The sequence below is a fragment of the Lathyrus oleraceus genome, chromosome 3, assembly GCF_024323335.1.
Source record: "Lathyrus oleraceus cultivar Zhongwan6 chromosome 3, CAAS_Psat_ZW6_1.0, whole genome shotgun sequence".
In the NCBI taxonomy this organism is placed as follows: domain Eukaryota; kingdom Viridiplantae; phylum Streptophyta; class Magnoliopsida; order Fabales; family Fabaceae; genus Lathyrus; species Lathyrus oleraceus.
In genome coordinates this window covers 264,786,464-264,858,552 of record NC_066581.1, presented here as the reverse complement: position 1 = coordinate 264,858,552, position 72,089 = coordinate 264,786,464, and the positions used below count along the sequence as shown (strand labels likewise).

Below are 72,089 nucleotides of genomic sequence, written 5' to 3'. Positions count from 1 at the left end.
AATAGGCCTAAGTTGAAATCCCGTATGAAGCAACATGCTTCGACACTTTGACACACTAATACAACTCAGCACATTAGATGATTTGACACTTTCTTGTTCGGTCGAACAATCTGCTTTGACACAAAAAATTAAAATTCAACCTAAATAAGATCAAATATTTCTGTTATTACTACAAATAAAATAAAATTAAAAAACTGAGGTAGTTGTTTTGTAGATCCACTTAAATAGTGAAATTAAAATAATTCATTAGGAGTGCTATAACAATTTAGAAATGTTTCAACTTAGGTGATCTACTCTAAAACTTGGATATGGACAAACAAAAGGAACCATCGGTATTTATTTTTAATTAACTAAAGGTGCAGAATAGAAGTTAAAAAGACTTCTATAAAATAAAAGCTTAAACTAGACTTTTTCACCTCAATTCAAATCTCAAAATATCCTAAATTAAAAAAAAAATTAAATTGTTCTCTTTTTGAATAAGTTCGGTCATTTATTGATCGAGAATATGAAGTAAAATTTTAAAAGAGAGGTCTTTCAATAAACAAGTGATATGTTCTATTTATCGGCAGAAATCTCACGTTGAAAAGAAATTCAGTGTACTTATTCAATAATCGAGTTCTTTCATCGATAAGATATTTCTGCTGCTTATTTTTAAATGTTATTTTTTAATATTTTACATTTAACGAAAAAATTAATCAATATTATTACTTTTAATCAAATACTTGTCATTTTATATATAATATATTTAATATTTATTATATTTTTTATATAATAATTACAAAAGAATAATTTTGACAAAAATATATTTAATAATATCTTGAATTTTACAAATCACAATTAAAAAAAAACAAAAAAAAATAACACTTAAAAAACGAAAGATAAGTAAACCTGAAATTTTATTTATAAAGTGGGATAGTCACAAAATTTTATTTCAAAAATAAGAAAAAATATATAAAAATATAAAAAACAATCATATAAACAACAACAATTTATTAAGTAAACAAGAGTAATTATTCCATCTAATCCCTAAATATATCTTCAACAAAATAAAGATAAATATGAAAAAGATAATAAATACTTTCATGACTCATATTCATTAACCGTTAACGCATCTTATACTAAATTTATTAAAACAAAAAATAATAGTACAAAATATAATAAATATTTTGAAAATTATTATGATGTTACAATTAATCAAAAAACTGTCTCCAATCTTTAATCACAACCGGTCATTATCTGCTATATTAAATCAAATAGTGTTAAAGCAGTCAGAAGCATGATGAACCGATCTTTCACAAATGCCATCATACTTAAAAAAAAAAAGTGTACGTGTAAACAATTTACATTTGATGAGATCATAAAACAGCAACCATTTAATAGTTAAATAATTAAAATAAATAAAAGAAGAAAACTATGCACACAAATATATATAATTCCAAATAAATCGAAGCAGCTTAATCTTATTGATTACGTGCTTTCTCTTTTTAATTAGCATGACTACGTAGTTTCTTTAGCTAAGAAAAGGAAATATTATCTTTCAGGAAAAACAAGGAAACACAAGTTTTCAAATTTATTGACTTCAACTAAAAATGTAGCCGTAGTCAATGAAAAATGTATTCAATCTAATACTACTTTATATACATACCGCAAAAGGAAGGCAGAGTACATTCAAGTCTAGCATCTAGATAATAGTAACATCATTTACACACAGATGTATATGGAATTTGACCATAAAAATTATTCATACAAAATTGTTCAAAATATCAAAGATAGACGCTATGATAATCGAAAATAAAAACTCAATTCTCTTTATCTTCACGACTCAAACAATGGCCTAAAAAAGATGGAAGTTGAATATAGTTGAAAATGAATGGACCATCAGAAAATTGGAAAGGATGGCTTATTTTAAGTTGGTAATAAATAAGCATAAGGCTTATTTTAAGTTGGTAATAAATAAGCATAAGGAAGAGTGAATGTGTAGAGATAAATTTAAAAAAAAAATCATTAAAATCTCGTATTAAAAGAATGCCACACTTTAGTAGTGTTTATATAGGAAAAGTTTGAACCTTGGGTCGTGCCCAAATTTTATAAAAATGTGAGGTTACACCACCATGAACCATCACGCGCCACTACTGTATGGTTGATGTGGAACCGATGATTTGGATGATCCAGTATTTATTTATTTCTACTCGAAATGGTTTAATATTAATTAATTTGTGTGCTGTATATTTATTTATTAATTAATTTGTGTGTTTTCACAGACGGTAACCTTAATTTGATAGAGTTTGACTTGCCTTCCACACTAGTTTTGGGTCGGATCCACTCCATTTCTCTTCACATTTTTGTTGAAAGTATAATTTTGTGTCAAAACAACATCTTCGATATAGTCTGTTGTTGTCGAAATGTCATGTGTATCGAATTGTATAGCTGTCGAAATGTCGATATAATTTTGTTTGTTATTTTAGCTGAGTTAGTTAGGTTAGTTGGAGATTGTTTGGTGTGCAAGCAATCTCAACCTATAAATAAAGAGGTCCACTATTATTGATTGAATAACACACAATACATCATAGAAGTGTAGTTGCACAATTGAATAAACAAAAACTCAGTTTTGAGAGTTGACATAAAACTCTGTAGAAACAAGTTCTTCTTCCTTCTCTCGTTAAAACCCTAAACTTTTTCTTCCCCAAATTCATCTTTTTTTCTTCCTTAAATAATCATTGTGCAGCGATATTATCTTGCAACCAAGGTTGGTTCATTCACTCGAGTGAAGAACAAAGGGAGTAATTAATCATCAAGATTTATTCTTGTTCATCAAGATTAGTTTGGAATTCATCAAGCTTTTGGTGAAATTCTTGAGCAGAAATTTGGAGAAATTTCAACATCTGGTATATAAAGCACTTACTGTGTGATTTTTTGGAAGCATAACATGATGAATCATTCGAACGGGAATTTTCCGGCGAGTCTCTCAATTCTGAAGAATCAGATCATCAGAATTGGTGCAAGCAGATAAATATTGATTTTTGTTGTCAAGATCTTTGGGATCTTGTGAATGATGGAGTGACGCCGCTTGCAGCAAACACGACGAATGAAGAAAATGTTGCATACAAGGAATTGAAGAAGAAGAGATGTTGTTGATGGTCACAACAAGAGATGAAGAAAGATTTCAGGATCAATGGTACTTTGATTCAGGATGCTCGTCACACATGACTGGTAGGAAAGATTGGTTTGTCAACATAGAACCCTCAATGAAGAACATGGTAAAATTTGCAAATGACAATACTCTAGCAGCTGAAGGTGTTGGTGATGTTCTGATTATGAGGAAAGAGGGCAAGAGGTCAATAATTTCCAATGTACTGTACATACCAAGCATGAAAAGTAATTTTCCAGCATAAGGAAGTTGATCGAAAAGAACTACAAAGTATCGATTGAAGACAAGATGATGAGAGTTCTCGACTCAAGTGGAAGGTTAAGCTTGAAGACTCCAATGTTCAGAATAGAACCTTCAAGATTGAACTTAATGTGATGGAGCACAAGTTCCTTGCAACTATAGCTAGCATGGATAAATGGATATGGCACTATAGGTTTGGTCATCTCAATTTCAAAGACACCAGAGATCTGAAAAAGAAGAAATATGGTTTCAGGGTTACTAGAAATCGACATTCCAAATAAAGGATCTGAGGAATATGTGCAGGAAAAGAAACACAAGAGCAACTTCAACAAGGATGCAGGAAGCAAGTCAAAGGCAATTCTTGAAATCATATACTCTGATGTATGTGGTCATATACAGGTCGATTCGATTGGAAGTAACAAATACTTTGTCATAGTCATAGATGATTTCAGTTGATAACTGTGGACTTACCTGATCAAGAAAAAAGTGAAATGATCGATGTATTTTTCAAGTTTAAATATATGGTCGAAAGACAAAGTGGTCAAAAACTCAAGATTTTGAGGACTGATTGTGGTGGAGAATATGTGTCATAAAACTTCGACACATTATGTGAGAAAGAAGGGATTGTGCATGACGTGGTGTCATCCTACACTCCACAGCATAATGAAACAACATAAAGGAAGAATATAACCATCATGAATATAATGAGAAGTATACTAAAAGGCAAGCATCTACCGAAAGAGTTATGGGGAGAAGTTGTGTAGACTGCAACATATATTCTAAACAGATGTCCGACGAAGAAGCTATAAGGAATCACACCATAAGAATGTTGGTCTGGTGTCAAGCCTAGCTTAAGTCATATGAAAGTATTTGGATCTATAACACATAGAGATGTGTCTAATCAGTTAAGAAGAGAACTTGATGACAAGTCGAGTCAAATGATTCTAATAGGATATCATTCGACTGGAGGATACAAGTTGTTCGACCCAGTGAACAAACAAGTAGTGATCAGTAGGGACGTGATCATAGATGAACTCAAGGAATGAGATTGGACTAAAAATGTATAAAAAAAAAGATTCAGTGAGAATCTTATATGAAGAACCAGCAAGTGAAGTTGAAAGACAAGTTCGACAAGAAGAAGTCAGAGGTCAAGCAAGCACAAAATAACCTCAAAGAACGAGACACATGTCTTCAAGGTTGCAGGAATGTGTGATTACATCAGACGATGTGGTCGATGATGAAAGTGAGTTGGTACACTATGCTTTCTATGCAGATGTCAAACTAGTTATTGCAACTGAGGTGTTGAAGGATTCAAAGTGGATGAAAGCAATGAATGAGGAACTGAAGTCCATCGAAGTCAATAATACTTGGTCATTTGTCGAATTGCCTCAAGGAAAGAAGGTAATCAATGTGAAGTGGGTATATAAGTTGAAATTTAATCCCAAAGGAGAAATAACTTGACACAAGGCAAGACTTGTGGCAAAAGGGTTTCTTCATAAAGAAGGAGTCGACTTTGAAGATGTTTTTGCACCTGTTTCTAGGATCTAAACAATCAAGTTGGTTGTTGGTCTTGCAAAGATGAACAACCAACATATGTGTCAGATGGAAGTGAAATGTACATTCCTGAATGGTCCCTTAGATGAAGAAGTTTATGTTGTAAAACCAATTGAGTTTGTGAAACATGGCGAAGAAAGCAAGGTAAATATGCTGCATAAATCCATGTATGGACTTAAGTAAGCTCAAAGAGCTTGGAATAAGAAGATAGACAATTTTCTAAGGGATAAGGAATTCGTGAAGTGAATAATTGAGCATGAAGTATATGAAAGAAGAAGCAGTAGTAAATTTCTTATTCTATGTCTCTATGTCGATGACCTGTTGATAACAGGAAGTTGCAAGAAGGAGATCGAACACTTCAAACATGACTTAAGTAAGGAGTTTGAAATGTCAGACTTGGGAAATCTCTCATACTTCCTTGGCATTGAATTCTACAAGAGTAGTAGAGGCTCTATGATGCACCAAAGAAGATATGGGGGCGAAATACTCAAGATATTTATCATGCAAGATTGCAACCCAACTTCGACTCCAGCTAAGCCCAGATTGCAACTGTCGAAAGACATAAATGAAGATGATGTTGATCCAATGCAGTACAGAAGACTCATTGGATCACTTTGATATCTTTGTGTTGGAAAATATATTATTTATGGTTTTATTATTGCTTTTAATACTACCTTTATATTTCTTTATTCTCCACTAAGGAGAAAATCAAGTGTAATAATTGTATCTTCACTATATAAATCAACACAAGGCTGAGGAATAAAACACAATAACTTTTACCTATTTTTTCTAATATGGTATCAGACCACTGGGTTAGGGATTACTATAAAGCTTTCCACAACTAGTGGGGTATCGACCCACTTTCTTACTCGACCCGATTTACATACCCTTTTAGCCTCCTATGGTGAATAACAACAACAGGTGGTCTTCCCCATCACATGCCTACACCGTGCCCAACCATGGAGAACAACTGCAACATGAGTCGGGCGTCGGCCGCAGAAACAACGGTGGTCGTGGAAACGGAGGTGGTCGTGGAGATGGTGTATGAGAGGAACCACCGGTGGGCATAAACATTGGCAGTAATGACGACAACAATGGAAATAGGAACAATATTATTTTTTGTGACAATTATTCCAACATAGGTGGTAATGATCAAGAGGGTTCCTCATACTCCCCAAGGTCAATATCCTTAAAATGAATCAGAATAATTATAATGAATGGGCTCAAACCGTTCGATTAGTATTGGATAACCAAGGCAAACTTGGGTTCTTAAGAGGAGCAATAGTTGAACCGACAACAAGAGACCCTCGCTAGAAACAATGGAAGTCGGAAAACTCCTTGATTATTATGTGGCTGGTAAGCTCTATGGAAACTGGAATAGGTAAATCTTACATGTTTTTACCTTCTGCAAAGGATGTGTCGGAAGTTGTTAAGGAAACATACTATGATATTCAAAACTCCTCCCAAATTTTTGGTTTCAAATCAAAGTTATGGCATACAAAACAAGGTGATAAGAGTGTAACTTCTTATTACAATGAGTTGTTGACATTGTGGTCATAGTTAGATCTTTGTTATGATGACAATTGGAGGTGTACAAAAGATAATATTTTGTTTCTCAAGAGGCAAGAAAATGATTGTGTATTCATGTTTCTCGTTGGGCTCAATAAAGACCTCGATGAGGTGAAAGGTAGAGTTTTAGGAAAAGTACCATTGTCAACTCTTCATGAAACCTTTTCAGAAATAAGAAGGGAGGAGGCATCACAAGGAATTGGGATGGACAAGACACCGCGGAACTCTGAATTTGAAGGGTCAACTCTGGCTACTAGGAACCTTGACGAGGGAAGAAGGTCATACAAAGTTCCTTGGTGTGACCACTGCAAGCGCGGATGACATACACGTGAAACTTGTTGGAAGCTCAAAGGAAAACCTTCTAACTGGAAAAAGAAAAATGGTCGTACATTTCAGGCTAGTAATTTTGATCAAGAGCAGCAACCCCTTTCGTCTCAGTTTCCACTCACTACGGAGCAACTAGACAGACTATACAAACTCCTCGACTTTCCAACCCCTTCTTGTTGTATAACAATAAAAGGTAATTATGCATTTCTTAGTGTCAGTCATAGTCATACTTGGATAGTAGATTCAGGTGCCTCCGATCACATGTCATGTGAATCTACTTTTTTCTCTTCATATAATCCATGTGCAGGTAATCAAAAAATAAAAATTGCAGACGACTCTTTTTCAGCCATTGTAGGTAAATGGTCAATTGTGTTGTCTCCAATGTTAACTCTTGAAAATGTCCTTCATGTTCCAAACTTATCTTGTAATTTAATGTCTATCAGTAAATTAGTCCAAGATATAAATTGTCAAACTATTTTTTTTTATCTTACTATGTCTTTCAGGATTTGAATTCGGGGAAGATGATTGGCAGTTCTAAGGAGAGTGGAGGACTCCTGCTTTGAGTCTTTTTATGTTTTGAATAATAAAGATGACAACATTATGGTATGACATTTAAGATTAGGTCATCCTAATTTTTGTTACTTAAAGCACTAGTTTATGAAGATATTTCACAATAAGAATTTTTTTTCGTTTAAATGTGAAACATGTGAGTTTGCAAAGCATCATCGTTCCCAGTTTTCAATACAGCCTTATAAACCATTAAAACCCTTTTCTATTATTCACAGAATCACAGTGATGTTTGGGGCCCTAACCGTACATGTACCCACACTCTCTCTCTCTCTTAAAAAATGGTTTATCACATTTATAGATGACCATACAAGAGTATGTTGGGTGTACTTGTTAAAGGGGAAATCAGATGTTTGTCAGGATGTAAATATTTTTTTCAATGGTGCAAAACCAATTTCAAACAAATATCCAAGTCTTTAGAAGTGATAATGACAAATAATATTTTAACACTATCCTGGGTGATTTTTTTTCTAAAAAATGGGATTGTACATCAAAGTTCATGTCCTAATACTCCTTAATAAAATGGAGTGGCTGAAAGGAAAAATAGATATTTACTAGAGGTTGCTAGAGCTCTACTTTTTTTCGAATAAAGTACCAAATTATTTGTGGGACGAAGCTGTTTTAACAACTGTATATTTAATTAACAGAATACCCTCCAAAATTATCAATTTTCAAACTCCAATTAATGTCTTCAAAGAATGTTTTCCTAGTACTCATGTTTTAACTGATTTTACTTTAGAAATCTTTAGGTGCACAACCTTTGTTCATGAACATAAAAATGTTGGAAAACTTGAGCCACATGCTAGAAAATGTGTCTTTGTTGGATACTCCCTAACCCAAAAAGGATATAAATGTTTTGATCCAAAAAATAAGAAAACGTTTGTCATTATGGATGTTATATTCTTTGAAAATAAACCTTTTTTTGACGACAGTCATCTTCAAGGGGGGAGATAAACGAAGACTCGTTTCAAATTGAGGGCATGAGTTTTATAAATAACTTATCTTTGTCAATATCACAAAATTCTAAGACTTTTACACGCGCACCAATAGAAAATGACCATGATTCTTTATCTGATCCTACTTCTTTTATGAGTAAGGAACCTTGTGAGTCTGAGCCTACATTTTCTCTTGTAGAAAACAATGAGAATTCTGAAAATGATGATAATGATGATCTAATTGAAATGCCATAAAATAATGAGTCACTTTAAGAAAATAAATTTATATTAGGAAACAGGACTTGGAAAGGAAAGGTTTTTGGAAAAATCACCATAAAGGAAGGGACCAGTTCACATCTCAACATTGCCAGGAATTTGTACCGGGGAATGATCAACTTCCTAAAAAAAGGAAAGGTAAGTTTATCTTTGTTTTTGAGATTCGTATTTTGTATCCTAATATAGATGATCTTATTGCCATTAGAAAACTTATCAGATCTTGCACTAAACATCTCATGTCCAATTTTATATCATATTCAAATTTGTCTTTATCTATGTCTGCCTTCGCCTCAAAATTGTCTAGTGTAGAAATTCCAAAAAGTGTACAGGTTACTCTAGAAATTCCAAAGAGGAGTGAAGTTGTACTTGAGAAGATGAAAGCTCTTGAAAATTATAAAACTTGGAGTGTTACATCACTACCTGATGGCAAGAAGACAATTGGATGCAAATGAGTGTTTACTATGAAGTATAATTCAGATGGATCAATTCAAAGGTACAAGGCTCGCTTGGTGGCTAAAGGCTTTACTCAGACCTATGTTATAGATTACTCAGAGATATTTGCTCTTGTTACAAATATGAACACTGTGAGAATTATTTTGTCTCTTGCTGCTAACATGGATTGGCCTTTACATCAGTTAGATGTTAAGAATGTCTTTCTTAATGGCGATCTAGAAGAATAAGTATATATGGACATTCCTCATGGATTTGAAAACAAATTTGGATAAAATGTGTGCAAACTAAATAAGTCTTTGTATGGATTAAAGCAGTCCCCTAGAGTCTGGTTTGAAAAATTCACTCAGTCCATGAAGAAACAAGGGTACATCCAAGGACAGGCTGACCACACCTTGTTCACAAAGTTCTCCCACGATGGGAAAGTTGTTGTCCTGATTGTTTATGTTGATGATATTGTCCTTATTGGAGACGATACAGTGGAAATGGAAAGAGTAAAAGAAAATTGGCAGTAGACTTTAAAATCAAGGACATGGGATTCATGAGATATTTTCTAGGTATAGAGGTTGCTCGGTCAAAGAATGACATTGTGGTTTCACAACAGAAATACATTCTAGACTTGTTGAAAGAAACATGAATGAGTGAATGTCGTCCTACAGATATCCCTATGGACCCTATTGCTAAACTTTAGGGAGAAGGTAATGTGTTTGTTGATACTAGAAGATATCCAAGATTGGTTGAGAAACTAATTTATTTGTCACACACTCGATATGATATTGCTTTCTCAGTTAGTATAGTGAGTCAGTTTATGCATTCTCCCTTCGAGGAACATCTTGAAGCAATCTATATGATACTGAGATATTTGAAGGGAAATCCTGGAAAAGGATTATTTTTTAAGAAGACTAGTGAAAGAAATATGTCTATCTTCACCGATGTCGATTGGGTAGGTTCAGTCACAGATAGAAGATCAACCTCTGGATATTGTACCTATGTTTGGGGTAATCTTGTGACATGGAGAAGTAAGAAACAAGGAGTTATAGCAAAGAGTAGTGCAGAGGCCGAGTTTAGAGCTACGCCTCAAGGTATTTGTGAAGGATTATGGATCCTTAGAGTCCTAGAAGAACTTAAGATGAAAATTGAGCTTCCATTGAAATTGTACTCTGAAAGTAAAGTTGCTATTAGCATAGCTCATAGTCCAGTTCAATATGACATAACCAAGCATATCGAGATTGATCAATATTTCATAAAAGAGAAGTTAGATATTAGAATCATATGTCTACCCTTCATAACTTCAAGTCAGCAAATTGCGAATATCCTGACCAAAAGTTTGACAAGACCTACTTTTGAGCATTTGATAGACAAATTGGGCATGATAGATATCTATGCACCAACTTGAAGGGGGATGTTGGAAAATATATTATTTTTGGTTTTATTATTGCCTTTAATACTACCTTTATTTTTTTTATTCTCCATTAAGAAGAAAATCAAGTGTAATAATTGTATCTTCACTATATAAACCCATATAAGGCTGAGGAATAAAATACAATAACTTTTATCTATTTTTTCCAATACTTTGTCACAGAAGGCCTAATCTAGCATACAATGTAGGTATGGTGAGTAGATTCATGCAGAAGGAAAATGCATCAAACCTAGCAGCGACGAAGAGGATACTAAGATATCTGAAAGGAGCTCTTGACTATGACATTTTGTTTCCTGCAGTTGATGAAGGAAAAGAATGCAAGCTAGCGGGATACACTAACTCAAGTTGGTGTAGTGATGTTGAGGATAGAAAATCCACAATTGGCTATGTGTTTATGCTAGGTGGAGCACCAGTTACATGGAATTCAAGAAAAGAACTAGTAATATCATTGTCGTCGTGTGAAGAAGAGTACATAGTTGCTTCTCTTTGCGCACGTCAAGCAACGTGGATGATGAACTTAGGCGAAGAGATTACAACGAAGGATCGTGGAGCGATTGCCATGAAGATCGACAACATGTTTTCTATCAATCTGACGAAGAATCTGATAACACGTGGAAGAAGCAAACACATGAAAATGAGGTTCCGTTATCTTCAAGAGCAAGAGGAAAAAGTGAAGCTGAACTTAGAACACCGTTGAACTAAGAATCATACTGCATACATCATGACGAAAGAAGTGTGGGTCGAAATGTTCAAGAAATTGAGATCTATAATGAATGTAGATAACTTAGACACAATGAATTAGGTGGTGTGTTGAAAGTATAATTCTTTGTGTCAAAGTAACATTTTTGACATAGTCTGTTATTATCAAAATACTATGCGTGTCTAATTGTATAGTTGTCGAAATGTCGACAAAATTTTAGACTTAGCTTTATTTTATATTTTATCTGAGTTAGTTAGGTTAATTGGAGATTGTTTAGTGTGCAAACAATCTCAGCCTATGAATAGGGAGGTCCCCTATTATTGATTGAATAACACATAACACATCATAGAAGTGAAGTTGCACAGTTGAATAAACAAAAAACTCAATTTTGAGAGCATAGAGAAAAGTCTGCAGAAACAAGTTGATCTCACCTGATCAGGAGGGCCTTCCAAGGTCTTGGTGAATGGGCCGGATAATGAAATGAAAAGGGGGGTGTACCTGCAAGGTGCTCCAATGCTTAAGTCAGAAAAGGTACAGAATGAGGTTATCAGAGTGTGAGTTAGAATACCTGCCCCTTTGCCATGAAAGGGGTATTTATATTGAGCCCCCAGCGCTGGGCCAAGGCTCCTAATGGGCTGGATTAACTAGGCCCAAGGAGGAGCTGCCAGGGGACGCGTAAGAAGCGTTAAGACCTAGACCAAGGTCTGCCCCCTGGTCCAACTGCCCCTATCTCTAAGGAGATAATATAGGGGAGTTGGGTGACGTGGTAAGCGAGATGCCGTTATGGCTCTGCCCGACACAACTTAGGTGCCCGCGACGTGGGTTGACAATAAGTGGATGGCGATCATACGAGGGGGACCCGCTCGTCGCCCGACACGTGTTTACGGGGCCGAGGAGACGTTCTTCGGGCGGACGGTCGTTCATCTAACGTGACCTCGCGGTCGCCTGGACATGGCCGTTCGGACGTGGGCTCGGCGAGCGTTGGGCCGCACCGTGCCTAGTGTCATGGCCCAGTCCAGAACAGGAGCCCCCCAAGTCGAGTCTCTGAGCCAGAGAGATGACTTATGTTTCAACTAAGGGTTCCCCGGGACGATGGGGAAGCTCGATCGTTAGACAGGTGAGGTCGCAACAGACCTATTCATGACTGACTGATCCCCGGGACTGTCGGGGATGGAGGTGATCGGTTGATCTGCACCTTCCTCGTAGTAGACGTGGGTATGACGCGGGGAGGTGGCGTCTTGGCGAGTCGAGGAGATGGACGGGTGCTCGGGTCTTTCAGTTTCTTATTTTTGATAGACGTGTCTCAGAATTAGTGGCGTCGCTTCGTTTCGCGTGCAAAGACGGCGTAGGCAGGCTAGGCAATGATGACCTAGCCTGTTGGTCCACGTGCCTAGCCCTATAAAAAGGGGTTGAGTAACTTCATTTCTACTTTATTTGCTCACGCGTTCACCGGAGTTCTCCATATTCTCTCACGTTTGCTCGCTCAACCGTCTGGAACGCCGTCTCCGCCTGTCCTCCTATCCGCACCACCGCCTTCCGCTTGGACACCACCGCAACCCTTTCAACTTAGTTATGTCAGGTATGGTTTTCCACCTTGACCCACTGTTTTTCCTTGTTGTTTCTGTCAAACGCATATTATTTTTGTAGAAATGTGGTTAGGTTTAGCTTAGGAATAGTGCAGTGGACCGTAGGTGTATATTAACCAGTCGAAAATAGGGTTGGGATCGTACTGTACCGGGCATGAATTTCATATGCCGGGCAATACTTGCATAGGCTGTATGAAGTTTGTGCCCGGTCTCTATAGAGTGCATGTGTCACCGAGTTGAGCACGGTTGGTGTCCGTCGCCGCTACGCCCTTTCACTTGACCTGCGGTGGAAGGGTGGATTTGATATGACGTCGAATTCACTCTTTCTGTCTGCGTTTCAGGTGCAACCGGGCGTTTACGACCGAGGAGGGAAGATTCTGGGTCTTCCACCGAAGATGCGACAATCGCTCGTCTCCCTGTCGGGGATGGGGGTGTCCGAGATGGTACGGAACATGCCTCCTCTTCCGGGCAGGTCGACTTCTCCTGGGTTGCGGACGAGCCCTTGGAGGAGGGGTCCGACTTCTGTGACGAGGCCGTCGTTGCTCACGCTATGGTCGAGACAATAGGCCGGGAGGATCCACCAAACTGGTATTGCTGCGCCCCCAAGGAAGAAGACCGCATTTGTCATCATTTCCCGGGGAAGCAGTTCACTATGTACGAATTTGCTTTCCGTGAGGCGGGGATTAGACTGCCCTTTAATTCCTTCCAGATGTCGGTCTTCGAGTGGCTCCGGCTGGCGCCGTCCCAGCTGCATCCTAATGCTCTCGCATTTATGCGGGCATTCGAGTTGGTTTGCCAGTTCCTCGGCATTGGTTGCACCCGGGCCCTCTTCTTCCACGTTTTCCATCTCCAGAGGTCCGGTTCCCGTGGTCGCCACAGTTGGGTTTCTTTCAAGCAGCCCGTGCGTTTGTTCAAGACGTACGAGGATTCTGTTCGCCATTTCAAGAACCGGTGGTACGTGGTGATGCCGATTACTCGGGCCGCCCTTCACTCTCTATACTACTATCAACGGAAACCCAACGGGGAGGAGACGCTGATGTCGAAGATACCGTTGAGGTGGCAGCGTGATCATTTCGATCTCTCCACGGCGCATTACCGAGTCAAGTATGCGATGCTCGGCGAGGAGGATAGGCTCGCATACAAGAAGCTGGTCGACTACGTGCAGAGCTTCAGCTTGGGGTTCTGGGCGAATCGACAGGGCGTGCCCTTCCTGGATGAGGCCGGGGAACCCATCACCGAGACGCGTTACATCAATACGAAGGCTCTGCTCGAGTGTGACACCGAGGAGGAAGCTCTGGCGTTATTGAGTAGGCAGACTTTGTTTAGCTTTCTATTTCTGTTTATGACTTCGCTCGCTAATGTTTGTGTGTAATTTGTTTGCAGGTGCCATGCCCAATGCTCGCGATCGGGTGCTGAAGCTAGCGAATCAGGTCGGCGCTCCTGACCGGGTGTCCAAGAAGAAGAAGAAAACTGTGGCCCGCGTCTTGGAGACTGCTGGCGATGCCGGGGTCGGTCCCTCGCAGGCGGCGAGCGTGATCCCTTCCTCTCCTCCTCGGGCTAACCCGATCGACATTCGTGATAGTAGTCCGTCGCCAGCGGCTTCCCCCCTTCATAAACGGAAGCGTCCGGCTGGGCCTCTCACCAGGGCGTCTCTAGGAAGTCCGAATGGAGCGGGCAGCTATCTTCTACCTCCCTGCTACGTGGAGCGGTCGTTCTTCAAGGCCGAGGAGTCGATTGCTGTGCCCGCGCCTGAGGCCAAGGCTATTCTGGACCAGGACGCTGCTGCCCGGAGAAAGGATCTGGCCAGGGATATTGCTGCTGTCATCCGGGTGATGGAGACGGCCATGGTTTTGACCGACACTTCGGTCTCCACTGCCTCGCTGGAGGATGCTCTTTTGCAGATTCGGACGGAGAAGGAAAAATTATCCAAAGATCTGTCGGACTACAAAGAAGAGCATCAGCTGCAGGAAGGGCTGAGCCAGAAGCTGGAGGAGGTGGAGAAGGAGAGGGACCAGTTGACGGCTGTTAAGGCGAGCTTGGAAGAGCAGGTGGCCGACCATCAGAAGCTGGCCGAGGACAATGCTGGCCTACGGGCTCAGGTTGCGGCTCTCGAGGGGAAGGTCCGCCCTCTGGCCGATGAGACCGAGGAGGAACGCGCTCTTGGTTCGCGCGGTGAGCTGCTAGGGCATATTCGGACCCTCAACCAAGATCTCGTGGCCTGCTTCAAAGAGGGTTTCGACAATGCTGTCGAGCAGCTCGGGCTTCTGAACCCTGGGTTGGTGACAGCGGGGTCGGCCTACAACTACTGCGTCCGGGAAGGTGAGATTATCTGCCCGTTCGAAGTGGAGGAGGAGCTGGGGGAAGACGAAGAAGAGGATGAAGAGGTGCTCCGAGTGGAGTCTTAGTGTATTTGTTTTTCTTTGCTTTATGGCCTGCGCGCCTTATGTATTCTGGCCTCCGGGCGTTGTAATATGGCCTTCGGGCGTACTTGGCCTCGGCCGCACTTATTGTTATTAATGTATGGAATATTTTCGTCATCATTCATTGTGCTCGTTGTGTTTGATACTTGTTTGTATGAACTTGTACTCTACTCGACTTTGTTGATCTCCTCGGTTTAGGGAACCGACGAAGTGTCGGGCTTTTGTGCCCGTGGGGATCGAAGCCCGGGTCCGTTGTTCGAACCCTGGTCTCGAGGCTTGGGCCCTCCCATCGCGAGCTGGGTGCCCTGCCAGTTCTGGTACTTCGACGTTGAGTCTTGGTCAAGATCCCAACCGTCGGGGAGGGTTGTGTTTGTCATGTGACCCCGGATCGTTCCCGGGTCTCGTGGTTCCTCCCTGGGGTTTTGGGGACGAAGAGCGTGGTCGTACCTGCCACGTCTCCCCGTGGTGTATTTAGCTGTAATATTGTCTAAGTTTTTCTGCGTTCCATGGTCGAGCGAGTTGTTCTCCTTGTAGGTTTTCTAGGTAATAGGCCCCGTTGCTCGTCTTGTCGCGGACGCGGTAAGGGCCTTCCCAGTTGGCTGCCAGTTTGCCCTCTCTCGGGTTTTTCTGGTTTCTTCTGAGGACCAGGGTGCCGACCTGGAACTCTCTTTTTATGACTTTCGCGTCATGGCGTAGTGCTATTTTTTGTTTGAGGGTTGTTTCCCTGAGGGCTGCCTCGGAACGTATCTCCTCGACTAGGTCGAGCTCGGCTCTAAGGGTTTCATCGTTCATTTCCTCGTCTAGGGGCTCCTCTGTCCTCCTCGTTGGCGTCCGTATCTCCACCGGGATGACTGCCTCGGTGCCGTACGTTAGTCGGAACGGGGTTTCCCCGGTGGTAGAATGTGGTGTCGTGCGGTAGGCCCATAGCACGCTATGTAGCTCCTCGACCCATGCCCTCTTTGCCTCACCGAGTCTGCGTTTGAGGCCACGTAGGATTACCCTGTTGGCCGCCTCTGCTTGCCCGTTCGTCTGCGGGTGCTCGACAGACGTGAAATGCTGTGTGGTGCCCAGGCTGGCGACGAAGTCCTGGAATCCTCCGTCCGTGAATTGTGTCCCGTTGTCTGTGACAAGTGCCTGGGGTATACCGAACCGAGCGAGGATGTTGCGCTTGAAGAACCGGAGAATGTTCTGCGCGGTTATTTTAGCCAGTGCCTCCGCCTCGATCCATTTGGTGAAGTAATCCACCCCGACGATGAGGTATTTATTCTGATATGATCCGGTGACGAAGGGTCCGAGGATGTCCATGCCCCACCACGCGAAGGGCCACGGGGAGGACAGTGATTTGAGGTCGTTCGGGGGTGCGAGGTGCATGTCGGCATGTCGTTGGCATTTGTCACATCTTTTGACGTGCTCTTTCGAATCGTTTTGCATGGTCGGCCAGTAGTAGCCTGCTCGAAGGGCTTTTCGTGCGAGCGATCGTCCGCCGAGGTGTTGGGCGTTAATTCCCCGGTGTAGCTCTCCAAGTATGTCGGGGACTTTCTCTTCCTCGACGCATTTGAGTAGTGGGATGGAGAATCCTCTCCGGTAGAGTTTGCCTTCGAGGAGTACGTACGAGCATGCGCGTCGTTTGACAGTGGTCGCCTCTTTCGGGTCAGCCGGGAGTTCGTCTCGCGTGAGGTAATTGTAGATGGGTGTCATCCAACAGTGGGCATCTCCAATAGCGTTGACCTCGAGTGGAGGCGGTAGCTTGTCGATGCTGGGCCGAGGGAGAATTTCTTGGATTACTGATTTATTCCCACCCTTTTTCCTCGTGCTGGCTAGTTTCGAGAGAACGTCTGCCCGTGTGTTGTGCTCGCGGGGTATGTGTCGAACATCCCATTTTTCGAATCTGTCAAGTTTTTCTTTGACGAGGGACAAGTACTCGAGGAGGTTGTCGTTCTTGGTTTGGTAGTCTCCCCGCACCTGTGAGGCCACGAGCTGGGAGTCGGTGGATATTTTTACCTCTTTTGCCCCCAGGTCCTCGGCTAACCTCAGGCCTGCTAGGAAGGCTTCGTATTCGGCTTGGTTGTTCGATGTTGGGAACGCTAGCGCTAATGATACCTCTATCAGGATCCCTTCTTCATTTTCGAGGATGATCCCGGCCCCGCTGCCTGACGTGCTGGAGGCGCCATCGACGAAGATCGTCCATTTGTGGGCGCTTTCTGCTGGGGTCGGGCAGTGGGTCATCTCCGCGACGAAGTCGGCCAGTGCCTGAGCTTTCAAGGCTTTCCTACTTTCGTATTGTATGTCGAATTCGGAGAGTTCTAGTGACCATTTGAGCATCCTCCCGGCCATATCCGGACGTCCGAGCAGCTGTTTGATTGGCTGGTCGGTCCTTACCTTTATCGTGTGTGCGAGGAAGTAATATCGTAGTCTCCTCGCTGTGTTGATGAGGGCCAGGGCGACCTTTTCGATTTGCTGATATCGGAGCTCGGGGCCTTGGAGTGCTTTACTCGTAAAATAGATGGGCTTTTGTCCTTCGTCGGTTTCTCTTATTAGAACGGCGCTGACGGCCTCGGTTGCCACGGATAGGTATAAGTATAGGGTTTCCTTTTCTGATGGCCGTGATAAGACCGGGGGTTGGGACAGAACCTTCTTTAGATGGAGTAGCGCTTGCTCGCATTCATCGGTCCAGTCGAAGGTAGCCTCTTTGCGAAGGAGTCTGAAGAACGGCAACGCGTGCTGGGCGGACTTGGCGATGAAACGGGAGAGTGAGGCGAGCACTCCATTGAGTGACTGGATCGATTTTTTGGTTTTCGGGGTCGAAAACTCCGAGAATGCCCGGCATTTGTCGGGGTTGGCCTCGATCCCTCTTTCGGTGAGATAGAAACCGAGGAACTTGCCTGCTCGGACTCCAAACGTGCATTTTTCGGGGTTGAACCTCATTTTACACTGTCTCGCCTGCTCGAATACCTTCGTAAGGTGTCGAGCATGGGTTATCTCCTCGTGTGATTTGACGATCATGTCGTCCATGTACACTTCGAGCATGTCCCCTATTTCGTCCTTGAAGACTTTGTTCATCATGCGTTGGTATGTAGCGCCAGCGTTCTTGAGCCCGAACGGCATCACGTTGTAATAGTAATTGCCCGTTGGGGTCATGAACGCTGTGTGTTTCTTGTCTGCGGGCGACATAGGGATCTGGTTGTATCCACTATATGCGTCCATGAAGGACAAGAGTTTAAAACCTGCAGAGTTGTCAACGAGCGAGTCTATATTAGGGAGGGGGAAAGCATCTTTCGGGCAAGCCCTATTAAGATCAGTATAATCAACACACATACGCCATTTTCCATTATTTTTCTTAACGAGGACTACATTAGAGAGCCAGGTTGTGTACTGGGCTTCAGAAATAAAATTTGCCTCTAAGAGGTCTTTTACAGCTCGCTCGGCAGCCTCTGCCTTTTCGGGCGATTGCTTGCGTCTATGCTGTGCTATGGGCTTGGCTGCCCGGTCTACAGCTAGCTTATGACACGCGATCTCGGGGTCCAGCCCGGGCATTTCTGCGGCATTCCACGCGAAGAGGTCGGAGTTCTCTTTGAGGCATGCTACTAGCTCTTCTCTTGTTTCCTCGGGTAGTCCCTTACCTATCTTCACCGTCCTTTCCGGATCGTCCCCAAGAGGAATGAGTTCGAACTCCCCGTCGGGGATTGGTCGGACCGGGTGTTCGAGAGAGCGTTCCTTGGGGAACCTCCCCTCTTCGGTCTCGTCCAGCCCGATGCGACAGTCGAGGTCGATGGCGTTGACTCCTCGGGCAGGATCCTCGGTCTTGAGCTTTTTGTTGTTGCAGTTGCTCTTCGTGCTGACTACGGCCTGTCCTTTTACTGCGGCGTCGTAGCATCGTCGGGCTGCTTCGATGTCACCATGGATGGTGACCACACGTCCCAATTTGGTGTAGTATTTCATCTTCAGGTGGACGGTGGATGGGACCGCAGTGAGTTCGGCCAGTGTCGGGCGTCCAAAGATGCAATTGTAGAGAGACGGACAGTCTACGACCAGAAATTGGATTTTGACTTCCCTGGCCGTTTCTTGTTCGCCGAAGGTGACGAGGAGCTCAACATATCCCCACGGTCTGGTTGTTGCTCCGTTGAATCCTTGGAGATCTGATCCGACGTAGGGGGCTAAGTTGGTCTTGTCTAGCTTCAGAGTCTTGAAGAGGTGGACGTACATGATATCCACTGAGCTGCCTTCGTCGACCAGGATGCGTCGTACGTCGAATCGGGCCATCTTTGCTCTTATCAATAGTGGGATGGCCGAGTTGGGGGATCCGCCCGGGAGTTCCTCCAGGAAGAAGGATATTGGGTTGGATTTTCCCCGGTATTTTGTCAATGTCGCTTTCTGCTCGGGGGCAGTCAGTAGGAGTTCGTCGAACTTACGTTTGACGGAGAGGGCCGCGGATTCCCCGTTAGTCCCTCCTCCTGATATCACCAGTGTGGTAGGGAAGTCTTCCCAGGGGCTGAGTGCAGTGATCTTGCCCTCGGGCAATGGTTCGGGGAGGAAGAAATCTTCCGGTCGTGACACGCAGAGGGCCACTTGATAGGGAGAGTTGTCAGGGGGTGTGTTTTCCCGGGGTCTCTTCTTCTCTGGCTCGTCGTGTCTGGGAGCTTCGTTCTTCCTCGTGTACTGCTTCAGGTGCCCTTCTTGGATTAAAATTTCAATCGCATCTTTCAGGTGGACGCAGTCTTCGGTCACGTGCCCGTGACTTCTGTGGAACCGGCAGTACTTTGATTTGTCGGTGTGGGGCTTTGGTGCAGACGGTTTTGGGAACCTGACCCTGCCCTGCTTAAATTCAGAGTTGATACATTCTGCGAGGATACGCTCTCGAGGAGCTGTCAGTAAGGTGTACTCGCTATATCTGCCCGCGGGGCCTCTTCCTTCCCGGAGCTCGCGAGGTCTTTCTTCTCTTCGTTTGTCTCCGTTGCGACGGGAAATGCTCGTGTCATCGCGTTTTGAGTGCTCGGTCTCCCCAGCGTTACGTCCGCTGCGGGCATTGTGTGCCACCTGCTTTTCCTCGTATCTGATGTAGGCCTGGGCTTTATGCAGGAGCTCGTTTAAGGTGCGGGGAGGCTCGATCCCTACGGCTCTGCTAAGTTCACTGCCGGGTAAGAGACCTCTCTCGAGGAGATACTTCTTCATGTGCTCGGTGGTATCTACCTCGACAGCTTCCTGGTTGAATCGCTCGATGTATGAGCGCAGTGTTTCATTCTTCTTCTGCACTATGGCTTCAAGGGTCGCCTCAGTCTTGGGGTGACGACGGGAAGCTGTAAAGTGCCGGGTGAACATGGACCTCATGACTCTCCATGACGTAATGGACTCAGGGGCCAAGCTTTTGTACCAGGCCATGGCCCCTTTCCTGAGGGTCGTTGAGAACAGTCGGCATTTGAGGTGCCCGGTTATATCATTGCGGTAGTCGAGCATCGCGTTGACGTTGTCGACGTGATCGTCGGGATCTGTAGTCCCGTCGTACACAGCTAGGTTTGGCGGTTTCTCCATGCCTTTGGGGAGCGGGGCCTCCATTATTGCCCGAGATAGGGGGCAATGCAAATCTTCCTCATCGCTCCTTAAGGGAGACAGTTCGTTGTTGTCGGGGCTGTGCCCGCGCCTTGGTGATGTTCTCGCTCGACCACCGTCACGACGGGCGCGTGCCCTGCTGGCGTAGGGTTCGGGAGAGCGACGTCCTCGCTTCTTCGTTGGCTCCGAACGCTGTTGTATCCTACTCACCGGCTGGGGCCGGGCTTCTTGTCGTTCGGCTTCGAGGGCCGTGATTCGTTCGTGCTGCTGGTGGAGCATAGAACCGGCTTGATTGAGGGCATTCACCATGGCAATCATTACGGCGTCTCCTTCAACGGGAACGGGAATGGGATGAAATGTCTCTGCCCCTAAATTGTGGGCGTGAGAGGCATCTCCGTTGTTTTGGGGCTCTGGAGACGGGGTGGATGGATGACCGTCCCGAACGTCCGCTTCATGGGATGGCGGGTCGTCGTCCATGTTGTAGTTGACGAGGGGACGGCTGTGATCGCTATGTTGTTCTCCGGCCATGTTGGAAGGACAGAAACAAATGAGCTTTTGATCCTCGTTTGATGAAGATGGGGATAGCTAGTTCCCACAGACGGCGCCACTGATCTCACCTGATCAGGAGGGCCTTCCAAGGTCTTGGTGAATGGGCCGGATAATGAAATGAAAAGGGGGGTGTACCTGCAAGGTGCTCCAATGCTTAAGTCAGAAAAGGTACAGAATGAGGTTATCAGAGTGTGAGTTAGAATACCTGCCCCTTTGCCATGAAAGGGGTATTTATATTGAGCCCCCAGCGCTGGGCCAAGGCTCCTAATGGGCTGGATTAACTAGGCCCAAGGAGGAGCTGCCAGGGGACGCGTAAGAAGCGTTAAGACCTAGACCAAGGTCTGCCCCCTGGTCCAACTGCCCCTATCTCTAAGGAGATAATATAGGGGAGTTGGGTGACGTGGTAAGCGAGATGCCGTTATGGCTCTGCCCGACACAACTTAGGTGCCCGCGACGTGGGTTGACAATAAGTGGATGGCGATCATACGAGGGGGACCCGCTCGTCGCCCGACACGTGTTTACGGGGCCGAGGAGACGTTCTTCGGGCGGACGGTCGTTCATCTAACGTGACCTCGCGGTCGCCTGGACATGGCCGTTCGGACGTGGGCTCGGCGAGCGTTGGGCCGCACCGTGCCTAGTGTCATGGCCCAGTCCAGAACACAAGTTCTTCTTCTTCCTTCTCTTGTTAAAACCCTACATTTTTTCTTCCCCAAATTCATCTTTTTTTTCCTTAAATAATCATTGTGCAACGATATTATCTTGCAACCAAGGTTGGTTGATTCACTCAAGTGAAGAGTGAAGAACAATTAGAGTAATCAATCATCAAAATTGGTTCTTGTTCATCAAGATTAGTTCGGAATTCATCAAACTTTGGTGAAATTCTTGAGCAGGAATTTGACGAAATTCCAACAATTTTCTTCTATTCGGGTCAAATTTTCGTCTATAAATAAAGGCATTCTCATCTCATTTTCTTCCTTCATATTTTCGTCTAAAAATATAAGTCTTCCCATCTACGACTGTTATAAGAACCATATATTAAAAGTGATATTTATACGATATTTGATTGGTCATAATGCCATAACAAGGTGTAATAACGTCAGAAAATATAATTCTAGACCAATTATCTATCGTTTAAATAGTAATAGTATAATATAGACCTGATTTATTTTATATTTGAGGCATCGTGGGTGAGCGACTCCTTTGCATAATTTTTAGCAAATAATGCAAAATGTCTTAGAGATGACAATCTAATTTTTTTTTCAAAAACCTAAAACAACAAATGCTATTTAAAAAAGAAAAAGACTAACAATTTATGTTTCTTTTCATACAACTTTAGACTTCGAAAACGTCATAATTAGTTAAGAAGATATTTTTTCTTTACAATTTTCCAATTTTCTCATTAATCTTAAATGGCACTTTCAAGTTTTTGTGGATATATGTTATGGGAAAGAGAATGTTCAACCACGGAATTAAGGGGATATATTTCTCAAGTTTGAGAGAAAAGTGAGGTTCTACCACACATTTGTGGAATGACTTGACATCACAACTCACCTATTGGGACGGCAAGTGTGGAAAAAAATAATATCTATTCCATCTCTCTCTTTCCATGCAATTTCATCTCAACATTATTTCATTTTCTCTAAAAAAATTCTTAGCTTTTGATCTTTAGACTAATTATTAAACTATTAAGTATGTCATTTAAACAAGAAAAAAATGTCTTTAGTTTCAAAACTATACAAAAGCCAGAATCCAAAGAGACAACATTAACCTATTATTTGAATTGGTCAACAGATAAATAACTTGGGTTGGGATTACGGTCAAACTCAGTAAACAAAAACAAGTGGTTTTGGCACTTAATAACCGTCACTGTTTATGAACAAGCGGATTTTAGACACTTCTCACAATCTTCTGATCGCACTTTGTATTTTAATGAAATCCCTAACATCATTAAATAGAGTAGAAACTGGAACAACCATGCTTTCTTTGCATGGAAAAGCTTGAACACCAATATTAGAACCAAACCAAGTATAAACATATTGATCAGGAAAACCATTTGAAGAGCATGGAAAATGTCCAAATGGAGAGGGAAAAGTAACTGAAGGTAGACAATCATTGAAGAAGGTAAGATTATTATATTTAGAATGGTTAAGAGGTTAAGAGTCTCACATTGGATAAAATATCGTCTGGACATGTGTTTATGTATTTATAAGTGGAGATAATTCTGACTCTACCAACCAGATTTGTAGGGTTGAGTTAGGCTCAATCACATTTATTAATATGGTATCAAGAGTCTCGTTTAAGATTCGGTGGGCCACCTACTATGATTTCTGCTATCGGTCCGTTGTCTAATCCTGAGTGCGATGGGATGTTAAGAGTCCCTCATTGAATAATATATGACATGAACATGTGTTTATAAGTGAGAGTAATCCTCACTCTATCAATCGGATCAAAATTGTAAAATTGAACTAGGTTTAACCACCCATTCCCCAATCAAAATCAAAGGAGGTGGCCCAATCAAATGTAAATAAAATGCATTTAAGAAAATTCATTTATGCAGAGCATTTAATTAATTAGATTTTTTAGTGTGGGATAGATGCCCTTATACTATGTGAGGAAAGCTACCCTTTAATTCCAAGCTATTCATTACACATAATTGACTAAAACAAATCTTTAACCTCAAGAGTGTACAACAAAGACAACCAGAACTTATCCCACTAAAGTGGAGTCAATTAAGTGGATCATCTGTTGCCATAATGTTCTATCAAAAACCCATGTTTCTATCCAAATCATTAATCTCGAAATCTTCCTTAATAACTTCCCTTGTAGTCTTTCTCGGTCTTTTCACTCTTCAACTTTTGAATTCCATTTGTGCTCTTTATTCCCTTGAAAGCATGAATACAATATATGAGACTCAAAACCATTTAAATATAACAATGTACAGAAGAAATCAGTTTACACCGTTAAAAGAAATCTAAGACTTCCTAAAGGAAAAACAATGTTAAAAGTTGGGAGATTAAATTACTAAAATCCACTCTAAAAGCACAAGAAATCTGATAATCTGATGAATAACTGCCACTATAATCTTAACTTTGTTTGTCCTCAACTAAAACAGAATCATTGGTCTAGAGAATAATCAACAACTCAAGGAAACAAATATGAACAAGTCAAATATTTCCCACCAGAGTGACACACTCTTGGTTTTAGGCGTGCATGTTTGTCTAATATGTGTTGGACACTAACACTTGTCGAACATGTCACGTGTCTAAAAAACTTTTTTTTGCTTTGACACGCCTCTGACACTCATTGAACAAAACCACGTATTTTATTTATTAGGCAATTGATAAGTTATCGCATATGCATGTCTTCTAACATACACAAGTCTTCATTGTTCTTTCCTGGTTTCTCTTTTTTGGTCTCCTATTTTGTCTATGATTGATGACCATCTAGATTCTAAGCTTAGATATTTTATACATGAAACCCATATCTAATTTTTATTAGTTAATATATATGGACACTAATAGTTTCTAAGAGCTCTTGTTCGTGTCATGTTACATGCACGTGTGTCTGCTTTCTGAAAATAATCATCCATGCATTCTTAAGAGCTTACCTTTAACCGGAGAACCTGAATTTAAAAGAGAACTCGAAGCAAGAATCGTAACAGCTACTCACTAACCAATCACGACTTTTAAGAGTTAAAGAACTTGATACATAATATATAGCAATTGGTATCAAGAACTTTTTTTAGGAAAAATTAACTCTTTCGCTCGAGTTTGAGTTTGTGTTCCACTTAGTCAACACTGATTTCCACACTCCAAATTTGAAATTTGTTTCCTCTTTAATCTCAGTTATCCATGCACAAAACTTAATTAACAAAAGAACCAAGAGGGTCTAATACAAACTAAAAATGGGATTGAAGTAAAAGGGTGTTTAAGGATATAAGAGCATTAAGTTCATACTCAAGAATGAATGTGATACACACATTCTTATTGTTGAACACAAATGAGATACACACATTCTTATTGTTGAACACAAATGAGATACACACCCAATTAACCACTTACTAATTTCTGGAGAAATCCCTAAGTCTAATCTTTCCTTATTTATTCCTAGTAGAAACCAAATTATGTCTATATTTAAGGTGCAAATCTAGTTGAGATCTTTTCTATCTTAGTGATGTCTTTTGCACTTCAACCTTTGCATAAAAAAATGCCCCACCTACCAATTTAGAATAACATGCTCCAACAACTTGCTAATTGGATAATAAGCAACTTTGGACATACCAATCTAGGACAAGAACACGTCAGTAGACAGAAGCTGACTTTGTTTACACACCCAATTAAATATAACTAAAACTACACTTTCTATTGTCTACCACTGGGCTAATTCAAACCAAAAACAAAATAAACCACTACAACCAAATATCCAATTGAACATTTTTAATTGTTTTGACAGTAATCTAGTCTTCCTTTGTACTATTTTTTTTATTTCCTATGAGTGCACTTGCTTATTGTATTTCCGCCTTTGTTTTAATTATGATGCCTTTCAATCTCCTATCCTTTCATGACCACTTTAAAATTTTTTATCATATATTCCCAAAATTTTGCCATTATGCTCCAAGTCCAACGATGACACCTTTAAGATAACACGAAAGTACAAAGATATATAAAGCAAATAAAGTAAAAAACTAAATTGTTTACCTGTCTATCTTTTGGGGTAGAATTTCTCCTTGCTGCCGACCTGTTTCTTGATCCGAAGAAACAAATTTTGCTTTGTCGAGCTCAAGCAGTCCCTGTTATTCACATATTAATCACTAATGAAATTAATAGATAAATAGAAGACTAAGCTTTTACATAATCTAAAAATAGATTATAGAGTGAACAAAGAAATACTTGAAGCATAACGACTAGGAACAAACATAAATAACAAAAGAGGTTAGAATATCTTTATATTTAAATGTCAAGTCCAGAAATTATTGAAAAATCCATACAAGCAACATAGTTGTTGTAACTGTAAGTGCTCATTTCAGTAATATTTAACTGTATAGAACAACTAACAAACCAATACCTGGTGAAGAAAAGCTTTGGACAAACATAGAATAACCAAAAGCTTGAGATACCATCAGTGATGTAAATCAAACCTCCGACAATGTTTACTGAATAGGAATGTGCTTAATCAACATGGAATTAGTCTACATGTGGATTTTTTTCATCCTGTATGTGATATTCATCGTAATCCGGCTCATGCCAGCCTCAAGGTGACACTAGTTGATATCAGTATCAAGTGTCGATAAAGTCTTTTCCCTTTTTTTTTTCCAACATGGCAATTGTTTGTCATCCTTTAAGGATGAATGAATGGATAGAGGTCAAATGGGTGAGGTTTCACTTTGTCAAAGGAACATAATTCATATCATGCTTTCTTAAGTTTCTCTTCCATCACTCCACAGAAATTTCTATTTTTCTGCAATAATTTTGGTCCTGACAAGGACAAGAGCATTGGCACATTTTCAACATAAATTTCAGTCTCTATAGCTTCATTTCTTCTAGAATTTCTTGTTATCAATGAACAATATTTCACTGACCAGAATATACTTTTCCTCTGTTTGCACCCCTACCAAAAATTCTAGTCAATGCGGGAAATGCTACATAGCCCCGACATTAAAATTCATTATGAAAACCAAATATTTTCCTCAGACATCTTAGACTGAAGGCTTAAGCCACTCATGTGGTCTACAAGGTTTTCCATTATCAAAAGAATATCATTCATTCTACTGTTTGACTTATCTTGCGCTTCAAATCTGTAGACTTTGTTTTTTACTTCAATCCAGCTACAACCAGGATTTGGTTTTAGACCTTTGTCTTTCATCAATTTCCGCACTTGAGCTACCTGATTCCACCAACCAACACTTGCATACAGATTTGCCAGCTGTAGAAGTGTCGCTGAGCACCCTGGTTCCAACGATAACCTGCTTTCCGCTGCTCGGATGCCAATCCAAACACTTCCATGAAGTCTAGAAGAAGAAAGCAGGGAACCCCATATCACAGCATTAGGACAGACAGGCATATTTTTTATGAAATCAAGAGCCTCAAGAAGCAAACCAGATCGTCCAAGAAGGTCTACAATACAAGAATAATGATCTAGTTCTGGCTGCAACCCATGATCAACCATGGAACTGAAGTAAGCCTGACCTTCTTTAACAAGACCTCCATGCCGACACGAGGATAAGATGCCAAGGAAAGTTACAGCATCTGGATTAACACCTTGCTTGATCATCTCTTCAAAGAGACAAATTGCCTCTTGTGCAAGGCCATGGTGTGCATACCCAACAATCATAGAGTTCCATGTTACAACATCCTTATTCACCATGTTTTCAAATATGTACAACGAATCATCAATTGCCCCACATTTGGAATACATAGCAATGAGTGCATTTTCAACATGGAGATAACAAAGAAAACCCATTCGAATTATTTGACCGTGGACACCTCTCCCATGACCAAGTGCTCCACTGCTCATACAAGCACTCAGCAGACTAGTGTAAGTAAAATAATTAGGCTTCAATTCTAAACCCCTCATCTCATGGAAGAGTTCCAAACACATATCAACACGCCATTCTTGCGCAAACCCAGCAATGATCGCCGTCCATGAAACTACATTTCTCTCAAGCATTTCATCAAACACACGGTATGCATTCCTTAACAAACCACATCTACCGTACAAACTTATCAAAGAGCTTCCAACATAAACATTAGCAATGAACCCAGTTGTTATCGCCAAACAGTGATACTGAATACCTCCATAAAAGTCACGTTTGTACCCACATGAACTCAAAGCATGGGACAAAAAACACACATCAATTCCCAATCCTTGTTCCGTATCTAGAACAGAGGATTCAATAGTAGTTTCAGTATTAGGCTTCAAAGAAGCTGAATTATCAGCAAGAGGATTTATTGCACTATAGTCTAAAATGTCTTCAACTAGCCTAAGATGACTTCGACGATTTTCAATATCAGTGACACTTTTTTGGGGTGATACGAGTTTAAGGACTCTTAGAGCCTTATTTAACTCGCTGCTTGTTCTTCTGGGTCCTAATTTGTGGAAAGAGAAAGGCCTAAAAAATAGATTTTTATGATAAAATGTTGGGATCGTGTTCCTTGCTAGGAACGACAGTGCTGTGGCCATTTTTACGGGATCCATTGAGCAAGCCTGAGTGAAATTTGAGACAGACACAAAGCATGACATTAAGTTTTAGTTCAAACGGTTGACATTGATTCAGACAATTTTTGCTGGAAGAAGGACTGATTTGCCTTTCTGAGGGAGATTTTCGGAATCTCCTAATTTGAATATTCTTGTACTTGTAAATTATTTTTTTATCTTTTAAAAAATTTATTTTCACTTTTTTTTTTAAATGAGTGCAACATAAAGACTATTCATATGCTCTTCCGTCTTATTATTATTCTCAAACAAAGTGTTTTATAATTTGTATATATTAGTAGAAAACAAAATATTTACATTTGGGGCTAAACTCTTTAAGAGTATACAAGTCCATCTTAATTAGAGTTAGAATTTGTTACTCCTATATTAGTTAGTATATAAGTAATATACTTGTATATATACATATTTTATAATAGTTTTTATGATTCAATAATAATCTTTATTCTTTTATCTTTCTTATTCCTCTCTCATTCAAAGTTTCTCACGCATAAACATAGGTTTCATTTAAAAATCAGATTAAGAAAAATAAAAGGGAATTTCTTATCCCATCCTATGGGATGAAAAAATACTCTATAAAAAATTAAAAATGTCATCAGATTTCAGAGATTCATATCTCGACGCACCTTGTTAAAATTAAAATGTTAACTAATTTCGGAGATGAATGTTCGAAATATTTTAAAACATACACCATGCATCCCACTCTGAAAGGTATTTTACACGTTTATTATTTCGAAAATGCATATTCGCTTAGGATTTACGGAGATGTATCTCTGTACCCTAAACGAAAAATGTATGTTATGTTTGTTTTATGGTAACGCATATGAAAGTGAAGATTTCTAAAGGTTAGGAGCCCTGATATATGATGAGATTTAAACCATACAATCGATATACAAAAAATGACATATATAAATAAAGTCGAAATACACGATAAAGTAGAATGAAGTAAAAATAAAATACAATCCATAATAAATGCAAAGAACAACTACTATATACTACTATGCATGCTAGACTACAACTCATCGTGCTCCTCGACCTCCTCTATCCCCCGTTCTCTGACGCTGTCTCCAGTACATCAGTGTCTCTCGTGCCTCCGTCATAATGACATCTAGGACCTACCTCACCTGAGATCCATCAGCGAAGATACCTCTGTCAGCGCCTGCTTGTGCAATCTCCATTATGCGATTACATCTAGGCCAGACATCATGATCATGATCTAACTATGTCTACTCCTCCTCTAGTATCTCCTTATGAATTGGCCTCGGTGGATCTCCCGGAGCATCCTGCACCTTATACGGATGTGACACTCTGAAGAACCACCAGATGTACTCGTCGACATAGCTCCAGTCGCTCTCAATTATGACACTCCGTGTCTCCACCAATACCAGATGACTAAGATAGTCATAAAAAATGGCATCCATATTTCTACGCATCATTGAAGGAGGAGCAGAGACAACAAGGTGTCTGAGAATAGTCTAAGTGTAGTCGCATGATGCGTTCAGGCATATGAGGAAATGTGAGACGTGAGCCACAATCCAACCATCCAGAGTATAATACTATGTCATCAAATGGATGCGTCTCAAGATGATCGACAGTTGTTAAAGTGCATATCATAGGCAACCAAGCGGTCAAGATACACTCTGAACGACTCTATCGCCTGGTTCCCTCTGAACGGGCTAAATATTGAAGGACACATCATATCCTCAATGTAAGTCGGTACACACGGCCAGCCGAATGTGAGGGAAGGATTGGAGGATCCAAGTATGAAAAGTGTTGGAACACACGAATCATCAGTAAGGGCGTTGCAAAAATATAATGAAAATGAAACATAAAGACAAATAAATATTATCTTTTGTAGTGTGATGATGCATGTTACCTACTTTGTTTTCCACCTACATCCCTCATATACCTTCGAGTACAAGTAGACCAAACAAGCGGTTCCCTACTTGTACTCATGGATCCGTTGAAGTCCTCGAAGTATCGTAGGTAGACGACATCCACATAAGTCACACTCTTGTCCATAAAAATCGCAGTGCCAACCAAATATAGCAGGTATGCTCTATGAATCCGCGCTAAGGCGGAAAATATTTGATGGATTGAGTTTATTTTGGGTGGATGAAGATTACTCGAACGAGAGACTAAGTACAACCATCATCCAAATACTCGATGATCGGAAAGGACAAGTACGTCCATGTAATCCTTTTCGTCGAAATTACTTATGAAATTTGTGTGGCGGACTAAGTCATTTGATATTCATATGTTGAAATTTTGAATCATTCTTTAGATCACAGTTTTATGCCTATTCAAATTACCAACTTGTTTTGTACTTGCAACAAGTTAATGAAACCAATTTCAGTTTTATGCCTATTCAAATCACCAACTTGTTTTGTACTTGCAACAAGTTAATGAAACCAATTTCACTTTCATTTTTTAATATTTCTGAAATAAATTTATAATATCTCTAAAACAGGTTAAAACAATTTTTTTGATAAAACTTATATTGCCAATTACATCTAAGAAAACCATCACATGTTATATATATTTACATACGTATAGAATTTTTTACTAGTTAACTAAAAGAATATAAAATACCTCACACATCACACTCTTGAAACCATTTTATATAATGCAAGACAAAACTGACATACATATGTAACATCTATACCTATATATATACCTATATATGGGGATACAATGTTTTGGAGTGGCTTTTATTTTTTCCAAAATTACCCTTATTTAATCTTTTAATTTTTTAATAAATAATAAAACAAAATTGTATGGTAATAACTTCTTGGTAGTTACCACTTGAATTTACAACAATATAACCTTCATGTTCTTCCACTTAGCAATTACAAATAATGCATCGATATAACTTCTTGGTAGTTACCACTTGAATCTACAAAATTACTATTTATTTGCAAAATTTGTTCGGTTTATTTTTTTGTATTGTAGTTAGATTTTAAATGATTCTGTAAAATCTAAAATTGTTTGCCTATATCCCAATTCACTCTCCTTTTGATTTTTATCTCCCTCTGAGTTCTTCATATTACTTAAACCATCGTACTTGCTTTAAAGTTGATTTTAAGGAGGAAAGTTGAGAAATTTGGGAAATGATTTATCTTGATAAGTGATTTAGCATTGAACTTTTACTTTCACCATTTAAGTTTTTTCTTTCTCTCTTTCTAATTATTATATTTTATTTTACTTGATTGTAATTGTTATTAAAATATATGGAATTATTAGTTAATTTTTATGTTTTATACTAAAGTTGTGTTGTTATATGAGAAATTGATTTTTCCCTTTATGTGTTGTTTTATTGCACACGAACATATAAATAAATTTTTGAGATAAAAAAGAGAAGGAAAAGAGGGAAGATTTTGGATTTTCAGTGACATCAACATGGAAGCTATTATCAAGAGAATGTAGAATATGGCTGTCAATCCCCAATACATTGATATTAACATGAGAGATTTTTCATGTTGGTGACATTAATTATCGTACGACATATATTTTTCTCATTTTCTCACAATGTTACCACAAAGATGTCAATGTTTTCACATTGAACAAATTTAACATTAGTATGATGATCAAGAAGAAACAAACTCATTAGGATGATAGCGACAAATATACCCATGTTTTCTTTTTTGTTTTTATTTGAGATTTAGTGTAATGATAAGTATTGCATATTCTCATTGATGATTTATTTGTTTGTATTATATGATGGTTTTAAATCTATTTTCACAATTTTCTTCTTTAAGTTCTACCATTAATTGTTTTAAAGAACAAATATAACATGTCTATAATTACCAAATTTGCTAAAACATATAGTGTATTATTTCATTAAGTTTGTTGGTTCAATTTATTTTACATTATTATATTTCTGATTTTTAAGGCATATAGTATTACATAATAGATGGTTAATGATTATTATTTGTCATTTTAATGACATTTATCTTAAGATATTTTTCTACTACAAATCCTTCTATCTATATTTGATTCTGATTCATACAATTTCCCGTCTTTCTTTTCTATTTAGTTAAAAATCGAAATAGATTTATGGACAGAAAATTGTTTTACGTGTGTGCATACTATAAAGGCGGAGAGAGATTATAAATTAAGATAAATAATATGAGAGATATGATGCTAAGAAAAAGAATAGAAAACAATTTGTAACAATTTAGAATTTAACAACTTAGAAGTACAATGTGATTTTTAATTATTATAATATGCCATTTGTATTATTAAATTGGTTCATAGAATTTAACAATGAAATATTTTAGAGAACCTATGACATCTTACTTTAAATTCTAATAAATTATAATTAGTGTATTTATAACTATCTATAATGGGGATATGATATTTTGAATTGACCTATTTTCATTCCAATTATATCTTTATTCCAACCGACCCATTATTCATGGATTACTGTTACTAATCAAAATATTCAACTTCCTCATTTAATTTAATTAAAACAAATAGTATTATCATGATTACCATACACAACACACTCATCAAAAACAAAATTAAAATTAAAATTTTAGAGAGAATGAAAAGGAAAAAGAAAAAAAGTGCATGTTCTTAGTATTAGATTTAGTGATTCAGAAGTTTATTACCGTCTTTCAAAAATTTAATGCAAGCTTCCCAATTGAGACAAGTAGGATCGAGCAAGACGTGGGGCGTAGAAGTTTATTTGATCATTTATTATTTTGACATGCTTTTCGAGATATGGTGGTGTATAAGATGAGTTTTTCGAGATATCAGGTGCTTTTCTTATAGCGCTGATTATGTACTATTTATTATTTTCATGATTATCAAAATATTATATGCAAATACTTTCTTTTTTAATGATATTTCATAGATTTATTGGTCACCGTAGCATCCGACACTCTATTGCAAGTGAACTAAATATTGACTATATTTGCAACATTTTTGTTGTTGTTCTTTATAATGTTGGTCAATAGTGTGAAATGAAAATAATAGATTTAGAAAAAAAATTAGAAAATAAAAATAGATATTCAAATGAAAATAGGGAGAAATTTAATAATACAAAAGATAAAATTGGTTGGAAAAGATAGGAATATTTATTTATTTATTTATTTATATATAATTTAGATGATAAATATTCACTTTCAATATGTTACATTAAATTATTACTTAAATGTGTGTGTGTGTGAGAGAGATAGGTGTTCCGCCTTTTTTTATGTTGATTTCTCAAATTTAAGTCATAATTTACTAAAACATGTTGAAAGTGAATATATATCATCTTAATTTTATTTTTATTAAATGTGTGTCCAAGTAATATTATTTTTAACATGACATATGTGAAAAACATCATAAAAGATATACACACGTAAGCACAATAAAAAAACGGACAAACGGGCACGTGAGTAAAAACAAAAACTCAGTGTAGCGCAATAAGGAGACTTGAAAATGGCCACGGGCTCAAATTATATTTTCTTGATCCCACATTGCTTAGCTAGATATATTTTAAATGTATTCTTTGATGATATGACATTTCTTCATGTATTTGTAGTTTTTTAAATCTCAAGAGCGCATTAATAAAAGGGTGTATGAAGAATTGATTTGAATCTTTATAAGGTAAAAAAAGCTATATTACACTACTTACTATTAACTTTACTATATTTTTCTCTAAAAAAATTCTAATTTGAGAGTCTTACATTTTTTGTTTACTATGGAAAATAATTGTAACGAAAAAGAAAATACTTCGAATAAAGATTTCATGTTCGGTATTCCTTTTAAAGAACGTCATTAATTACACAATATCAATAGTACTTTGCATGCTTCAATATAACTTTGAATATCTCTGTTTACCATTTTCAAAGTGTAATAATATTATTTTTAATATGATGTACAATACAAACCTGATAAAAATAAAAAGAAACATTTATTTGTCTCTGCTGTGCGCATTAAAAAAAAAAAAAGCGGACAGACGGGCACGGGAGTGCCCGTCTGAACGCTAGTACGTATAAAGTGGATGATAAAATAAAAATGAAAGTGTTACAAAAATGAGCACTCATACCAAATAAAGAAAGAAATAATACAAACATACAAGGAATTACGTCCCGTAGTGTAGCACATCAAACTTGGTACAAATACTACACATGATCAACAAAAGACAGTGGAAAAGAAACAAATTTATAACCTAATGAAATCAATGTCATTGACAATGCCATGTATCTTTTTCTCCAATACTTCTGAACTAATTTATTCCATAGTGTGATAGAAAGGCAAGATTTATGATAACTGTTCTATTTACATTTTATTCATCACTCTTCTTGCCAATTTTTTCTTTTTCCTCATTCTGCTTCAACCTATTCTCTTGTTGTACACTCAAAGTTGTGTTTGAATGCAAAATGAATAAACATAAAAATGTATATGTATCTGTTGTATTGTATAGTGCACCTCAAGAAAATGAATGAACAAATGGTGTTGTATTGTTTACCTCAAAAAACTCTACTCATGCTTCAAGTCAGATTCTTTGATGGAGTCCATCACTTGGCCATGAATGTATAAGTTTTTTACAAGTGAAAAGTTGCGCACTATACTTTTCCTTTTGTTTTCCAGTTTCCTATTTAGCTTTAGAGGCTTTTTGACAGGTGCTAAATTGTTTAGTTTCTTCTGATTTGCAACATCCCCTTTGCAAATTTCTACAGTTTTAATATGATTTTTGAAATGTTAATTAATTTAATTAGTCAATAACTATGAAGGACGAACACCAAAAATTCGATATAACGACTGACATGTGGGCACCAATAATAATTTTTAAAAATTAATTAATTAAACGTAATCACAATCAGTTTCTTACACGGACATACATAGATACGAATATGGACATGAACACTTCAAAGGTGTCAGTGCTATAGAGGTCAATAATAATGTATTGGCATCAAAGTTGATCTTGAAAAATCCATGTTTAAGTATATATGATCAATTTCTTCTCTTAAGGAACTGATAATAGGAGTACTAACCATACTTTAGGGTCTATTCTTCTCATAATTTACAACCTATCTTTGTGGTTGTGTATGAATTGTAAATATATGATGTTATCAATAATAATTTTGAATCCAAAACAACCAGAAAATGACATAGATGTTTATTTAACTTCATTGATTGAATATTTAAGAGTTTTATGGGAGGAAGACGTTGATGTTAATGATACATATACGAATGATAATTTTAAGATGAATGCTATGTTGTTTTGCACAATCATTGATGTTCCTACATGTGGTAGTTTGTTAGGGTACAAGTATAAGGGACATAAAATGTGTCTTATATGTGAATATGATACAGGCTCCCATCAACTACAAAATTAAAGAAGTATTGTTTATCTAGGACATCAAAAATTTATAAGACTTAATCATCGATATTGTAGATTGCGAAAGACTTTTAATTAAGAGCAGATGTTTGGTCGAAGGAAGTTGGGCTTAACCTGAAAAGGTCTCCCCTTCAAAAAGCTAACTCACTCATATCTTATAAATAATAAATAAATCCTCAATTAGCTTTGTATAGTTTGTGATGATTATTTATATTTCATTGCCTTAATTTGATTTTTAAAAGAACGAAAACAGGAGAAAACCGACAAGTGAGACTTTGCTACGAAACCATAGTCGGAACATGACAAAAAAAATTGGTTTGTGTTTACATGGTTCGTGTCCTTACAATGCCTGTAGTGTTGATCTAGCAATGGATTTTTATCAAAAGCCAATCAGAACTAGTTTCACATATGAGTACTATTCATTTCAATTTCATAAACATTACATGCTCCATTATCTTGTTCTTCTTTTCAATTTGTGAGCCGATTTGTTTGAGGACAAACAACAATTCTAGTTTTGGGGAGTTTGATAAGTGGTATTTATATCTCTTATTATGTGTTTTAATCATCATTTCTTATGCTTATTTCTTTGTTTTATTCCTTTTTTACAACTTTCTGGTATGATTTTATGTTTTTAGCTAATAAGGAGTGACCAGAGTCGAAGCGAAACAAAAATAATCGAAAAAATCTGAGGACACATAGCCAACACAGTTGGGCCGTGTTGACACCAACACCCATTCTCATAGAAAGAAGCTGAGGACAACACAGACATGTCGTGTTCCCTGACACCCCCCCCCCCCCCAAATCCGGTGTGTCAACTAACGCGCTTGTGTTAAGCTCAACGTCAATTACAAACTCTTGAAATTTTGGAGCGTTTTGTGACTTTTAGAGCCTCCAGACTATTCCACTTTGAGTATTTAATGGTCTTAAGTGTCCTTTACACGAATTTAGGGCCTTGAATGTAATTATTGCCTATAAATAAGCCTAGGATCCTTGGTAGCAATAATCATGTTTTACCTTTACATTACTCTAAGTTTATTTCCAATTTTGAGCTTTTGTCAAGTTCTTGTGAGTTTATTTTGCAGCAATTTCTATTTTCATGTAAGAACACTTAGGTCTCCTGGGATATTTTCTTGTTATAATTCAAGTATTGTATTCATTCAGGTTTAATTATTTTTCATTGTTATTGCTCAGATTTTATTTTTTATATTATGCATGATATGTCTGTTTTTTATTTATTTGCCATCAATCTCACCCTGAATGATTAGTCCATTAGGGACAAAGGATCGTGAGATCTATTTCATGATTAACTTTAATTGAGTTATCTGTATACGAATAATGAGAAAATAAGTGCAATTGTTATTTTAGAATCCAATCACTTAAATATATTTATGTCGGTTGCGAAAACAGAGACAACTTAGATACCAATCATGTATTGTAATGTAGTGATCGATAATTGAGAGCGGTTTCTAAATAGCTGAGCTCAACCCATCATTGACAAGATGTCTCACTCTCAGTTAAGAAAGCCACACAACAGCGCTAAAAATAGTTTAGTGTGCATTTCAATTGCCTTAGTTACACATTGCTAGAGTAAAAATAAGTAATCAAACATATCTCCCTGTGATTCGATATATTTTTTACCACTCGACATTGTCATACACTTGTAGTATGCATTAGGCCCGTCCTATTCAACCCATCCTTTTTTTTTTTTACCGGTTTTAGGCATGAATCCTCAAATATGTTTGTCTCATTCCTCTTAATTTTTCATTGGTTTTTGCAGAAGAACAGACCCAAACAAGACGAATATAGATGTTTGTCTCTCTTACATACAACTACAGTATCAATGAAGGAAACTTGCATGAAACCATCACAAGATACCACACTTGTAAAACTTAATCCTTTGCATATTTAAATATTAGTTTAATTATATAATTTCCATTTTTCTATTTTATCTCATTCACAAAATTAACTTATTTATTTTAAATTATATATATTTTATTTTAAAAGTTTTTATTTTTACTCGTAATAAAAATGAGGATGTGTATATTTTTTTATTAATATATAATTTATATATTTTTTAATTTTTAAATTCTACAAAAATTCTTATACGATAATTTATCATATTTCATAAATTACACGTCATTTAAAAATAAACACATAATTAATCACGTAATTAATTTTAAGTACAAAAATATAAACTAAAGCAAAAATCTTTTTGATTTGAAATAAGATTAATTCGATCAATGAGATAAAATAGAGATCAAAACACTAAACCTTAAAAGTTTAAATTCAATAATTTTTATATTTGATGAAACAAATCAATAATTTGTATATTTGATTAAACAAATGATCGTTTCTCAAAAATAGTTGTGCTCATTTAGACTATTATGCATAATATATATTTCTAAAGAGGGATGGATAATATATTTTTCTTGCAAGTTACACAAGAGATTCGTAGATTGCATAATACTATATTCTTTGTAAGAATTCAAGTAGTCAATTTAAAACATCTAATGGATAACATCACACGTTGTGCTATAAGGATTAAGAACTAGTATTACTCAAAGAATAAAAAAAACTTCACACATCACACTCTTTGAACCATTTATATAATGTAAGAGACAAAACACACATACATATGATAGACATATAATGGATAAAATGAATGATAAAATAGAAAAGAAAGTGTTACAAAAATGAGCACTCTTACCAAATAAAGAAAGAAATAATACAAACATACAACGAATCATGTTCCATAGTGTAGCACATCAAACTTGGTACAAATACTACACATGGTCAACAAAAGACAATGGAAAAGAAACAAAATCATAAACTAATCAGTGTCATTGACAATGCCATGTATCTTTTTCTCCAATATTTCTGAAGAAATCTGTCCCATAGTGTGATAGAAAGACAAGAGTTCGGATAACTGTTCTATTGACATTTTATCCATCACTCTTGTTGCCATTTTTTCTCTTTCCTCATTCTGCTTCAATCTTTCTATGTATGATCCTGCATTCCTAACTGTTGCACCCATTTGCTTTAACCTATTCTCTTGCTGCACACTCAAAGCTGTGTTTGACTGCAAAGTTCAATAAACATATAGATCACTACTAAGTATATGTATCTGTTGTATTGTACCGTATTGTTCACCTCAAGAAAATGACATGAACAAATGGTAAATTGTAGTTGTGTTGTTTACCTCAAGAAACTCTACTCCGGCTTCAAGTTCAGATTCTTTGGTGGAGTTCATCTCTTGGCCATGATTGTACAGGTCTTTTGCGAGTGAGAAACTACGCACTATAATTTTCCTTTTGTTTTCCAGTTCCTTGTTAAGCTTTAGAGGCTTTTGGACAGATGCTTTACTGTTCAGCTTCTTCTGATAAGCAACAACTGCCTTTACAAACTCCTGCAGTTTTTACATGAATTTTGAAATGTTACTAACACAATTAGTTAATAACTATGAACCACGATCACCGCAAACATGACACAAACACTCTGACACTGACGAACATGGATAACAATAATGTACTGGCATCAAAATAGATCTTCTGAAAAAATCAAAATCTGATAGTTTCTTCTGGTTTCAAGTTACCTGATAAGCGAAGGGACATCCGGGGTAATCAAATTCTTCAGAATCAGCCTTCCTCATACGCTCAGGATGAAACTGCAATCCCATGATAAACTTCCCCTCTTCAGGATTATAAGCATCAGGGTCATAAAACCCTTCCACCAAACCATCAGGAGCAAAAGCCATAGGAACAAAGCGTTGTGCAAGTCTCTTTACACCTTGATGATGATAACTATTAACCATAATATCCATTTTCCCATCTTCCAAAGAATCCTTAAACCAATGATGCAAAGGTGTATCCTCCACAACTTTCACCTCATGTCTATGTCCATCATAATCATCATAGTTAATATGCATCACCATTTCCCTCTCTTGTAAACACTTGTTAGAAATCTCTTTTCCTATGTCTTGATATAAACTACCTCCACATGCCACATTTAGGAGCTGCGAACCTCTACAGATTCCCAAGTAAGGAATGTTTCTTTCGAGACAAAGTTTCGCGAGCCCTAATTCTATTGAATCTTTCTCTTTATCAATTGATGTGTCACTCACATGTAGTCTCTTTATCTCTTCTAGTTCCTCTTGCGAAAGAGATGATGTGTCTTCTGCATACCATGATGGATCAATGTCTTCTCCTTCACATAGAAGCACACCATGGATCGGTTCGAAGCTATCTAACAACATGTGAACCCCGGAAACACGCGGAACTATGACCGGTACCGCGCCATAGCTTACTATAAGATCAAGGTGATATTCACCTGAAAAAGTAACAAGATTGATATAAAAAAACTATATATTATCAACAAAATATCAAAATTAAGAATTGTTTCTTCTAGTTAAATAGGGTTTTCTCGAGTATATGATTATTTATGAAATCTGAGGTAGTGCTAATCTATTCCTTGAATGCATGTTTATGTAAATTGGTTTGAATGAAACTTACCAACAAAATCAACGAACTTGTTCTTGCGTAGGGTTCGTCTAGAAACAATTAGGACGCGAGGGAGAATGACGGAGAGATCGGAAGACATTGTACGTGAATCGTTTGAGAATTGATTATCGTTGATTATGGGTGAAAATTTGATGTGGAAGAAAACCTAGTTAGTATGAACAAGTGATGGTGTATTGATGTGGTAGAAAATTTGATTGTGTATTGTGAATGTTATTCTAACGAAGCTTTCTTCGCCATGGTATTTATAGGGTTATGATTTGGATAAGGATTAGGGCTTGGTTAAAGATGAGTAAAAAATTATGGGGACTGGGTAATGGATATTATTGAAATTACACGTCAGTTGAATATTTATTGCTATCTCTTTGTAATAGATGTAGTTAGTTAAATAATTTAGTAGATCAAATAATTATATTATCCCATCACTATTATAAATAAATAAAAAATATTTATTTTTATATAATCAAATAATTATATTATAAACATTTTTTTTTATAGATTTGACAATTATACTAAAAATAGTCTACTTTTTTAGAAGAAAAAAAATCATTTAACTAATTCTTATTATTATCGATTGAGATTTAATTTAAGTTTACCATTTTTTTTATATCGAATGTCAATGAATCATAATTTTTATTTTTATTATATTATGAAAAAAAAATGTTAATAGTGTCACATACTCCCTCTAATCTAAACTATAATCATTTTGAAAAAAAAATAATATTAAATTATAAGAGTAATGTTAACTTCTGTCTTTGAGGCACGTGTTAAAAATTCATAAATAAAAAATTTATATTGAAAAAATTAATAAAATTATTAATTATAAACATGTATTAAATTCATCACACAATATTCAATAAATATTTACTATATTTATGTTTTAATTTATGTTTTTGGAACATAAGTTAATATTATCCGATCTTAATATAATATTAATGATATTTTTTTTAATCTATCATTTATTATTATTTTTTCTTTCAACATTTGGAAGATACCTTTTATCTATACTAAATGAAATAAAATATTATAAAATTATGCATAATTTTTCTTTTATATATAACATTGATTATATTTTTTAATTCATGTAGAATATTTAAAATATTTTATAATTTGAGATAGAGAAGAGTATATTGTTATACTAGTTATTATTAATATTTAAAAATAAATAAGATGTTTATTAAAATGAGTAATTTTTTTAAAAGAAAAATATATTTAATATTATAATTTTATTGTTTCAAAATTTCTTGAGAGAGAAAACATTGTTGACTACCAACATGAAAAAGCACCGCCAGTCGTTTTTTTCTTTGTTGACGAAATTGTCAAAATCTCAAACAGAGACAAAGATGGATGCGCGGGCTGCACATGAAAACAATGTAACTGGACAGCATCGTGGCTCCACGTATGCAACACTTTTCATTTTATTTCAAAAAAAGACAATGCCTAAACCAAAATAGTTTTCTGTGGGTTGGCAGCTAGTGGGATCAATGGCCAAAACAAATACTTGTATCTTAAAGTCTATTAAGCATCAATCTCCAACCAAATACTTGTATCTTAGATGGAACATTTGTTTTCCATATACTACACAAAGCCTTCAAATATCTTCTTCCACGATGATACATGCATCTACACAATCAGACAAAAGCATATAACATGATTTTACAAAGAAGTCGTTCGAACTATCATGCAGTCACACGAAGCTATCTTTGACCTCATGTCTTGGTGCTACGCTATTTAGTATAACATGCAGTTCCTCCGTATGAGTTTTAATCTCCCATGTGGTAAAAGTTTTTGAAATTATGAGGTCCCACACCCACCTATTGTCCAAACAAAATCCCATTTCTACAACACTGTCATCATTATGGCTTGAAATCAGCTGTCGTTGAATTGTAATTTTTTTTGTCAAAATATTATTTTCAACAGAGTCTGTTGTCGTCGAAATTGTGAGTGTCGAAATGTCGAGGAGTTAACTTCGACATTGATTTGATTTTAAACCTAATTTTATAGTGTTGGCAGAATTAAGTATTTTGGGCTTTGCTTATGGAGCAAGCAAGCAAAATCTATAAATATGGAGTAACTTCTATTATTGTAAATACTTGAATTTTACATTTGTAAAAGAATAAAGAATCACAGTTTGTGAGCAGAGAGGAACTTTTAAAAAAAATCATATTCTTCCTTCTCTCGATAAACCCTGACTCTTTTCTTCTCAATTCAATCTTCTTTTCTTGCTTTTCATCACCATTTTGCAGCGATACAATCTTGCAACCAAGGTTGATTGATTCACTCGAGTGAAGAGTGAAGAACAAGAGGAAATCCAATCGGTGCGATTGAATCTTGTTCGTCAAGATTGATTCGGAATTACTCAAAGTTTAGGGTTTAATTCCAACATATGGTATCTAGAGATTGACTGAGCGATTCTTGGAAGCATGACAAGATGAATCATCCGAACAGGCATTTTTTGGCGAGTCTCCCAATTCTGAAGAATCAGAATTACGAGAATTGGTGTAAGCAGATAAATGTTATCTTTTTCTATCAAGATCTTTGGAATCTTATGAAAGAGGGAGTGACATCGCTTGCAACAAATACGACAAATGAAGAAAAAGCTACACACAAAGAATTGAAGAAGAAAGATTATAAAGCTCTCTTTATAATCCATAAATGTGTTGATTCTGATAATTTTGAAAAGGTTAGTGATATTGAATCAACGAAAGAAGCATGTGAAATTCTTGAAAAATCATTTGGAGGCGGAGAGAAGGTGAAAGAGATGAGGTTACAAAAGAACATATGAATTGTTTCAGATGGAAGACAATAAAAGCATAAATATTTTTTTTCAATAGGGTTATAAAACTGGTGAATCAAATCAAGGTATGCGAAAAAGTGTTGACATCAAGATCAGTTGTTTCAAATATCTTGAGGTCATTAACTCTAAAGTTCGACCACGTGGTAGTATCCATAGAAAAGTCGAAAAATTTGTCAGCATTGACAAAGGAAGAGCTTCAAGGGACGCTTGAATTTTATGAACAAAGAATGGCTGAAAGAGTTGTAGGCAAGTCAAAGAGTGATGTGGCTTTGCATGCGCAATCAGCAAGAGAAAAGAAAGACAAAGAGAAGTGTCTCGACAACAAATGTAAAAGAGGCTACAATAATTCGACTGGTCGAAATCAGCAAGAAGGAGGCTGGTCGAATCAGAGAAGATCCTCATACCAAAGTAACTAAAAAGGCGGTGTTATAGGTAGAGGAAAAGGTGGTGGTCGAAAACTTGACAAAAATCACATTCAGTGTTTCAATTGTCAGAAGTATGGTCACTACTCAAGTGATTATCCTGAAAAACAAAAGAATCAGGAAATTGATGCAAAGTTTGCAAAGCATGAAAAAGAAGAGATGTTGTTGATTGTCACAGCAAGAGATGAAGAAAGATTCCAGGACCAATGATACTTGGAATCAGGATGATCATCATACATGACTGGTAGAAAATATTGGTTTGTCAACATGAAATCCTCAATGAAGAACATGGTAAAATGTGCAAATGACAATACTCTAGCAACTGAAGGTATTGGTAATATTTTGATTATGAGGAAAGATGACAAGAGGTCAGTAATTTCCAATGTACTGTACATACCGGACATGAAAAGTAATTTGCTCAGCATAAGACAATTGGTCGAAAAGAACTACAAAGTGTTGATCAAAGACAAGATGATGGGAGTTCTTGACTCATGTGGAAAGTTAATCTTGAAGGCACCTATGTCTCAGAATAGAACCATCAGGATTAAACTTAATGTGATGGAGCACAAGTGCCTTGCAACTACAGCTAGCAGGGATGAATAAATATGGTATTATAGACTTGGTCATCTCAATTTCAAAGACATCATAGATCTGTAAAGAAGAAATATGGTTTCAGGGTTACTAGAAATCGACATTCCAAATGAAATGTGTGAAGAATGTGTGCAAGCGAAGCAACACAAGAACAACTTCAACAAGGATGTCGGAAGCAAGTCAAAGGCAATTCTTGAAGTCATATACTCTGATGTGTGTGGTCTTATCCACGTGGATTCGATTGGAGGTAACAAATTCTTTGTCACATTCATAGATGAATTCAGTCAAAAATTATGGACTTACCTCATCAAGAAAATAAGCGAAGTGATCGAGATATTTGTCAAGTTTAAATCTATGGTCGAAAGACAAAGTGGTTGAAAGCTCAAGATTCTGAGGACTGATGGCGGTGGAAAGTATGTGTCAAAAGACTTCGACAAGTTATAGAGAAAGAAGGGATTGTGTATGAGGTGGTGCCACACTACACTACACAGCATAATGGAACGACAAAAAGAATAATAGAACCATCATGAACATGGTGAGAAGTATGTTGAAAGGCAAGCATCTACCTAAAGAATTATGGGGAGAAGCAGTATCGACAACTACATATATTTTAAACAAATGTCCAACGAAGAAGCTATAAGGAATTACGCAAGAAGAATATTGGTTTGGTGTCAAGCCTAACGTGAGTCATCTGAAATCATCTGGATCTATAGCACATAGGCATGTGCCTGATCAATTGAGAAGAAAGCTTGATCAAAAGTCGAGTCAGATAATCCTAATAGGATGTCATTCGACTGGAGGTTACAAGTTATTCGACCCGGTGAACAAGCAAGTAGTGATCAACAGGGACATCATCATAGATGAGCCTAAGGAATGAAACTGGAATGAAAATGTAAAGAAGGATTCAATGAGAATCTTATGTGAAGAACTAGCAAGTGAAGTCGAAAGAGAAGTTCGACAATAAGAAGTTAGAGGTCAAGTATGCACAAGCAGTCCTCAAAGAACACGACACATGCATGTAAGATTGCAAGAATGTGTGATTACATCAAATGATGTGGTCGATGATGAAGGTGAGTTGGTACACTATGCTTTATATACAGATGTCGAACTAGTTAATGCAGTTGAGGCATTGAAGGATTTGAAGTGGGTGAAAGCAATGAATGAGGAACTAAAGTCCATCAAAGTCAACAACACTTGGTCACTTGTTGAATTTCTAAAGACAATAAGGCAATTGATGTGAAATGGATATGCAAGGTGAAGTTGAATCCCAAAGGAGAAATAACTCGACACAAGGTGAGACTTGTGACGAAAGGATTTCTTCAGAAAGAAGGAATCGACTTCGACGAAGTTTTTGCACCTGTAGCTAGGATCGAATCAATCAGGTTGGTTGTTGGTCTAAATTTTTAATAAAAGAACCACAAATCTCAAATGGAGGTCATTATGTTGATAATATTTATGCAGAAATTCTTGATAGTGTGCCCATTGAAAATGATAATGTTGATAGTATGCCCATTGAAAATAATAATATTGATATTGGGCCCATTTAAAATGATAATGTTTATAGTGTGTCCATTAGTAATGAAGTTAATAATGATGATAATCTTGAGGAAGTTAATAATGATTTTATTTTTTGAAGGATATATAGAAAAATGTTTTTATAAGGCTCTGGATAACACTAAGGAAATTGCGGTTAAATTGAATATCACACCAACATTCCTCAAAGGTGTATAATTAAAAGAAAAAGACACTTTGATGAGAATTTGAATACCACAACAGTCGAGCTATCTGAAGAGGAATCTTTCAGGGTTAATTATTTTCTTTACTTTGTTGATCAAACTGTTGTTTTTCTTAATAAGAGATTTGAGCAATACCAAGAGTATGAAAGTATTTTTGGTTTCTTATTTACTTCTCAAAAGTTAAAATCATTGGATGATGCAACTTTGAAGTCATGTTGTAGTAACTTTGAACGGATATCGAAACATAATGGGCAATCTGATATTTATGGGAATGGATTTTTTTCAAAGTTACTAAGAGAAATAATGCTTGAAGAAATCGTAAGACCTACTGATATATTATTATTTTTGAAAGGTTTGAATTATTTTCCTAATATAATTATTGCATATAGAATTTTATTGATTATTCATGTGAGAGTTGCTTCTACAAAAGAAAGTTTTTTTAAAATTGAAGTTGTTAAATACTTACTTGCGATCTACCATATCACAGAAAAGGCTTAATGGATGACATTAATAGAAATTGAAAATAATTTTTTGGAGACAATAAAATATGAAGACTTAGTTGATGAATTTGCTTCGAAATGTGTTCGTAGAAATACTCTTTTTAAGTAGTTAGATACTTTAAATTGTATGAAATGATGTTTGTAATTTAAATAATACTTTGAATTTTTTTTGTGCTTCATTGGTTTAATATATATTTTTATCTTTTATGACTCATTTTAAATTATTAATTTTTTTTATATTTTAACTTATTTTTAAAATTAAAATAGGGCTTTATAAATATATTAGACTGATCGGGAGTAAAATGCATGACTATGAAGTTCATACATACTCATGCATCACAATGCAGTTCATTGCAAAGAGATTAACCATTAAAACATAATGCTTAATGATATTCACAAATTCTATTACTCCACCATCCCATTTTATAATAATATATCCACCTAATAAATCACACACACACGCGTATATATAAAAGATAATGGAAATTGTGTCCTTCTCATTGATCTTAATAGAATATATATACATCAATGTGTAATATTTGGTCAACTATCTAATTATAATACAACATAATTATAGAAAACTAATTATGACTAATAATAACAAAATATTCTATTCTATCACACCCTTGCAGTCGAATCGGGAGGTTCACGGACGCTTAGACTGGTCCGAAAATCATCAAAGAGAATGTGAGGAAGCCCTTTAGCGAAGATGTCTGCTATCTGATGTCTTGAGGGAACATGAAGGACGCGAGTCTGACCACGAGCTACCTTTTCCCGAACAAAATGAATGTCTATCTCAATATGCTTAGTGCGCTGATACTATACAGGATTACCAGATAGATAAATGACACTAACATTGTCAAAATACACCAAAGTGGCATGCGAAATAGGAAAATGGAGTTCCAGGAGAAGATTGTGAATCCAACACGATTCGGAGACAACATTGGCAACCCCCTATATTCGACTTCAGCACTGGAACAGGAGAGAGTTGGTTGCCTTTTGGAAGACAAAGAAATAAGGTTGTCACCTAGAAAAACATAGTAACCAAATGTAGAACATCTGATGTCAGGATATCCATCGCAATCAACATCGGTGTAGGAGATAAGCTTTGCAATGGTATATGGGGATAAGTGTAGTCCAAAATGTAAGGTGCCCTGAACATAGCGCAAAATGCGCTTAAGAGCAAGCATGTGTTTCGTGCGAGGGGCATGCATATGAAGACATACTTGTTGAACAACATATGATATATCAGGTTGAGTGAAGGTGAGATACTGTAGGGCCCCTACAAGACTCCGATACAAGGAGGGATCCTCATAAGAAGTGTCGGAGGAGGTGCTAAGTTTCTGCTTGGTGTCAACAGGAGTGGCTGATGGTTTACAGGACGCCATACCAGCATGTTCAATGATCTCTGATGCATAAGTGCTTTGACTGAGAAATATGGCATCAGGATGACGAGATACTGCAATACCCAGAAAGTAACTCAGATGGCCCAAATCCTTCATTGCAAACTCAAATGCTAAGAGTGACATAATTGATTGGCGGAGGACCTGAGTGGAGGTGATGAGGATGATGTCGTCTACATACATCAGAATGTAGGCCATGTCTAAACCTTGTCGATATATGAAGAGGGAGTGGTTTGATGTGCTATGGCGAAAGCCAATGATGGTGACATAGTCAGCAAAACGTTGGTACCATGCCTTAGGCGCTTGCTTGAGACCATGCAATGACTTCTTCAACCGACATACATAATCTGGATGACGGAGGTCGCGGAAACCCAATGGATTATGCATGTAAATAGTCTCATGATGATCACCATGTAAAAAGGCATTCTGGACATCCAGTTGATGAATGGGCCAGGATTTGGAGAGAGCAATGGTAAGCATTGTTCGAATGGTAGCGGGTTTCACCATGGGGCTAAAAGTCTCATCACAATCCACACCTACAACCTGCCATCACCTACAAGACGAGCCTTATAACGCTCAAAGGAGCCATCCGAATTTTTCTTATGCCTAAAAATCGACATATATCGAATAAGATTAGCATCACAAGGACGAGGAACTAAATCCCACGTCTTATTTCGAATAAGAGCATCAAATTCAGATTGCATTGCGAATTTCCAATTCAGGTCTGATAAGGCTAGTTTGGGGTTTTTAGGTATGGGAGAGATGGTGTGGTCAGAGTGAGAGATTGATAAGTTAAATATTGTGCGGGGTTTGACAATGCCTTTCATGCTTCGGGTGGTGATGGTTCGTGTAGGTGGAGGTGGATGCGGTTGAATTGATGGTGGTGATTGAGAGCTTATTGTAATGGGTGTGTTAATCGAAGAGGTAGGAGATGATGATTGTTGGTTTATTGAGGGTAGTGGTTGGTCAATTGGGATTGTGGGTGTTGGTTGGTTATGTGCAACAGGTGGTGAAATTTGATTTTGCCACTGATGTATAAGGTAGGGGTGAAGGTCACCATCTAGGAATTGATAAGAGTGAGGTGAATGGGAGTGTATCTTGGTGAAGGGAAATTTAGTTTCATCAAAGCTAACATGCCTCAAAATTATTAATTTTCTATTAGACAAATCAAAACACTTACAACCTCTATGATTCGGCGGATAACCCAAGAAGACACGCGAAGTAGAGTGGAGTTGTAACTTATGAATGGTAGATGACGAGAATAATGGATAACATAGACAACCAAGGACTCTAAGATGTGTGTATGTGGGATCACGATTATACATGAGTTGTGTTGGCGACTGATTATGAAGTGTTTTACATGGAATAATATTTAACAGGTAAGTTTCCATGTGGAGAGGAGTTGGGTTCTAGAATAGTGGTCAGCAAATCGGTAGAAATAGTGGAATAAATCCACTGAAGAACGGTGACATCAAGAGTGGACCATTGTTCATGGTTGGCGCCGGTAATGGCTGGTGCCTCTTTTGCGATAGATGGAACGGTGTGATGCAGGACTCGATGTGAGCGAGCATGGATGCGGAAAAACTCGGCCCAGGTACCATATTGATCTTTTTCCATCTCAAGAATAGTAGGAATGTGATTCCTAATATTGGAGACGGCAAGAGCGAGATGAAATTCCGATTTGGAACCTCGAAACGTGGTGTTCTTGGGTTGGCCGGAATCACCAGTATCGGCGGATTTGTGGGTATCGGTGTCACTGTGTTCTGAATGGTATGATTCAGACATGGCTACAGGTGCGACGGCGGCGGCGCGAACAGAAGCGGAAGGCGAGAGAATAGGGTGGTTCTCGTGTTCGGCGGCGGTGGTATAGAGTACGATAGTCCTGTTGCGGCGACAGACTTCAATGAGAGAGAAGAAGCATGTGGCGGCGTACTGTAACGAGGGAGATTTTTTTTTTAGAGAGAGAAGGATCAGTTAGGATTGATACCATGTAAGATAATGGAAATCGTGTCTTTCTCATTGATCTGAATAGAATATATATATACATCAATATGTAACATTTGGTCAACTATTTAATTATGATACAACATAATTATAGGAAACTAATTATGACTAATTATAACAAAATATTTTATTCTATCATATATATATATATATATATATATATATATATATATATATATATATATATATATATATATATATATATATATATATATATGATGCATGCTTCAAAATTAACAAAATGCAACAATTATTTACATTTTACTCAAGATATTTTTAGTATCATCACTGTTTTTCATGGCTAGGTGCGTCATAATAAACAAAGTATCACCTGAAATATCATTGTTGGCTATGTGATTCGTTTCAATATTATTTATTACAAAATTATACATGGTCAGAATAACTTCTTAAAAATTCAAATTGATGATTTAATTATTTATATTAAAAATTCTAATTCTAATCTCTTCAAAATTTTCAATACATATTCTACATTATTTCTCTCTCGTTATTAACTATTCTCAAATTTCTAAAACTAAAACTGAGACTTAATTTATAATAAAATATACTTATTAGTTAGACTTATTTATTAATTATCTAGACTAGCAACTTCAGTTATGTTTGAATATTTAAACAAACGACATAGTATTAAATATAATGAAATAAGTGGAATGAAGTGAATCGGTATAAAACATATATCTCAATAGAATGAAATATAACAAATATGTTATTTGTCTAAAATAAAAGAAATAAAAAAAAAATTACAAATCTAAATAATAAAAGATAACCTTATTGCTTTAATCCATTGTATTGCATTCCATGCAAAGATAGCCTTAAAGTAAAGCTCCACGTTGTATACACAGGCCTTCTTTCAATCACAATGAAAAAACAAAGTCAAGTAGTTTATTAACATACTTTTGTATTATACTCCAATAATATATTATTTCTACCATCAAGAAAGACAAGTAGAACTAAAAATCACTAAGGATACAATGACACTAATTTGAATGAGTTATAAAATATCTAGCTCGTGTGTTTGATAAATAAATAGTACAAAAGACTCATTGGATCACTTTGATGCTTTTGTCACACAAGGTCTGATCTAGCATACAGTGTAGGTATGGTGAATAGATTCACGCAAAAATCAAAGGTATTACACCTAGCAGCGACGAAGATTATGCCATTTTGTTTCCTGCAGGTGATGAAGGAAAATAATGCAAGCTAGTAGGTTACATCAATTCAAGTTGGTGTAGTGATATTGAGGATAGAAAATCCACAGTTGGCCACGTGTTTATGCTAGGTGGTGCACCAATTTCTTGGAGTTTAAGAAAGAAATTATTATTAGCACTTTCGTCGTGTGAAGAAGAGTACATAACCACTTCTCTTTGTGCATGTCAAGCAACATGGATGGTGAATCTGGTCGAAGAGATTATAGAGAAGAATCATGGAGCAATTACCACAAAGATCTACATCATGTGTGTTATCAACCTGACAAAGAATCTGATAGTGCATAGACGAAGCAAACACATCGAATTGAAGTTCCATTATCATCGAGAGTAAGTGGCAAAAGCAAAGTTGAACTTGGAACACTGCAGAACTGAGAATCAGATTGCATATGTCATGACGAAAGGAGTGTAGGTCAAAGTGTTCAAGAAGTTAAGGTCTATGATATATATATATATATATATATATATATATATATATATATATATATATATATATATATATATATATATATATATATATATATAGAGAGAGAGAGAGAGAGAGAGAGAGAGAGAGAAATAGCTTAGACACAATAAATTAGATGATATGTTGAATTATGATTCTTTGTGTCAAAGCAGTATTTTCGACAGAGTCTGTTGTCGTTGAAATATTATGTGTCAAAATTGTGTCAGTGTCAAAGTGTCGAGGAGTTAGCCTCAACATGGATTTGGTTTTAAACCTAATTTTATAGTGTTGGCAGAATTATGTATTTTAGGCTTTGCTTAGGGAGCAAGCAAGCAAAATCTATAAATATGGAGTAACCCTTATTATTGTAAACACTTGAATTTTGCAGTTGCAAAAGAATAAAGAATCACAGTTTGTGAGCAGAGAGGAACTCTGCAGAAAATTCATCTTCTTCCTTCTCTCGATAAACCGTAACTCTTTTCTTCTTAATTCAATATTCTTTTCTTGTTTTTCATCACCATTGTGTAGCGATATAATCTTGCAACCAAGGTTGGTTGATTCACTAGAGTGAAGAGTGAAGAACAAGAGAGATTTCGATCGATGCGATTGAATCTTGTTCATCAAGATTGATTCGGAATTACTCAAAATTTTGGGACTAATTTCAACAAGGTGTAGTTCTTCAAAAAGATCTCTAAAAAGAATAGTTCCCAATCCATTTTCTCATCCAAAAGATAATATGTCACACATCTCCTAGTTTGCAGGAAACGTTGTTTGTGAACCAATTCTTGCCCTCCACATAATTTCTTCCCAACAATAGTATATCCCTCCATAAAAGTGGCTCTTTTATGTCAGTCATTGTTACAATACCATTTAAAATTCTTGACTTTAGATTGACATGCTTGTGTGAGAGTATTCTTATATAAACTGATCATTGGTCATTAAGAATCCACCACTTCCATTTGCTCAATAATGCATTTTGAACAATTCAATATTTTTGACTCTTAGTCCTCCTTCTTTTTTTGGCTTGCATACTTTGCTCTAACTCACCCAATTGAGTTTTTTACTATCTTATAATCCTCCCATAAAAATGATTGTTGGATCTTGATAATCTCTTGCATAACCTTCTTTCGGACTCTGTAGAAAGATGAGAACTATCTTGGTATGTTGCTTAGACCAGAATTCACCATTACCATTCTATCCCCAATTGATAAGTACCTCTTCTTCCATGAAGATAATCTACATCAAATCTTCTCAAAAACCAAATTCCAAGTTATGCATCTCCTTAGGTTTTCTCTCATAAGTATTCAAAGGAAACTAAACATAATCGAGCCCACAAAACATGACAAAAATATGGATGTTGTCTGCATAAAATTCTCCTTCAAATTTATTCCAAACAAGTTTATCTTATAGAAACTAATGTGTAATCTTGAGACCAGTTCAAATCTGTGAAGTATTACTTTGATACTTCATAAATTTCTCCAAGATTCTTCTCTAACTTGTCGCGGCATGAAAACTGACCTGGAGAGCTCGCACGCTCGAGATGATAACAAACTCTCCACCAAATTTTATTTTTTCCAAAAGGAAAGGAAAAATATCTATAAAACCCTCAAAAGAAAAAGAAAATGGTCATCATAACCAAATTCGGGTTCGGGAGTCGATTATGCAAGGAGAAAGTATTAGCACCTCACATCTGTTGTACTCAACGGAAACCATTTAGTTAAATTTGAGATTAGAATGTTAATATATGTTATTTGTTTTCTTTGAGTGACTGAAATGATTAAAAAGGAAAATAAAAGGGTCGCAAAAAGGTTTTTTATTAGGATATTTGAAAGATTGTGGGTCTTGCTCCTACATATCCTCAAGTGCGATGAGAAACTCAAAGCTACATAGTTTTATATAAAAAACTATGTATTGGTTGATTGATTTTATTGAATGAATGTTTAGATTGCATTCTAGCGGTTAAATGTTGCTTGTATGCTTACAATTGGAGGCTTAAGCGTTTGTTTGTATCGCGGTAGAATAGACTAAACAATGTTTATTTATGAAAAGGTTTTCGATCGCGCAGGGGCAAAACAAGATAGTTTGATGTGTTGAAAATTTGTTTGTGAGTGGATGACGAGTGCTCGGATGATGAATATAGATAACAAAATTAAAGAGTTAATTTAATCTTAAGTAAGATCTAATGATAAAATTTTAATAAAAGAACCACAAATTCCATATGGAGGTCATTATGTTGTTAATATCTATGGTGAAATTCTTGATAGTGTGTCCATTGAAAATGATAACGTTGATAGTGTGCCAATTAAAAATAATAATATTGATATTGTGCCCATTTAAAATGATAGTGTTAATAGTGCGTCCATTGGCGATGAAGCTAATAATGCTAATAATCTTGAGGAAGTTAATAATGATTTTATTTTTTGAAGGATATATAGAAAAATGTATTTATAAGGCTCTGGATAACACTGAGGAAATTGCGGTTAAATTGAATATCGCCCTAACATTCCTCAAAGGCGTATAATTAAAAGAAAAAGACACTTTAATGAGAATTTGAATACCACAACAGACGAGCTATCTGAAGAGGAATCTTTTAGGGTCAATTATTTTCTTTACTTTGTTGATCAAACTGTTGTTTTTCTTAATAAGAGATTTGAACAATACAAAGAGTATGGAAGTATTTTTGGTTTCTTATTTACTTCTCAAAAGTTACAATCATTGGATGATGCAACTTTAAAGTTATGTTGTAATAACTTTGAATAAGAAACCATAAGACCTACTTATATATTATTATTTTCGAAAGGTTTGAATTATTTTCCTAATATAGTTATTGTATATAGAATTTTATTGATTATTCATGTGAGAGTTGCTTCTACATAAAGAAGTTTTTTAAAATTAAAGTTGTTAAAGACTTAAGTGCGGTCTACTATATCACAGAAAAGGCTTAATGGATTGACATTAATAGCAATTGAAAATAATTTTTTGAAGACAATAAAATATGAAGACTTAATTGATGAATCTGCTTCAAAATGTATTCGTAAGAAGACTCTTATTAAGTAGTTAGATACTTTAAGTTGTATGAAATAATATTTATAATTTAAACAATACTTTAAATTTTTTTATGCTTCATCAGCTTAATATATAATTTTATTTTTTATGCATCATTTTTAATTTTTTTTTTTTATATTTAAATTTATTTTTTAAATTAGAATAGGATTTATAAATAGATTAGACTCACCGGGAGTAAAATGCATGACTATGAAGTTCATACATCCTCATGCATCACCATGCAACTCTTATATAAACAAATGCAGTTCATTGTAGAGAAATTAACTATTAAAACAAAATGCTTAATGATATTCACAAATTCTATTACTCCACCATCCCATTTTATAATAATATATCCACCTAATAAAATACATTCATGTTCCATTCAATTTAATCCTTTTTTACAAATCTAAATAGTAAAAGATAACCTTATTGCTTTATTCCATTACATTGCATTCCATGCAAAGATAGCCTTAAAGTAAAGCTCCACGTTGTATACACAAGCCTTCTTTCAATCACAATGAAAAACCAAAGTCTAGACAAGTAGTTTATTAACATACTTTTGTATTATACTCCAATAATATATTATTTCTACCATCAAGACAGACAAGTGTAACTAACAATCATTGAGGATACAATGACACTAATTTGAATGAGCTATCAAATATTTAGCTCGTGTTGATAAATAAATACTAGTATAATTTAATTGGTAGCTGCCGAGTGTAGACATATTAAAAGTGTTTTGTGACAGAAAAATGGGTCCTGAGTTGATTAAAGAAAATGAGGACATGCAAATTGCAATGCAAGACACATGGTTAATTGTTCATGATAATCTTCATCATTAATTTAATTGTAAAACAGCAACAAGAGGGAAGGAGGCTTCGAACATTTTTCATTTGTTTGGTGTATCACTTATCGTTTTTGTCTGCTGCTTCTTAGTTATTAGGAATTAATGCAATTCAATATTGTAGCGAGGAAAAAAGATATGTCTTGCTTCGTCACTGCCTACACATTTATAAGTTAATCCAATAGTAGTTATAAATTCAGTTAATAATTATAATTAATCTAATTTACAAACTCAAATGATTCTAATGGGAAAAAAGTGCAGTTAAAGATGTCTAGTGGTTAAGTAAAATCTATAACGCTTGTTATAATACTTATAAGGCCGGTAAAAGAATTTATGCATTTGTTTGGTTTGAGTTTTTTGTTTTTTTACAAAAATGAATCCAAGCAAATAAAAAATAATTAGTTTGATTTATTTCGATTTTTATAACAAAATTTATACAAAATCATATTGGACAAAAACACCTTGGATTGTTTCAATCAAGTTGGTATTTTAAAAATATTATATTAATAAATCTATTAAAAATACTTTTTTAATTTTATTGATAAATTTTGTAAAAGTACGAGACTATATCACATTACAAGTCACGCAATTTAAATGGAGGAAGATCTCAAGACTTTTATGTGATACAAATGTAGGAAACTTGAAGGAAAAATTTGAATCTCCTGCGGTGTGATATGATAATTTTAATTTTTATCGTTTTTAATGTTTAATTGTATCATTAAATTTACTATTTGAATCTCATGCAATAAGACTTGTGATATGATAATTTTAATTTTTATCATTTTTAATGTTTAATTGTGTCATTAAATTTACTATTTTAACTTAGTTTTATTATTGTCTTACTACTGTTTTGTTCTTTTCATTTTATTTTAATAGTAGGAAGAAGAATGAAGATTCCAGGTCTATAAGTGTACACATTGTCACCCCCTGCAGCTCCACCATATGGAATTTGTGGAGTCATTGGCCATACTAATAACGCGTGTAACATATCTTCCGATGGATAGCCCAACTTACCTGAAGTTGAAATCCTTATTCTAACACATATATCCTTGGATGGAGAGACTACCAAAAAATTTCATATAAAAATAACTCTACCCAACATACATTTCGACCTCCTAGTTTTCAAGAATAAAAGGGTGCTAACACTCAGAAATTTCATCCATCCTTGAATTTATGATGTAAAATTTTATCATGGCTCAAACTAAAAAATTGTCGGATATAAAAAATCAGAATTTATATACAAACAAAATCCTTAATCAACTAGCCTAAGGAAGACTTAATAATAAATCTGCCAAGTGGCACATAAACAAGCTTCTTCTAGAGTAGCCTAAACAAAACCCCGAAGGACATTTAAATGTTATTACCTTTGAGAAATGGAAAAGAACTCCATAAACCTAAAGGGAAAGATGGGAATGAGAATGAAGAAGTTGAACAACTTCAACTATTTAATGAAGTTGGAGAGGAATGTAAAGAAAAACCTTTTGTCCCTCCTCCAATATACAAACAGTAAATATTGAGTGTGAAATCTTAAGAGGGGTTGAATTAGACTACTTGAATCACATTCCATGTTAATGTTTTTAAGAGATGTCCACAAGAACATGAGCAAACCATTAATTTCTTCTAACCTAATAAGTAATTACGACTAATTTCTTCTACGGTTTGCTTTTATTATGAAGCAAAATAGGAGTGATTTCTTCTAATCGTAATCTTGAAAATGAATAAAACCTGGGAATGAATGAACTCATCACCACCAAGTTACAGGGCCAAGACCATCTTGATCTAATGATCCCTGTAAAATAGACTAAATCAATCCTCCATCATCATGAAATGCATGAAACAAGGAAATGAAGAAAGTAGAGGCCAAAATGGGGAACAAGAAATACTTACACTAATCAACATTGGGGCAAATGGCTTTGATTCTTTTGGTTGCTCAACTGGAATTGGTGGGTAACTCACACTTTGAACTTGGAATTTGATCTGCCATGTTGGTAACCAAAATTTTATTTCATTCTCCTTGGCAGGGAATACAATTGAGATAAAAGGAAAAGAAGTCTAACCTCATCAGAATAATTAATACCAAATGATAAATCATTTTCTTCATCAAAATCCCAAAACCATGTGCCTTTGGTGCTGTAAATTTCACCAAAATATAAACATGATGTTTTAGCATACATGATGATGAGAGGGGGTTTTGCACGAAAAAAAAGGTTTTGCACGAAAAGAGGGGGTTTTTCACCAAAGTATTATGTTCATATTTCATCCCAAAAGTAAAATTGGATAGAAGCAGTGTTACCTATTTGCTGGTACATAGTGGTTTGGATTGGGCATGTGATGAGTAGGAATGTAAATGTCATCAAAGAATCCAATGGATACTGTATATCAAAAATTCACAATTACTAAACACCCTTAAAAAACATCTAAAACTTGATGATCATTGATATTTTCAGAGGGTGCAGATATTGGATAGCATCGTAACATGATGAAAATAGTAGGTTATTGTCAGTGTCACATCCTCAAGAGAATATACAAATATCAGAGAGATGACAATTCAACTTGCAGGGTTGCACACACACACACACACACACACTATTCTTGTCGAGAAACTCTGGATAGGATTTAACATTGACTCATATTAAGTATTGAAGGAATCGTCGTATTCCAATAAAAGTGGGGTAAAAAAGCAATAATACGGGCTGAGTACAAACCACAAGTTTTATTTTGCTCATCAGAAAATAAATCAAAAATGGATATCTAACAAGTAGTATGAAAATAGAGGTACCAACTGAAAATTGAATACATACAGCGCAAGCCATCAGCATCAGATGAAACAAGTTTTGCAGTAATAATCTCCCCCGGAAATGGACGAAACATAATCAAATTAAATACCACCTGCCAGATATTCCAGAATACAGTTATTACATAGTAAAAAAACAATCACACAACCTTCTGCCATCAATCAACAAAACACTGCCAAGTACATCAGAAAATTGTAATGAAGAAAGAAAAGAAAGCACATAATTTCTGCAAGTCTGAAATTTCCAGCAAATAACTTATTATAACATAATAGCATGGCATCAAATTTGTGCCCATAAAACGGAATTTAAGGATTGAATAAAATTCAAAAATAAAGCTAAGCAATTCACTAAAGGGTAGAAAAATAGTTCACTAGACCTAAATTCCATCACTCAACTTGATAGTCTCATTATGTAGAATTCAATTCCAATCATATGACGAAAAGTTCAACACAACCCATAAACTCATACCAGGTAGGTCGGAGCACCGTCACCAGGGAAGATAGACCCACCCTCGATAGATATGATATCATAAACCGACGTGCAAAGGCCGAGGTTTGCAATAACCTAACATGATTAAAGAAACGCAAAATGAAGCCAGCTGAAATAAGTTAAATGAATTATGTATAATGGATAGTAAGAAAATGAAAATGTTAGCAACAGAAAACCTTATCCAAGAAAAGCCTCTCAAGCTCCGTGTGTATGGCTTCTCCAATGGGAAGAGCAAGAAGAGACGGAGGCAAGGTCAATTTATGCTCAATCTTACTGAGATAAAACATTGACCCTATATCCTGTAAGAAACAGGACAACAATAGAAAACATTATATAGTTGCCTTTATGCTGCACAATAGAACTCTCCCTGAAAATCACATGCATTCGCCTAATCCCACAATTATCATCAAGAACCATCAACAGGAGCAAGTAAGTCGAACGGAAAAGCAAACAAAACGATCTAAAATACAAGGAACGTAGATGAATACCTGAGTTGAAGTGTGAAGATGAAGAAGACGAGAGGCACGGCGCTAGGGTTCGAGAAATCGTGCTCCGACGAGGTTGCGGCAACAGAACAGCGGCGAAGATGCAGTGATGGGACTCCGAGGAACGGGCTACTGCGCTAGGGTTTACCAAGGTTACTGATATTCGTTCCTGGGTCTCCGTTTGGACTCAAACTCAAACTGACTTAATTACTGTTTGATTTTCTAGTTAATTTCACTCTTAAAATTAACTTTTTAAATAAATTTTATTTTCGGCACTCCTCAAATTTTTATCTAATAACCTATATTTTCAAATAAATATCCAATGTCTTTGGCGCATACATTGACCCTCATGAGGAGGCGCCAATGCCTTTGGCGCCTGCATGGTGCATGTGATGTATGTGCCATTTCATATGACGCATAAGTCCTTGTATTATTTTTAAAAAAAAAAAAAAAAAATTTATTTATCAAATAAAAAAATAATGTAAAAAACAAAATTTATTCATGATATAATAAATGTTACATGGGATTGACAAAAATTTAATGATTGGACCGGTCGAAACGTCCTCATTTCCACATCCAAGTGCGTTAGTTTGTCTCCGAGGTCTCCCACGATTTTCTTGAGGTGTTTGAGGTCTTTGGGTGCTGACCTGATCGAATGATGGCTGATGTGAAAGTTCGACGGAAGTTCCAGCGGTATTTGACAGATGTGTCATCATTTGTTCCCAATATCCGAAGGGGCTCTGGCCAATGGCGCTTCCGTAATAGAGTTCGGTGTCCATGTCATCGTAATTAAGTCGATGGGGTTGGGTGGATTGTGGATGGTATAGTTGCCCAAATTGGGACATTGAATCGTTTTTGAAACGAAACAATGGTTCTTGGGGCGTACTATAGTTAAACAATGGTTGTGTGTTTTGATGATGGGATGTTTGAGTGGTCATTGGTGGGGGGCTATGATGAAGTGACTCATATGAATCATCTGAGCTATAGACGGTTGTTATTGCAGCGTATGGTTGTTGGTGGATAGGGTTTGATTCTGGGTTTTGCGGTTGGGTGAGTGGTATGAATGGATTGCGACGTTGGGTGGTTGGTTGTTTGGTGGATGGCATGAACGGGTTGCGAGTGACAACATTCTTGACCAACCCCATGCTTGTAGTGAATACGCACATGAAAAAAACGTACAAGTATTCTTTTTTGCAGTTTTACACATTGCACTATATAGATGGGCAAACACAGCTGAACCTCAACTATATGGGCTTACCTTATTAATGTTGCGTAACAAAGGTAAATACATAATTTTTACTGAATTACCTGTACTTTATGGAAATAAAAAATTACCAAATAAAATCATAATATAACATCGAGCTTTAATTATTTTCTCGTACTCGGTTGATTCTTCGAACAATATTATACTCACATAATATTGTTTAAGGTATTTTAAATTTATACTCTGTCCCCTTGCTTGGCCGGATGACTCTTGTAACACCCTTCTAAAATACCCCAAATATTTAATTAAAATATAACAACATATCAATCAGAGTAATATGCAATCAAGGGTGTCACACAATATTTCACACTATTCGCCATAAATATTTAGTCATGCTCATTAGTTAACTCAAAACATAAAGTATTGCACAATACGCAGCGGATAGAGATCAAATCGATCATTCAAACATGTAACATACTACATGTAACTGGTTCAACAATCATCAACAACACAATTAAAATGTTCCCTCCCGATGTTACATCTATCAGAGCATGACCCACTAGGGAGACTACACTAGACTCCAAGCATTAGCTTCTACTCAACTCATTGCTCGTTACCTGAAAAATAGTTGTAAGGGTGAGTTCCTCAATCGATATAATAAGCATTATAAATTATCATGTCGTGTTAAGTAATTTAACACATTAATCACCCTAATCGTATTCACACATTCAGTAAAGGCACACCAACTCAAACATCATACTCAACACCAATACAACTCATATTCATACTCACTAGCAACACCACACACGTATAATATTGGAATACATCCATTCATATTATACGCCATACATAATTTATGCAATGAGACTCCCCACATGCGGTACCGACTATTCTTGAACATATAGTTCAAGCTCACCGATCAAATCCAGATACGGCTACTAAGCTCACTAGTCCCACTCATTTGAGATCTAATGACTCACTCACTAATTCCTCACCATGGGAATTAGCTACAGCCCCGAAGGCTATGCTATGCATACTAATCATCTAGCATGCAAACATCAACAACAAATCCACAACGATTCACTCACTAATTCCTCACCATGGGAATTAGCTACAGCCCCGAAGGCTATGCTATGCACGCTAATCATCTAGCAATGCAACATCAACAACAATCCACAATGGACACATGCTCACACTCTAAGCCATACAACAGTCCATTCACAAATACATGCATAATATATACATTCACAGCATTATGCATATCATCATACATCATCAACACATGTATCAAAACATCATATCATGTCAAATAATTAAACACAGTATTAGCACACTCTACTAATACCTATACTGCTCAAAACAGCGGGAAATAATCCCTACCATATCACACACTGATATAGGCAACCACCAATTAGGCACACTCATTTAAATTAACAATTTTTCCATACTGCAACAGTGTTAACCGGTTAACGCCCTGGGTTAACCGGTTAACGCAGGCAAAACACGCTCACTGCCCAAAACTTATCAGTGTTAACCGGTTAACGCCCTGGGTTAACCGGTTAACGCAGGCAAAACAGCACTAATTCTCAATTCGTAACAGTGTTAACCGGTTAACACCCTGGGTTAACCGGTTAACGCAGACAAAACAGCAATTCCTGCGCTAACACAAAGCAGAATGCAGAATTCTCCGCATTTTCCGCCGTTAGAGGACTTCCGGACCTCCGATTTCAATTCCGTAAAAAGCTATACGTCCAGTAAATTACGACACACACCATTATCGATTCAATTACAGTTTTTAACACAGTTTATCCAACATCATTTTCAGCATTCACAATCCCAATTAGGGTCAATTCAACGGTTTATCACTACCCATTACATGCTAACCCATAATACCCATTAAACGACGATAAACCCCCCTTACCTGAGTTAATCCGGCAATCTCTAAGCTCCAAGCTCTTCTCTTCTCCAATCTTCTTCCTCTTGCTCTGCCTCTTTGCCCTTTCTCCTCTTTCTCAATCGCTTCTCTGTTTCACGTGAAAACCTTTTCTTTACCAATTGGGCTCTTTTTCTTTATTTCACACTTATATATTTTCCAATTTATTTTATTATCCTAATAAAATAATAATTCAATAATTCCAAAATAATAATAATAATAATCCAATTATCTAATTAAATTAATAAATATATTATTAACTTAATTTAAATAATTACCATATTATTATCGGGGTGTTACAACTCTCCCCCACTAAAAGAGTTTTCGTCCTCGAAAACATACCTCAAGCGAACAACTCTGGGTAAGACTCCTTCATCTTACTCTCCAGTTCCCAAGTCACATTGCCACCTGCTGGTCCTCCCCAAGCTACCTTCACCAAGGCAATCTCTTTACCCCGCAACTGCTTCAACTCTCGATCCTCAATCCTCATAGGTGATGTTTCAACAGTCAGGTTATCTCTCACCTGTACATCATCTATTTGGACTACATGCGACGGATCATGAATGTACCTCCTCAGCTGAGACACATGAAAAACCTCATGCAAATTCGCAAGCGACGGCGGTAAAGCGACACGATAGGCTACCTCCCCTATCCTCTCCAAAATCTGATAAGGACCAATAAATCGAGGTGTCAACTTCTTCGACTTCAAAGCTCGACCAACACCAGTTATCGGAGTAACACGAAGAAACACATGATCTCCCTCTTGGAACTCAAGTGACTTCCTCCTCTTATCATGATAACTCTTCTGACGACTCTGAGCAATTCTCATCTTCTCCTGAATCATCTTAATCTTTTCTGTAGTTTGTTGAACAATCTCCGGTCCAACCACAGCACTCTCACCGGACTCATACCAACATAACGGTGTCCGACATCTCCTACCATACAAAGCTTCAAAATTCTTAATTGTCCTCGGCAAACCAGACACAAAATCCATACTGATACTATCCCACTTCCACTCTGGAATAGCCAACGGTTGCATTAGCCCAGACGGCTTCTGATGCTCAATCTTTGACTTCTGACAAGTCAAACAGGAATAAACAAAACTCGCAATTTCTTTCTTCATTCCCGGCCACCAAAATAACTTTTTCAAATCATGATACATCTTCGTAGCTCCAGGATGAATACTCAGGCCACTACGATGTCCTTCCTCCAGAATACTCTTCTTAAGTTCGGTAACATCCGGAATACACACCCGATTACCAAATTTCAAAACACCATTCTCATCAACTCTGAATTCACTACCTTGACCTTGATTCACTAGAGTCAACTTATCAACCAAAAGCACATCGGATTTCTGACCCTCTCTAATCTCATTCAGAATACCACTCGTTAATTTCAACATTCCCAATTTAACACTATTGTGAGTACTCTCACACACCAAACTCAAGTCTCTAAACTGTTCAATTAAATCCCATTCTCTAACCATTAACATAGACATATGCAATGATTTCCGACTCAATGCATCAGCCACTACGTTTGCTTTACCCGGATGGTAATTCAAACCAAAGTCATAATCCTTCAGAAATTCTAACCATCTCCTCTGTCTCATATTCAGCTCTTTCTGATCAAACAAATACTTTAAACTTTTATGGTCACTGAAAACCTCAAATCTTGATCCATACAAGTAATGCCTCCATAATTTCAGAACAAATACCACAGCTGCCAACTCTAAATCATGTGTCGGATAGTTCCTCTCATGAATCCTCAGTTGTCTCGAAGCATAAGCTATAACCTGCTTATTCTGCATCAACACACCACCCAAACCCAACAATGAAGCATCACAGTAAACCTCAAATGATTCCGACGAACTCGGTAATATCAGAATAGGAGCACTAGTTAATCTTCTCTTTAACTCTTGGAAACCTTCTTCACATTTGGAGTCCCAAACAAACGCTTGTCCCTTTCTAGTCAACATCGTCAACGGTAACGCCAACTTAGAAAATCCCTCAATGAACTTCCTATAATAACCAGCCAAACCAAGAAAACTTCGAATCTCAGCAACAGACTTCGGAGCTTCCCACTTAGACACCGCTTCTATCTTAGAAGGATCAACAGCAACACCACCTCTTGAAATCACATGACCAAGAAAACTAACCTCCTCTAACCAAAATTCACACTTAGACAGTTTAGCAAATAACTTCTTTTCTCGGAGAACTTCTAAAACCACTCTCAAATGCTCAGCATGCTCTTCCTCAGATTTCGAATACACCAAAATATCGTCAATAAACACCACAACAAACTGGTCTAGATACGGATGGAAAATCCTATTCATATACTCCATAAATACTCCAGGCGCATTAGTCACACCAAAAGGCATTACAGAATACTCATAATGTCCATACCTTGTTCTGAAAGCAGTCTTCTGAATATCCTCAGTTTTCACACGTATCTGATGATACCCAGATCTCAAATCTATCTTGCTGAACACACTCGCACCAACCAACTGATCCATCAAATCATCAATCCTCGGCAAAGGATACCGATTCTTGATCGTCACTTTATTCAGTTGCCTGTAGTCCACACACAACCTCATAGTACCTTCTTTCTTCTTAACCAATAGCACTGGTGCACCCCACGGTGACACACTCGGACGAATAAATTTCTTATCCAACAGATCTTCCAGCTGACTCTTCAATTCAGTTAACTCAACAGCCGACATACGGTACGGAGCCATCGATATCGGCCTAGTACCAGGTACCAAATCAATCGAGAACTCCACTTCGCGCTCTGGCGGTAATTCATTCACCTCTTCCGGAAACACATCAGGAAAATCACACACTACGGCTAGATCGCCAATCACCAGTTTATCTTTAGCCTCCAAAGTCGCTAACAGCATAAACAACTCTGCCCCATCAACTACTTCCTCATTCACTTGCCTTGCTGATAGAAACAAACTCTTTCCCTCCTCAATCTCAGGAAAGACCACCGTCTTATCAAAACAATTGATAGAAACTCGGTTAAACACCAACCAGTTCATACCCAGAATAACATCAATCTGCACTAGTGGAAGACACACTAGGTCCATCCCAAAGTCTCTACCAAAAATACTCAAAGGACAGTTTAAACAAACCGAAGTAGTAGTCACTGAACCCTTCGCAGGAGTATCAATTACCATACTACTAAACATCTCAGATATCTCTAACTTAAGTTTCACAGCACAATCCAAAGATATAAAGGAATGAGTAGCACCTGTGTCGATAATAGCTACAAGAGGAAAGCCATTAATATAACACGTACCTCTGATCAAGCGATCATCTGCAGAAGTCTCAGAACCCGATAAGGCAAAGACCTTGCCTCCTGACTGATTCTCTTTCTTCGGCTTAGGACACTGTGGACTGATATGACCCAACTCTCCACAGTTGAAACAAGTTACAGTCTTCAACCGACACTCTGCAGCCAAATGACCACCTTTTCCACACTTGAAACACTTCATCTCAGCACTGGTACACTCATGGACACGATGTCCAGCCCGACCACATCTATAACACTTAGCAGGGGCACTAGAGTCTCCCCCACTAGGCCTCTTCATCCCACTCTGTCTCTGAAAACCTTTGCCAGCTGCATACGGTTTTCCACGATCATTCTGATTCTTGCCTTTCCTATCAACCCTTTGCTGATAGCTCTCTGCTCTGGCTTTGGAATCCTGTTCAAAAATCCTGCAACAGTCAACCAAGTCAGAAAACACTCTGATCCGCTGATATCCAATAGCCTGTTTGATCTCGGGACGCAACCCGTTCTCAAACTTCACACATTTCGAAAATTCTCCAGCAGCCTCATTATAGGGAGTGTAATATTTCGACAGCTCTGTGAACTTAGCAGCATACTCAGTAACAGACCGATTGCCCTGCTTCAATTCCAAGAACTCTATCTCTTTCTTTCCTCTGACATCTTCTGGAAAGTACTTCCTCAGGAATCTCTCTCTGAACACAGCCCAAGTGATTTCAGCATTCCCAGCAGTTTCCAACTCAGTGCGGGTAGCAACCCACCAATCATCAGCTTCTTCTGACAGCATATGCGTACCGAACCTGACCTTCTGGTTATCGGCACACTCAGTCACTCGGAAGATTCTCTCGATCTCCTTCAACCACTTCTGAGCGCCATCTGGATCGTATGCTCCTTTGAACATTGGAGGATTGTTCTTCTGGAACTCACTCAGTTGACGAGCAGCTCCCATTCCCACCATATTCGGATTCCCTCCAAGTACTCCAGCTAGCATACCCAGAGCCTCAGCAATCGCGGCATCATCTCTACCTCTTCCAGCCATCTCTATTCTGAAAACCCAACAAGCTAAAACAATAAGTACTGATAGGGTTACACAACACCTATCCCGTACAGGGGAAACAGAATAATTACGACTCGACTCGACCGACTATGCTCTGATACCACTAATGTAACACCCTTCTAAAATACCCTAAATATTTAATTAAAATATAACAACATATCAATCAGAGTAATATGCAATCAAGGGTGTCACACAATATTTCACACTATTCGCCATAAATATTTAGTCATGCTCATTAGTTAACTCAAAACATAAAGTATTGCACAATACGCAGCGGATAGAGATCAAATCGATCATTCAAACATGTAACATACTACATGTAACTGGTTCAACAATCATCAACAACACAATTAAAATGTTCCCTCCCGATGTTACATCTATCAGAGCATGACCCACTAGGGAGACTACACTAGACTCCAAGCATTAGCTTCTACTCAACTCATTGCTCGTTACCTGAAAAATAGTTGTAAGGGTGAGTTCCTCAATCGATATAATAAGCATTATAAATTATCATGTCGTGTTAAGTAATTTAACACATTAATCACCCTAATCGTATTCACACATTCAGTAAAGGCACACCAACTCAAACATCATACTCAACACCAATACAACTCATATTCATACTCACTAGCAACACCACACACGTATAATATTGGAATACATCCATTCATATTATACGCCATACATAATTTATGCAATGAGACTCCCCACATGCGGTACCGACTATTCTTGAACATATAGTTCAAGCTCACCGATCAAATCCAGATACGACTACTAAGCTCACTAGTCCCACTCATTTGAGATCTAATGACTCACTCACTAATTCCTCACCATGGGAATTAGCTACAGCCCCGAAGGCTATGCTATGCATACTAATCATCTAGCATGCAAACATCAACAACAAATCCACAACGATTCACTCACTAATTCCTCACCATGGGAATTAGCTACAGCCCCGAAGGCTATGCTATGCACGCTAATCATCTAGCAATGCAACATCAACAACAATCCACAATGGACACATGCTCACACTCTAAGCCATACAACAGTCCATTCACAAATACATGCATAATATATACATTCACAGCATTATGCATATCATCATACATCATCAACACATGTATCAAAACATCATATCATGTCAAATAATTAAACACAGTATTAGCACACTCTTCTAATACCTATACTGCTCAAAACAGCGGGAAATAATCCCTACCATATCACACACTGATATAGGCAACCACCAATTAGGCACACTCATTTAAATTAACAATTTTTCCATACTGCAACAGTGTTAACCGGTTAACGCCCTGGGTTAACCGGTTAACGCAGGCAAAACACGCTCACTGCCCAAAACTTATCAGTGTTAACCGGTTAACGCCCTGGGTTAACCGGTTAACGCAGGCAAAACAGCACTAATTCTCAATTCGTAACAGTGTTAACCGGTTAACACCCTGGGTTAACCGGTTAACGCAGACAAAACAGCAGTTCCTGCGCTAACACAAAGCAGAATGCAGAATTCTCCGCATTTTCCGCCGTTAGAGGACTTCCGGACCTCCGATTCCAATTCCGTAAAAAGCTATACGTCCAGTAAATTACGACACACACCATTATCGATTCAATTACAGTTTTTAACACAGTTTATCCAACATCATTTTCAGCATTCACAATCCCAATTAGGGTCAATTCAACGGTTTATCACTACCCATTACATGCTAACCCATAATACCCATTAAACGACGATAAACCCCCCTTACCTGAGTTAATCCGGCAATCTCTAAGCTCCAAGCTCTTCTATTCTCCAATCTTCTTCCTCTTGCTCTGCCTCTTTGCCCTTTCTCCTCTTTCTCAATCGCTTCTCTGTTTCACGTGAAAACCTTTTCTTTACCAATTGGGCTCTTTTTCTTTATTTCACACTTATATATTTTCCAATTTATTTTATTATCCTAATAAAATAATAATTCAATAATTCCAAAATAATAATAATAATAATCCAATTATCTAATTAAATTAATAAATATATTATTAACTTAATTTAAATAATTACCATATTATTATCGGGGTGTTACAACTCTCCCTCAATTTGGTCGTCGCACAAAGGGGCACCCAATAATTCATTGCAGATAGAGTTGTCTTGGTTAACTCTACCATTCATGGCATTTCCATCTATACGGAGACCCAACAACATGTATACGTCCTCAAGTGTGACGATACACTCATCGATAGGAAGGTGAAACGTGTGGGTCTCGGGTTTCCACCTCTCCAACAAAGCAAAAATGAACTTGTAGTCCACCGAGTACGAGACAATGTTGAGGAGATTTCCAAATCCGCATCCTCTAATATATGATTCTATCAAAGGATCGTGGGGTACATATTCATGTACACGACATCGAAAACGCTTTGGATCCTAATAACACATAAGTAAGAAATACAATAAGAATAAGTAATATATAGTACAAACATAGATAACAAAGGTATACGACTTTAAAATGGAATAAGTAAAAAGAGAGTGATAACATACAAATGTCAAGATATTCTCGAGTGTTCCTCTGTGTTCATCACCCATAGTCAACAAAGACATAATTTGATGTTGCAGAGCTTGAGTGTGGCAGAGAAATAGTGTGGTAAAGAAAGAGTATAGATGATTAGTGTTAGAGATGATTTGATATTGTGATTTGAAACCTATTTATAGATGAGGGAGTCTTACTAGGTTTGCAACCTACGAAGCATGTGATTGGTTGCATGCAATGACAAAAGTAGAGTAGCCATAGTCTTAGGCGCATACATGTGAATATTCACATGCAAGGAAGAGGCGCCCTTGCTCTTGGCGCCTGCATGTGAATAGTCACATGCAAGAAGAGACGTCCTTCCTCTTGGCGCCTAGGAGTACTTGTATAGAAAGGGCGCCCTTCCTCTTGGTGCCTATGTTGCTTTATGCGCCTAGGAAATGGACACCTGTTTGGACTATTAAGGCAGAGATTCTCTTGTGAGATTCCATTGGAGAAGTGGATCAATAGTATTTCATTGGAGAAGTGGAGTAGGGCATACAATAATGGTCAATGTTGGGGCCACATGACAACAAATCTTGTGGAATCAATGAACTCTGTCTTTAAAGGCATCTGTAACCTACTTATAACCGCTTTGGTGCAGACAACATATTTCAGGCTATGGGCGCTATTTGAGAGAAGACGTTTCAAATGGAGTTCAGTGTTGCAATCTGTGCCGTTGTTCAGTGATGCTTCAATGAAATTCATTAGACATGAAGCTGCCAAAGCAAACACACATGTAGTCGCGGTGTTTGGCCGCTCTAAAGGTTGGTATAGTGTTGTCGAGTCCATGGATCACAATGAGGGCATGCCGATGGGACAATACAGAGTCGAACTAGATAGAGGTTGATGTGACTGCGGAAAGTTCCAAGCCTTTCGTATGCCTTGCTCCCATGTCATTGCGGCATGCTCAAAGGTTCGAAGGGATTGCTATCTGAAGTTTACAGAGTCACCAGCCTATCAAATGTTTATAAAATTAGTTTTTCCGTAGTGGCAAAAGAGGATTACTGGCCAGAATATCAAGGGAACATCGTCTGGCACAACGAAGTTATGCGAAGGAAGAAAAAGGGTCACCCAAACAACACCCGCATTCGAACCGAAATGGATACGGCGAACAAAATTGTTAGATTATGTGGTTCATGCCGTTAGCCAGGTCACAGTCGTAATAACTATCCTAGTGTTGGAACGAGAACAACCAGATTAATTCACATGTACCTCTGTTGCAATATATGAAAAACTAAATTTATTTCATATTAAAACAATTTTGAACACACAAACAATTAAAACAACTAGAATACAAGAACTATGTGATTACAACCATCAAAACAATTTTGAACATGTAATCCATCATCCTACGAGTGTCTTGGTCGGTCTTAATATTCACTCATTCGCGCACTTCTCCATTTTGGTTGAACGTGGACACAAGACATTATATTCTTCTAATCCTTTTACCATCTCCAATTTCTCCATTTAACCAACAATTCAACGTCCAATTAAGACGTTCAAACGTATCTGTGTTCCAGAGACGAATCTTTATCGGAGCCGTGACGGTGGAAAGTCTTACATCGACATTTCGCTTCTGAATGTATGCAGACATGGTTAAAACACAAAAACTTGAAGGAGAGTGGAGTTGAATGAGAGAAAATATGGTAGTAGGGCATGATTTTGTGTGAAAAATATTGCATCCAAGACGTGGTATTTATATAGAGGAGGCATAAAATGCATGCGCCAAGAGGCTAGGCGCCCAACATGTCAACAACATGCAGGCGCTAGAGGCATTGGCGCTTCCACTTAAAGCACCATGCATGCGCCAGAGGCATTGACGTCTCCTCATGAGGGACAATGCATGTGCCAAGAGCATTGGCGCCTCCTCATGAGGAGCCAATGCAGACGTCAATGCCTTGAGCGCATCCTCTTGATATTTAAGGGATGCGCAGGTTCATCTGGTGCATCCTCTTTTAAATGTGATTAATTTGAAGAAAAAAAAATTGAAAAATTTGTTATGTTAGAATTATTTTTGAAATAGTTGATTATTTAAAAAAAATCTATTTTTTAAATAACTATTATATTATATAACGTTTATTAATTAAGGAATAAAACGAAATAATAAAGCAATTAAAAAAATTAAAAGATAAATTAAACTTTATTTTTAATATCTGTTAACACTTTCAAAAGAAATCATTAAAAAAAACATTTTTAAAATTAATAGAGTGATATGTTTTGGTTTAAGCGAGTGTTTCTTCTAAGAAATTTCCAGCGCAAGTTTCGTCGATAATTTATCTAGGATTTTCACATATGCAGAAGCCACTCGTTCTTCATTTCCATGGTTCGTTTCTACTTTCACTCCATCACTTATTCAAATTCACTCCTTTAATTACTGTACCAATGGAACTTTGTGCATGAATAGATAGTTCCGTTTTGCTAGGAATGTATAGATATTCCTTTCTGATATACCAGTTATGCTTACAAAATCTGCACTATATCTAAGATGAAAGTTAATGATCAAAGACACATGTTATAGTTGAAACATCAATAATAAAAGTATATTGTGAGCAATTACATTTAGTCTTTGAAAATTCTCTAGAGATAGCTCAAACTATTTGATCTTTCTCCAGCGAATTTCCAAACACCAGTTATTTAGTAACCATAACAAAAATACAAAAATTTATAACGATATGCGAACTACTAACTAGACCGATTCTATTAGCCTAGTACTTTTATGAATTCCGTAAAATCTATATTAAAGTTATTGCAACTTGAAATTTTTTATTTATTTTCCCACTTCATTTTTTCATTTTAAGAACTCCAAGAACATGTTGTGCTGTGCAATATGCAATAGCCTGAACAGTGACCATTGGATTCACACCCAAAGCTGTGGGAAACACACTTGTATCTGCAAGATAAAGACCCTCAACTTCCCATGTTTCCCCCATCTGGT

The 72,089-nt window shown here is 37.1% G+C and overlaps 5 protein-coding genes and 1 pseudogene across 5 annotated transcripts in view; all 6 read right to left on the bottom strand.

The window, feature by feature from the left end:
• Positions 1-15,663: 15,663 nt before the first annotated feature.
• On the bottom strand, positions 15,664-21,264 carry LOC127130759 (uncharacterized). Its single transcript, XM_051059723.1, has one exon. The coding sequence runs from the start codon at positions 21,262-21,264 to the stop codon at positions 15,664-15,666; it is 5,601 nt and encodes a 1,866-aa protein (XP_050915680.1).
• A 2,630-nt stretch (positions 21,265-23,894) lies between these two features.
• On the bottom strand, positions 23,895-28,624 carry LOC127126839 (pentatricopeptide repeat-containing protein At2g37320). The gene is made up of 3 exons (XM_051055847.1): positions 26,350-28,624; positions 25,983-26,074; positions 23,895-24,167 (listed from the first exon to the last, which is right to left on the bottom strand). Exon 1 carries the CDS (start codon positions 28,522-28,524, stop codon positions 26,950-26,952), a length of 1,575 nt encoding a protein of 524 aa, XP_050911804.1. The 5' UTR covers positions 28,525-28,624; the 3' UTR covers positions 23,895-24,167; positions 25,983-26,074; positions 26,350-26,949.
• A 9,772-nt stretch (positions 28,625-38,396) lies between these two features.
• LOC127126838 (putative glutamine amidotransferase GAT1_2.1) lies at positions 38,397-40,577 on the bottom strand. Its single transcript, XM_051055846.1, has 4 exons — positions 40,339-40,577; positions 39,423-40,156; positions 39,030-39,236; positions 38,397-38,909 (listed from the first exon to the last, which is right to left on the bottom strand). The coding sequence occupies exons 1-4, from the start codon at positions 40,424-40,426 to the stop codon at positions 38,661-38,663; spliced, it is 1,278 nt and encodes a 425-aa protein (XP_050911803.1). The 5' UTR covers positions 40,427-40,577; the 3' UTR covers positions 38,397-38,660.
• Positions 40,578-47,008: 6,431 nt separating this feature from the next.
• On the bottom strand, positions 47,009-48,180 carry LOC127130758 (uncharacterized mitochondrial protein AtMg00810-like; annotated as a pseudogene).
• An 8,590-nt stretch (positions 48,181-56,770) lies between these two features.
• On the bottom strand, positions 56,771-59,350 carry LOC127126836 (DNA-directed RNA polymerase III subunit RPC8). Its single transcript, XM_051055845.1, has 8 exons — positions 59,130-59,350; positions 58,818-58,940; positions 58,621-58,716; positions 58,159-58,246; positions 57,651-57,729; positions 57,415-57,487; positions 57,245-57,334; positions 56,771-57,146 (listed from the first exon to the last, which is right to left on the bottom strand). The coding sequence occupies exons 2-8, from the start codon at positions 58,926-58,928 to the stop codon at positions 57,102-57,104; spliced, it is 582 nt and encodes a 193-aa protein (XP_050911802.1). The 5' UTR covers positions 58,929-58,940; positions 59,130-59,350; the 3' UTR covers positions 56,771-57,101.
• Positions 59,351-71,705: 12,355 nt separating this feature from the next.
• LOC127126835 (long-chain-alcohol oxidase FAO4A) overlaps positions 71,706-72,089 on the bottom strand; it is a 4,104-nt gene continuing 3,720 nt past the window's right edge. Inside the window, exon 3 of the mRNA XM_051055844.1 lies at positions 71,706-72,089. This exon is cut by the window's right edge and continues 1,681 nt beyond it. Within this exon, the coding sequence (XP_050911801.1) occupies positions 71,935-72,089 (155 nt within the window). The 3' untranslated portion in view covers positions 71,706-71,934.

Excerpts from the sequence above, each read along its gene's own strand:
- LOC127126836 (XM_051055845.1), bottom strand. The coding sequence starts at position 58,928 with ATGTTTTATCTCAGTAAGATTGAGCATAAATTGACCTTGCCTCCGTCT. Across the intron at positions 57,730-58,158 it reads TGATGCTGATGGCTTGCGCT|TATCCATTGGATTCTTTGAT; the intron begins GTATGTATTCAA and ends TTTGATATACAG. Across the intron at positions 57,488-57,650 it reads CACTATGTACCAGCAAATAG|CACCAAAGGCACATGGTTTT; the intron begins GTAACACTGCTT and ends TGAAATTTACAG.
- LOC127126838 (XM_051055846.1), bottom strand. The coding sequence starts at position 40,426 with ATGTCTTCCGATCTCTCCGTCATTCTCCCTCGCGTCCTAATTGTTTCT. Across the intron at positions 40,157-40,338 it reads CAAGTTCGTTGATTTTGTTG|GTGAATATCACCTTGATCTT; the intron begins GTAAGTTTCATT and ends TTACTTTTTCAG. Across the intron at positions 38,910-39,029 it reads CCGGAGTAGAGTTTCTTGAG|TCAAACACAGCTTTGAGTGT; the intron begins GTAAACAACACA and ends TGAACTTTGCAG.
- LOC127130759 (XM_051059723.1), bottom strand. The coding sequence starts at position 21,264 with ATGGCCGGAGAACAACATAGCGATCACAGCCGTCCCCTCGTCAACTAC.
- LOC127126839 (XM_051055847.1), bottom strand. The coding sequence starts at position 28,524 with ATGTCATGCTTTGTGTCTGTCTCAAATTTCACTCAGGCTTGCTCAATG.